Source organism: Chrysoperla carnea, chromosome 2, assembly GCF_905475395.1.
Source record: "Chrysoperla carnea chromosome 2, inChrCarn1.1, whole genome shotgun sequence".
Taxonomy (NCBI): domain Eukaryota; kingdom Metazoa; phylum Arthropoda; class Insecta; order Neuroptera; family Chrysopidae; genus Chrysoperla; species Chrysoperla carnea.
Window position 1 is genome coordinate 21,343,367 of NC_058338.1, and position 72,089 is coordinate 21,415,455.

The window sequence follows — 72,089 nt, forward strand, 5'->3', positions numbered from 1 at the left end:
TTTAAGAATTTAACAATCATAAAAAAAGTTTTACATTATACTTTTACAGTCAAGACATAAAACAGAACATTAAATTAAAGTAACAACGCTATTCTCCACAAGAAAAACGTCACAACTAATATATATAGATATAATCCAACAGGAGATATGGTATTTCCATTCTTTGTATCTTTTTATATACATGGTGTTTTACAAAATCGTAGAAGGGGGTAAACTGAAGACAAATATGTAAGAGTGTGCCGCCAGTAAGCCAGAGAGGGTGGGAAGATAAAATTTGAGGTTATATAATATACAAGATAAAAACTTAAAAAGTAAAAAAAGCATCCAACCATTTTATTTCGAGTATCGTGGTATTTATTTCAATAACTATGTCTCAACTCGAAGTCAACAGAAATTCATCCTTATATAAATTATACAACGTTTATTACTCTCATTTCGATTAACTCCTTAACAATATGATCAAATCCCTTTTAATTTTATTGAAACATTCTGTATATTATAATACGTCATTGTAACAGGAAAAAATCAGAATAAAAAACAAAATCATTTAGTTTTTTGTTTCTATAAACCTATAAACGACTTCGAATATTACTGAATGTATCTTCTTGTTGTTTAGATTCAGTTGACGATGATAATGATAAATCAATCAAAGCATTTTCTAAAATATTTGCAACATTGATAGCACAACCCCAACTGAGTGTGACACCACTACCACCCTGACCATAATTATGTATCAAATGTTAAGTACAATAGTTGTATCGTTAAGCGGTTAGTTAAGAGATAATACAAGAAACTATTGGAAAACCGAACTCTGATAACCGAACTGACACAAAATCATACCTCTATATCTCTTTGACAAGGGCACAATATTTTACAAAAAGTCCTAAATTTCACTTTAGAAATAGGCAACAATTGAATTTAATTCAGAGCACCCATCCAATATCGCTTTTGTATCCTTTTCATACACTTCTGTTGAATAATCATTTTTTGAACTGTACCTCCTAGAATTACCGCATTATGACCAGAATATTTATAAAAAAATAAAATCAATAAATTTAATATAAAAGTAATTAAAATATATATTAAAAGTTTATGAGTCGACATTAACACTGTAGATATACTTTAGCAAGTTATTTAATATAGCAAATAACCACAAAGAAAAAAAGCGGTCTAGGTGCGACCCGAAAGGTCCACACGACTAACTTCTCATATAATTAATTTATTTTTGTATTTTTCTGGTTGCCCTCTTTAGCTTATTGGCAGGCAACGCCGAGAGAAAATTCAGTTGCCAAAATGGAGAGTCTTTTACATTCCATCACAGTATAGAGGGTGTAATAACATATTTTTTGTCTGATTGCTCATCTCATGGAAATTTTGAAGTTGCTTTCAACATTTTATTTCAATAATTCGTGAATAAGAGTTTTTCCTATACATGTGTATACTTGTTATATTGTAACAATATTTTTTACGGTTTTTCATTTTATTTTGATGGAAAAGTTTATTTTTTATGAAATAAATTTCTCATTTCAATAAGGGGTGGTTGGTTTAATTTAAATCTTATCTCAAACCATAAAATTAAAGTCATACAAAATAAAGTCTTCTTTCTTCTTTTGAAAAAAGTTATCAAAACGATCACGGTTATTTGCACATTTTTGCAAACAAATTTTCCCGTATGTAAATATGAGCTATATAAGGATTTATGAAACGTTCAATGGAAATCTGGTGGCATCTACACGATTCAATCAATAACTTTGGCATTTGTCAACGGATTAAGTTGATTAAACACATAAATTTTACCCATTAATCGTTCACACCGAATCAACGCGGTGACACAGTGACGCTGTAGATTAAAATATAGACGCTGTAGATAGGCAGTGTTTCAGCTACGTTAACTCAACGTGAATATCGTTGAAAATATCGTGGTAAACAGACACCGTCTGATATCACTATTCGTCGTTTGGTGTCAAATTTTGTTGAACACAGTAGTACATAGTACAGTGGAAAATCGTCAACGACAATGGCGTACCAATGAACTGATTGAACTGATTGCTAGAAATGGAATATATCCATTTATAAGGCTAGTATGTGGATACCACTCGTATCACTCTAGAACTGCCACTGTCTAGAGACTCTAGCTAAATTTGTTATTATTAAAGTCTGTTTTGATAGCCCTTTGAAAGCATTTTTAACTTTCAAACACTAATAAATTCAACATGGAATCTAAAAGTGTTAAAATAATCGTAAAAAACATATGATGCCCATTTTAACATAAGAGTAAAACAAACATTTAAATCGAGGTCCGTATTATGTTGGTATTAAATTTTGTTTGTTTGTTTTTTGTCAAACAAATCCCAATCCCAATGACATTTTTATTTTTGAATGCTTTTTAAAAAAAATAAAATAAAATACCATTAACATAATACAAAATTTAATATAAGAAAATAGCTGTTCATTAGAACAAGAAAACAAACATTGTCGATAAACGAGAAGGATGTATAGAGAAAGAAGAACATGGTGATATGGTTGTGTATAAATTTACTATCAAGATAAAGATACCATTTTTAGTATATTGCTATTATATTCATGTACTGAATGTTTCAAAAATATTGTACCGTATTTGTAATTTCGTTTATATAGTACAATCGTTGGTTACACCATATACATATATATGAAAAATATCAAGGTATACGAAGTTTAGACCCAAGTTTGTAACGCCTAACAATATTGGCGCTACGAGCAAATTTTGGTATAGGTGTTCATAAAATCACCTAATTAGTCCATTTTCGGCTGTCTGTCCGTCTGTCTGTTAACACAATAGCTCAAAAACGAAAAAAGATATCAAGCTGAAATTTTTATAGCGTGCTCAGGACATATAACGTGAGATCCAGTTCGTAAATTAGCAACATAAATCAAGTGGGTCTTATAGGTCATTGTGTACCTTAAATCATTCCTATTGCCTCTCTATTATGCCTGGAGCTTTTACAGTTCGCTCTAAGAAATAAGATCATTGAATCAGCCCTACAAGTTTGATTAATTTTGTTGCCGTCTCTTAAATAACAACATTTGTCATAAAATTGACGAGTGATCTACTATGTGTAAAGTACAACAGTCTAACCTAAGCTTCTTTTTTTTGGCAAAAAAGAAGGTATAATATTAAAATCGAATCAGTAAAATAGTTTTAACTCATTTTCCCTTGCTGAATTATTAAGATGCTTAAAATGAGGGACTTAAATTCAGTTAAAATTGAAATATTTTAGTTCCACCAAGGATTGTACAAATGGTTCTGTCATTTTGCGGAAACAACCACTCACAAATTTGGCAAATTGGCAATTTAATAAGGGAGTTTTAAAAAAATAAATCGAGGAACTTTTAGAGAGAACAATAAAGGTATTAAACATAATTAGTGATCATTCCTGACAACAATTGATAAAATGGAAAAATAAGAGTGTATATGAGTATTAGAACATGTCAATTTCTTCCTGAACGTGAATAAGAAGTTGTTTATCAGTGTAATAAGCCTCGTATTTTTCGAACATTCTGTTACAGATAGTTAATGTACCTTTTTATATATAGAATATCTTTGTCTATAGGGAAAATATAATATATATTTAGTTACATTTTATTATCACTATATAGTACATATATACGAACCTTAGTACATAAGTTAATTGGAGTTATATATTATATTATAGTATTTCTGACTATCGTATTTCTAATTAAATCATAGAAATTAGTAATAAATTCAAAGTTAAGACGTAATAAAATAAATGTATGTATAAAAGCATATTATAACAACTTTTCTCGTGGTTGAAATTTAAAATGTTTTTTTTAAGATACTCACAGGCAAAGAAACCCACTTCACAAAATTTAGCCTTCGGATTGTTTTGGAAATAAGTTTACAAAAATTATATACCATGTTCCACTAATTAAGTTAATTTCAAGGAACCCCTAACTGCAAGGACATTCATTTGACGATAAATGAGTATTTTTTAGATAATTTACGCACCCATCTTTTAAATAAATCCGATTTGGTTTTGAACTCTTGGAGAAAGATCGAACTCGAACCATAAAAAAGGAATCATAAAATTTTAACATACGAGTCATAAAATCCGAAAGAAATTTACAAAAAATGATTGTTTAGGGTTTTCCAAAAGATTGTAGCCATATCAAAATTTAAAACACTTGGGAAAATTTGTTTCCCTCAATTAGAATAAAAATCATTTAGGTTATACTCCAAGAACCAGAATCGAAAAATTATAGAATTAGATTTTAATGACTATGAATTGTTAAGTGTTATTAATTTCTTGGTTTTAAAATTTGGAATCCAGTTTCTTTGTTCGCGAGTATACTCTATTATGTTTGAGATAACAAAAATATACCAATTATAAAAGTTTTTGAAATACTTTTTTTACTCATACTAAAATATTTATCTAAATTTGGATATAAATTTTAATAAGGGTGGTTATCTTTGATAAATAGATGAATTTTAGAACATTGTAAAAAACTTTTTTATTTATCAAATGGCTTGGCTGGTATTATTAAAATTCAAAATCTAAATACTTAAAATATTTATACATTTGTTTATTAAATGCTTTGTGTATGTTTATAATCTTGTATTAAATGTAGTTGGAATTTAATTAATATTGTCAAAACAGAATTTAAAAATCTTTTCATCAATCTCAAAAGTTACTTCAACCTTAAAAATACAACAAACAAAAAGATTCAATTTACCCACAAATAGACGCTTTCATAATTTTATTTTGAACTATAAAATTTTGAGTGAATAAAAAATCTTTTATGCAAATTTAAAATCAAAGCCTGTTCTTCTATAGCATACCTTTTGAGCTAAAATTCTGTGATTTATAAATGTTCAGGCAGGATTTTTAAACTTTTATTGCAACTTTTATACAATTATGGACGTTGAAAATGAAGCAATCATATTTTTTATTGAAACAATCTGTATATTATAATACGTCATGATAACAGGAAAAAATGAAAATAAAAAAACCTAATCAAATGTTTTTTGTTCTATAAACCTATAAACGACTTCGAATATTACTGAATGTATCTTCTTGTTGTTTGGATTTAGTTGACGATGATAATGATAAATCAATCAAAGCATTTTCTAAAAGATTAGTAACATTGATAGCACAACCCCAACTGAGTGTAACACCACTACCACCATGACCATAATTATGTATCAAAATCAATTTTTTATTGTTATCAGTCACATATTTTGATGATGTTTTGTCTAATTCTAAACGTACACTGTCACGTGCTGGTCGAAGTCCAACCCATTCTTGTAGTTTTGAACTGTTCTGTAAAAAAAAATTAATGGTAAGTGAGACAATTGCTGTATCTTAAAGTGGTTAGTTGCAAGACATAATACTATAACCGATCGGAGAAAAACTCTCTGAAAACACTAAATCCCATGCTTATTTTATAGCTTCTACTTCTAAACATAAGGTTTTATACAAAAAGTCCTTAAAAGGATCAATGGCGGCGAAAGTTGAAGGATGTATTTCCCTATACTTTGTACGCCTAACCATAAATTTCACTTAAGGGGTGAAAAAATTGGATATAAAAATACCATATTCAACAAAAATAAACCGCAATTTACTTAAAGCTTTTACATTTCTTTTACTTTTTTACACTCATTATATTGATAATATAAAAACAGATATTTTGCGTAATTTAAACACCTGAGACAAGATATATATAATATATCTTATGAGACAAGATATATCGAAAAAATAATTTTAAGAAAGAAAAGTTATATTTACTTTCAATCCAGGAACTAGTTCAGAGCACCCATTAAATATCGTTTTTGTATCCTCTTCATACACTTCTGTTGAATAATCATTTTTTTGAGCTGTACCTCCTAGAATTACCGCATTATGACTAGAATATTTAAAGAAAATTAAAAATTCATTTAATGGTCATTCTATGAGAAATATGATGGTCAAAGTACGAAAAATTTGAACAGTAAATCATATTTGAATGCAGTCTACAAATGGAATTAAATTTTTGAAATAATTAACAGTTCCATTCTTATTTGGAAATTTTTCTCTTGAAAACAAAATATTTATCGCTTGAAATTACTTGTTATACTTTTTTATTTAGTGCACTAATTGTGGACCGCTCTGTACAATATACGGTTAAATAACTAATTATATGAGTTGTGGAAAAATATTTCAAAACGTGGTATATAAGATATTCGTCGCGAAGAGTTTTTATTATACCATGTATATATAAAATATACATAGTATATTAAGTTTAGTCCCAAGTTTGTAACGCTTAAAAATATTGATGCTACGAAAAAAATTTTGGTATAGGTGTTCATAGAATCACCTAATTAGTCCATTTTCATCCGTCTGTCTGTCTGTCTGTCTGTCTGTCTGTCTGTCATCTGTCGACTGTCGTCTGTCGTCTGTCGTCTGTCCGTCTGTCATCACGATTACTCAAAAACGAAAAGAGATATCAAGCTGAAATTTTTATAGCGTGCTTAGGACGTAAAAAGTGAGGTCGAGTTCACATAGACATAGGTCAATTGGGTGTGTAGGACCCATCTTGTAAACCGTTAGAGATAAAACAAATAATTAAATGTAAAAAATGTTCCTTATAAAAAAATAAACAACTTTTGTTTGAAGCATTTACTTGTTAACATCACTTGTTTACCGACGAGGGCGCTTATTAGGTGAAAATTTTGTAGTATGTATTAATAGGGGAATATCAGTTATGTGTGTGTGGCTATTTAAGAGTGGAAATGTTTCTTTATTTACGTGACGTCGAAAAACAAACGATTGTGTCATCAAAACTGTCTATACATGGTATTTCAACAAGTAACTCAGTCAATTCTTTGTTTTTACTTGTTTTATACTAAATTTAATCAAAAATTTCATTTTAAAAACAGCAATAATTATTTTTTTAATTAGTCACCTTATTGTCATTACTTACTTGGGAATAATGTAGTTTGCTTCACTAAAAATTGTATGAAATTGCCACGGTGCATGAACCTGCATACAGAAGAAAATTAAAGCATTTAATTACTAAAATGTTATCTGTCTGTTATTCTGAATCCTTTATAATTTGAACAATGTATAAGAATTATATCTCCAAAAGAAGGGCCTAAATTTATTTTATCCTCTCTGTATTTGTTTTATATCGAAATTAAAATTTTCGGAATTTTATTGTTTTAAAATTATGTTACATATTTTACATGTTAAGACCTATATTAAATTCTGAATAATACCCGTTAAAATTAAACTTACCCTTTGCACTTGCCCTCGAGTAGGATAAACTTCATCATCTGATACAATTGTTCTTGCCCCAAGTCCACAACAATTTACAATGACATTTGCTTTTTTCGTCTTATCGGAATATTTTTCCGTAACTTCTGATAAACTAGTTACCCGACTATAAATAAGCTTTCCACCATTTTGAAAGAACTGCCTCAATAAATACGGCAACAATTTTGTCGGTTCGCAAGTGAAAGATGTAAACATAGTACCCTCACTGAAATATTATTAATTAAGAATGCAAAATTGTAATTTGTTAACTTTGATTTAACTATCTAAAATATTCACAAACTATATCTGTATAGTTTTATGTTAATAAAGTCGTTTTTTCTTAGTAAGTTAATTTTTATGGTGACACCTTCAATGTTCAAGAAAAAGTACAATTTAGGTCGAAAAATGATATTATATTGTGTAATTCCAAACATAAAAAAATTCTCAAAATTAAAAATAAACAAATTAAATTTACAAAATTAAAAAAAACTACCGCTCTTTTCTATTCAGATTCTTGAAACATATCTAAGAGCACTCCCTATGAAATAACCTTTCAAACAAATCAAAAACTCCCAGTCAAATCTATTCACCCATTTAAAATCTATGGTGCAACAGATGGACAAACATACAAATATACATACCGATAACTACGGCCATGTTCTTTCCCTAATTTTTGAAGTAAATCAGGTGCTAAATCACATGAACCATGGCAAGATGAAATCCATTTTGGTGTTATATCATCTTTCTCCTTTAAATAAATTACTGGTACAAATGATACACCTGTTGTTTCTGCGAGTTCTGATCGCCATAGTTTATGAAGCAGATTTAATGTCGGAATAGACCATTCTCTAAAACAAACGAAAAAACTTAACGATGCTGTTTTATTTTGAACCATATAAGTAATTGATAAAAATTGTTGAATCCAGTTTTGGAAAACGTCAAATGTCAGCAATGGTAAAAATATTTATACCTAACTAATACTTATCAGAGGCAATATTTTCCATATGCAAAAAAGTAAGGTCACATGGTACAATAATGTGGTACAATCCCATAGGACAATCGTATTAATTTCCCACGACAACTATATGCACTTACCTACCTTGCATCGCTTTAAAATATGAGGTCAGCGCAATAATTAATTCATATTTTCCAATCAAAAAGATAGAAAAGTGTCCAAACATAACAAACACAACTTACAGAAAACTTGCTGTTTAAAATTTTAATAATATTCAATACGTACAACATTTTTTCTATTGGCGTTGAGCCGCATAAATATGGCATCCATAATCCGGCTGATCCATCACCCGTAGTATACGGTGACAATATTTCAGTGACAATTGTAATTTTAACTTTGGGATATTTGTTTTGTAAATTGATTGCTGTTGTTATCCCCACAATACCTCCGCCTACAACCACTATATCAAATTGTTCTTCTGTATTCATCTTAGTCAATATTTTTAAAACACTAATTTAAAAAAAACACTTTAAATTTTAACTTAATTTCTGAGTTTACTGTGTTGAATTGTTAAGTAATTCAATTTATTTTATAGACAAATTTTTCATTTCATTTTCATTGTCTGATGAATAAAATTTTCTTATCAATTGATCTATTTCAATGCCAAGACTAGTTATAATAATTGTGTATTTATTATGAAATAGTCTCCATAACAAAAATTTCTCAAGATCCTACTCTGACAAATTTTTATCAGTTTGACTCCAATCATTATCTACATATACAAATACTATTTATAAACAAGTGAAAAAAACACAATACATATACATACATGTCACACATATATAACTGATAATTCCATATTAATACATATTATACAATTTGCGCATAATTTGTGCTCTCACGGGTAAACAGTGATGTTTACGAAAAAATGTTTCAAACAAAAGTTGTTTATTTTTTTATAAGGAACATTTTTACATTTAAACTTTTATTCTATCTCTAACGGTTTACAAGATGGATCTTACGGAACCAAGACCCAATTGACCTATATTGCTCATTTACGAACTAGACCTCTTTTTACGTCCTAAGCACGCTATAAAAATTTCATCTTAATATCTCTATTCGTTTTTGAGTAATCGGGATGACAGACGGACAGACAGACGACAGACAGACAGACAAACAGGAAATGGACTAATTAAGTGATTTTATGAACACCTATACCAAAATTTTGTTCATAGTATCAATATTTTTAAGTGTTACAAACTTGGGACTAAACTTAGTATACCTTGGTATATTTCATATACATGGTATAAATATAGTAGGTATATCAACGAGATTATATATTTCAGTGTTTTTGGAAACACTTCGGACAAAACAAACAAATTCAAACAAACTGAATTAATCAAATGCCTTTGATTATAACTTTTAGTTTTGTATTAATATAAACAGCAAACAGGTACAAAATGCTAATTGAGTGAAAATGGACGATATAGGTTAAATAATTGCCTAAAGTACTAATGTCGAGATTAGTTTCGGCTTTAAGTAACGCAGCTTATTTTAAGTTCCCAAATGATTTATACTTTGGGCATCAAGTATTGCTAATCTAATTGCTATGTACTTAATGTTAAGCAACTGACAGTGATAACCAATCTAACAAAACCAGTCCCGTGATGAAAAAGTAATAAAAATGATAAAGAACATAAATAAATATTTGAGACATACAATAAGTAATTTTTAAATTCAATCTGAGCGTAACAAATGATCAAGCACGGTTTTGGTAATTAGTAAATCTCCGTCTGTTGATTGTGACAAATTCACATTTACAAATTTTGGGAGTTTTTTCTACTCAAAAAGTTATTTTAACCTTCTCAAAAGCAGAAAAGAGCAATATTTTATTTACGATCAAATAAGCGTTTTCTTTATTTTATGTCGAAGTATAAATTTTTGAGTGAAAATTCAAAATTATAAAACTTTGTTTTTTTTAAAGAAAGTCTGTTCTTCTATAGCATACTTTTTGAGCTAAAATTAAGTGATTTTAAAATTTCAGACAGTATTGTTAAACTTGATCTGAAACTTTTATACAATTATGGACTTTGAAAATGAAACAATCATATGCCTTTTAATTTTATTGAAACATTCTGTATATAATAATACGGCATTGTAACAGAAAAAAATCAAAATAAAAAACCAAATCACTTAGTTTTTTTTTTCCATAAACCTATAAACGACTGCGAATATTACTGAAAGTATCTTCTTGTTGTTTGGATTTAGTTGACGATGATAATGATAAATCAATCAAAGTATTTTCTAACAGATTAGTAACATTGATAGCACAACCCCAACTGAGTGTGACACCACTACCACCATGACCATAATTATGTATCAAAATCAAGTTTTGATTGTTATCAGTCACATATTTTGATGGTGTTTTGTCTAATTCTAAACGTACACTGTCACGTGCTGGTCGAAGTCCAACCCATTCTTGTAGTTTTGAACTGTTCTGTAAAAAAAAAACAATATTAATGTTAAATGTGACAGTAGGTGTATTGTAAAGCGATTAGTTACAAGAGATATAAATTACTAATACTAGTCTATAGAGTAAATAGATATTTTGTATAATTTCGAAAACCTGAGACAAGATACATCTAATAAAGCCAAAGAAATTTTTTAAGAAAATGTTATATTTACTTTCAATCCCGGAACTAGTTCAGAGCACCCATCGAATATCGCTTTTGTATCCTCTTCATACACTTCTGTTGAATAATCATTTTTTTGAGCTGTACCTCCTAGAATTACCGCATTATGACTATAATATTTACAGAAAAGTAAAATCAATAAATTTAATATAAAAGTAATTAAAATATATATTAAAAGTTTATGAGTCGACATAAACACTGTAGATATAGTACAGCATTTTTTTACTAACCTTTATCAAAAACTTCCTTTTAAAAATATCAATCTTATTGTAGAATTTTTTTAATTAGTCACCTAATTGATTTTACTTACTTTGGAATAATGTAGTTTGCTTCACTACAAATTATATGAAATTGCCACGGTGCATGAACCTGCAAAAAGAAATAAAGCATTAAATTACCAAAATGTTGCATGTCTATTCTTCAAGTCAATTCTTAATATATTTGAACACATATATTAGCTTTTTAGTTGTTAAAATATAAAAAACCGATGATAATAATATGTTGTTGAAATATAAAAAACTTAGAGCTTTGTTTAATTCGGAATAATATCCATTAAAAAACTTACCCTTGCCACTTGTCCTCGAATAGGATAAACTTCATCATCTGGTACAATTGTTCTTGCTCCAAGTCCACAACAATTTACAATGACATTTGCTTTTTTTGTCTTATCAGAATATTTTTCCGCCACTTCTGATAGACTAGTTACCCGACTATAAATAAGCTTACCACCATTTTGAAAGAATTGTCTCAATAAATAGGGTAAAAATTTTGACGGTTCACAAGTGAAAGATGTAAAAAAAGTACCCTCACTAAAAAAGAAAAATTAAGAATAAATAATTGTAGTGTGTTCTTTTTGATTTAACAGTCTAAAAAATTGAGTAGCTATATGTATCTAGCTGTTTTCGAGGCGTTTTTTACATACAATTTACATACCGATAACTACGACCATGTTCTTTCCCTAATTTTTTAAGTAAATCCGGCGATAAATCTAGTGAACCATGACAATATGGAATCCATTTTGGTGTTACATCGTCTTTCTCAAATAAATAAATTACTGGTACAAATGATACGCCTGTTGCTTCTGCGAGTTCTGAGCGCCATAGTTTATGAAATAGCTTTAATGTCGGAATAGACCAATCTCTATAACAAACGAAAAAATTTATCCATGCTGTTATCTTTTGGGCAATAAATTATAGACGCAAATCGTTAAGGAAACTAATGAATAAGATCACTAATGTGGTATCTAATAAACGGAACATAGAAAAAGAATTAAATAGGAATAGTAACAATATTTCTATAGCAAGCTCTAGAAATAGTTACATTTTATAGTTTTAACTTGTAACACTTTAAAATTTCGATAATTGCGAAATAAATCTTTATGCATTTATAACAAATAAGCCAAGATTAGTGCGATCCATCGATTAACAAATCGCAAATTTATTCTAGAATTAAAAGCACCAGCATTTTGAATAAAACGCCGACAAGAGGACGAATGGGGTAACCCAAGAGTGTAAGAAGCGCCTGCAAACATATACCCCAACTTAGGGGACAAACCTTGCTATTTACAATTTTAAAAGTATTTTCAATACGTACAAGACTTTTTCAATTGGCGTTGAGCCGCATAAATATGGCATCCAAAATCCGGCTGATCCATCGCCCGTAGTATACGGTGACAATTTTTCAGTGACAATTGTTATTTTAACATTTGGATATTTGTTTTGTAAATTGATTGCTGTTGTTATCCCCACAATACCTCCGCCTACAACCACTATATCAAATTGTTCTTCTGTATTCATCTTAGTCACAATTTTTAACACTCTAATTAAAAAAGAACACTTTAAATTTTAAATTATTTTCTGAGTTTACTAAAATATAGAATGTTTGATTGATTTATTTTATAGATATATTTTTAATTTCAGTTTCATTGTCTGATAAATGTGAGTTTTCGTATCAATTGCAAAACAGATCAACTCATTGTCAAGAGTAGTATATTAATTGTGTATTTATAAAATAGTCTCCATGATAAACATTTCAAGATCCTTTACTGACAATTTTTATCAGTTTCACTTCAATTATTACCTGTATATACAAATATGACTTTTTATAAAACAGTATCTAAGTGTCAACGAGGTTTCAAATTTCAAGGTTTTTGAGAATACTTTAACAGATTAAAATTCAAAGCGATGTGTTTTGTATCGCTATGAATATCAGCCAAGTCTAAAATCCGATTTGAAGTTAATTTCGTTTCAAACGTGAATAAAAATTAACTTGCTTATCTAACTTGCTACCGGTTCGCATAACACAAAACATAATAGGCTTAGAGTTTTGAAACTAATTCCGTAGAATTATTGGTTGTTGAATGTTTTGACTGTAAAAATCCTGTGTCGTGACTGACTGTGGTCGAGCAGCCAATTCACGGTTTTGTCCGCTATAATAGATACAAGCAATTGGTAAGATTTTTTTTGCTGTCAATAAAGCCCCGTGTCAAAAAGGTAGGTAACGACTGCTTCTAACTATTATGTACTTAATTGTTATGTAGAAAAAGTGATAAAAATGCTGAGACACATAACCAAATAATAATAATACTTACTTTTTTGGAGTGTTAATTGGGTGTATTGGAAGCATCAATGCAATAAATAATTTTTCGAAACTCAATCTGATCAAGCGTGGTTTTCGGAATTATAGTAAATCACATACAGTCTGATAACTATGTTAAAATTATGTTTAAAATTTTTGGAGTGTTTTCTTCTAAAGAGGTCACTCTAACCTTCTTAAAAATAGAAAAGAAAACTATTCAATTTACACCCGCTTTTTTCATTTATCTTGAACTTTAAATTTTGTTTTACTAAGCAAATTTTAAGTATGTTCTTCTATAGTATACCTTTTGAGCTAAAATTCTGTGAGTATTTCAGACAGGATTGTTGCACTGAAACTTTTATACAATTATGGAAGTAAAATATTTATGAAATATGTGAAAATGTTTTTCCATCCTTTTTTATTTCTATTTTAGTATGTAAATAATTTCATTGCGTGTTAAGTACTTATTTGTTTTACAATTATAATTGATAAAAATAAATTACTATTATACGGTACGCTGTAGGCATAATTTCACGGACAAGAATTTTTTATGATGGTATAATGCACTCACTTCTTTAATGCAATTGTAAAAAATTTTTTTGGAAATTTTCTTTAAAATTAACGTTTACTATTAATATCGATACACATTTTTGCTTTTTATAAATCGACTTAATGGATCACAATCCACAGATTTATAATTTTCATTAATTAAATTCATTATTCTAATTTTCCTATAATTGTTTCGAATGTTTTTGTATGTGGAAAAATAAAGTTTGTTTAAAATTATCTTTTAATATTTTTGATGAGTGTACATTTTACATTGCTGTGTTTACAAGTTTTGATTGCTACCCTGTACGTGCTAAAAGCATTATAATAACTTTAACATGATAATTTATATATAAATATAATTAGTAAAATCAATTAGACAGGAGCAATGCAATATTATTTGTAGTATTTATGTTTAGTAGCAAATGAATTAATTTATGTATAAAATATTGATCAGTTTTAAAAACATTTTTGACTGCAGTATATGATATATATGACAAGAGGGTAATCTGGCTTAACCAGTAAGCAAATATACAAATTGGCCCTTATGGCCAAAACTTCTTTGATGATGAAAATAACTTTCCATTACAGCCTAAAATACTACAATATTAATTATTACTAGCACGATCCGTAACGGAATTTCGCTCCCGTAGCTACCGTGGCTACCATGTGCTCGTGGCTAAAAACAAACAAACAACTTATTTTGTAGAAAAGTAATGCAAAAAGTCGAAAATCCTTAAATAAATATTAAGAAAACATGTATTAAAAATATTCTCGCTTCACATAATACTCATTTCCTATCGAGTCGAGTCTTTTACGCTAATTATCATTAAGTGTTCTTTTCAATCTAAAATATCATCGGACAAAACTAAAGGTCTATTTCACAAAATTACCCTATTTTAGGGTATGTGAGGTAAATTCAAATGACTGAAAGAATAAAAATGGTGCTTTAATATGTCGATATGATGAACGGTTATCTTGAAATTTTACTTGATTAATATATCCAAACGTTAACTGGATTTTTATGCATTTCTTTTTAACCCTTAACTATTTGAAAAGTGAGACAGTTTCATCGAGATAAATAAGGAAAAAAAAACCAATAAAACATTAAAGCTGATTGGATGGAATTGAATTATAGCGTCTATGTTAATTGCTATTCAATTCACTCTATTTATATGAATGTTATATGAGTATTTCCAATTAAATGGTTTTTTTTTTTTTTTTTGAATACAGTATTTCGAATAGTTAAACTATACCTAATTGCTTTTTAATGTTCTGTGATGTGATCATACATTCATAAAATACACATTGAATCTATAACATATACGTCATTATTATACATTATATGTGTATGTTATATACGCTTCGTTTTTGGTCGAGAAGCTCATTCTCCTTCACTTATATATACCGACCACCCATTCCCATTCTATACTTCTCTTTTGAACATAATTTCGTAATTTGATATATTATAATGAAATGTTTAAATTTCAGAATATTATAGCCTTCTATAGTAGCTAATTATATTAACAGAACCGTAGTGTGTATACATTTTATAGGTACTTTCAAAAGTTTTGTCCATTTTAAAGTCATGTGTTTTTCTAGCAAAATCGATGCTGTTCATTATTTTCCAAAGAATAATTTTTGTCCACTATTCTGGTTTAAAACGTATTGGAAAAATCAAAAAGCTCGTACAAATGGATAGAGATACACTATAACTGTCCGAAACCGGGCCAAACCATAACAGCAATATCTTGTTGTGTGAAAATCGATGAAATGTACCGAAAATTGCGTCAGCAGCAGCTGACACTGGTCAACATAATAGGTTCAACCCTGCTCCGTGACAATACCCGTTCGCACCTTTCACAAATCACCGTCCGAAAATAAAACAAATTTAGGGTCGAAGTTCTGCCTCACTCACCATACTCCCCAGATCTCTCGGTAACCAAAAGCCATCTTTTCAAGCACTTCGATAAATAGCCTTCTCCAATCAAGCCCAGACAAAAAACGGCCTTCGTCGACTTCATCGAATCTCGAGCACCCAATTTTTATGCCGAACGAATAAATCTACTTATATCACATTGGCAAATGTGCATTGATTGAAATGACGCTTATTTCAATTAAATTTAATGAGTATTCCCAAGTGCTCTATTTGCCATGCACCTGATTAACCCACCTTTGAATTACTCAGTTCTGTATTTAATAGTAATATGCTAGTAGTTTACCATTGTTAATATATTATAACTTTTTATTGTGGGACTTAGTTTTATAGGATACTGGATTTCTCAAAAATGATTTTTGCTTAGTAATGAAATTCAAAGCTTTGACCTGAAAGTGCTATTTGAGACATTTGAATGGCGCATGTTAAGAAGTCATCATCAATGTTATAATTGTGGGTATACCCTCAGGTACACATTTATTCGTTTGTATTTACGCTTGTGATTACGCTCCTGGTATACACATAAAATTAAATTGATATTCTATTAAAGGAATTTATTTATTTGATAACAAAATAAATATGTTGGTATTGAAAATGATCAAAGTATAAAGTGGTTTCAGGACTATACCCATGTTTTACCTATATACACTTGACTAGAAAATGAATTTTTATGATTTTTTAATATTAACGTATCCTTTTTGCATAAATTGTAAATTCGAATAGTAAAAGTTAATAATTTACTTTTTAAGAATCCATTCTGGATTAAACACGTCCTAAACTCCTTCATAAAAGTCTGGCTCACCTAACTCTAATAGGCTTCAAGAAAGTGAAATCCTGATCCCGGATTAAGTACATTAGTGATAGCTAGAGAAAAATTTATATCACAGCTGAAAAAAATGACCTAAAATTAGTGGGTTTCAAAAAAAATTCCAAAGGGATCGGATCAAATTTGACTGTGTTATCAAAAAAATCGAATTTGTTACCTTTGTGACGTGATCAGAATTCAAAAAATTTAATTTTCCTCAATCAAATGCAAATTTTATCCAATTTTCGGAATTAAGCACATTAATGATAGCTAGCGAAAAACTTGCATCACTGCTTAAAAGAATGACCCAAAATTAGTGGGTTTCAAAATAAATTCCAATGAGATCGGATCAAATTTTCCTCTGTTATCAAAAAAATCAAATTTTTCAACATTATGACGTCATCAGAATCCAAAAAATTTAATTTTCTCTATGACATCCAAATTTTATCCAATTTTGATAAACCAAGTATGTAATCCTACTAAATTTGGGTCATATTGTACAAATTTGTGGTCAAAATTCACCTAGCTTCAATAGGTTTAAAGAACGTGTATTTCTGGTCTTGGAATTAAGCACATTAGTGATAGCTAAGGAAAAACTGACATTACAGCTGAAAAGGAGGACCCCAAATAAGTGGGTTCAAAAAAAAAATTCGCATAAACACTATCAAATTTGACAGTGTTATCAATAAAATCGAATTTGTTAACTTTGTGACGTCATCAGAATCCAAAAAATTTAATTTTGATCTATCACATCAAAATTTTATCCAATTTTGTTAAAACAAGTATATGTAAGCCTACTAAATTAAACATACATAAAAGTAAATTTGGATTCTTGGTACTACAAATTCCCAAACCATTTTCAAATGATCATTATAGTGCCATCATTCACTACAAATGGATCTGTCAGTTATTAAAATTGTTTAAATTAATAATATGAATCATATTTATAAATATTAATAATATATAATGAATGAATATTTATAAATTATAATAATTTTAATATGTATTATGAACGAGAAAGCTATTAATTTCAAGTATGTCTGTGTGGTAATAACTCCATAATTACGTAATGGACATAATAAACGCAACTATAATAGCAAATATTACTAATTTGTAAAATTTTTGAATATTTATAGTGATTTTATGAAACAATATACCTAAGTGATTTGGCTTATTTACTTGTTAATAAAGTAGTTTTTTCAAAATTTAAGCTATAATAATAGAGAGTTTTTCAACCTCTTATCTATTTTATTCTTTAAAGCAGTTTTTAAAACAGCTTTAAATAATAAGCAGTTTCAGGTACTCAAAAGAAACGAAACTAATGTAAAGTTATTTTCAACATCTTGGAAGTTAAATATGTAAAATGGATCAACTTGGTTTTTTAAAACGCAACTGCATATTTTTCGTGGCAGATTCTTCTTCTGTTTGCAAAAAAGTATCTTTTCTTTCCTAGATCTCAATTTTCGGTACCTTATTACGGTCCTAAAGAGTTTTAAAGGCTAACAATTGTAAGATTTGTACCTGTACAAAATTATTATTTTAAGAATGTGATGGTAAAAAATTTCTTTCTGGCGGCAACGAACAAGAATCTGTTACAAAGAGCGTGTAGTACCATTTAAAAAAATAGGAGTATTGTTTGACTATAAATGCGTCCCCGTATAAGAAAAAATAATTTTAATTTCCCCGAAAAATAAGTCGATATATAGTGTTTTCCCGTTATACGATTTTTCATTCTGTTTTGAAATGAAATGTTAGGGTGGAAACTTTTTAAAAAGCCATCCTGTATGGATTATATAACAATATATAATATGAATTAAAAATTTAATTAAATTTAATATTAAAAATGTCATCTTGATTGTTTTTTATACATCAAATATTATGGCATAAACATTAATAAGCGATTAATAATAAATAAAAAATCCGACAAACATGAGTGAATATATATACTTAGAAGGTTCAGTATATTCATATCAGAAAATAAAATATAATTACTGCAGTATATTTAAACTTGAATTACCAGTACATAGTTAGCACTAAACTTTACTTGATATAAACTGCAGGAATCGAATCTCGCTTCAATCGGATTAACATTTAAAGCATTTTACATTTAAAATGGATTTGCGTCAAGTATTGATTCAATGAATTCAAAAGAAAAGGTGATACATACAGAAAGGAAATATAAATATAGAAAGCGAGCAATAGAAAAACCTATTTTATGTAAATTATTTTAATGATTTTCTTAAAGCGATAACTTTTGAACATTTAAGAAAAAAAGTGTACGTGTAAGCTGCGACGCACGACTGGAGTTTACTCCTTAAAAACATTTGTTTCATGACAATCAATGTGAATTACAACAATTACTATGAACTTTTTTATGAGATAAAATTCATGGGGATCGTGGCGAGTATGTATTTAACGTAACCCATAAGTGTTCTATAGTGTGTTATGTCGTCAGGTCATTGTCAGTTAAGAACAATAGATCCTTTGTATGGATCCTTCGATCACTAGATTTTACTATTCATACTTTTTTCAGAAGAAGTTTCAGTTAAAAATATTTACTTTCAGAAATTTTTTTCATGAATAAAACCAAAACCTTAAAGAAATGGCACAATGAAATTGAACGACTATATCCCAAGACAAAGAATTTTGTTAATTTAGTTTCTCTCAACCATAAAAACAACATTTACAGTTAAAAATCTTTTTTCCGGGTTCTGAAAATCAAAGTCAAATATGAAATGAGAGCTTTAAGTACATTAAATGCATGTTAAGTTCTTTCAAATAAACAATGTTGGTCTTAAATAAATATATCTATTTTGGATTTAGAACTGTCATAACATAACCAGTTGGTTAGAATCTTCCCTTTTTTACTTCCTTTTTCGTAGTGAAATACTTTTCGTTTTACAGTTTTTTAAGGAGTCATCTAGTATTTATATCAGATTTCTTTAAGTAAAGAGTTATTCTCATATATACATACGGATTGCTAATACCAATATTATATATAAGTTACATTTATAGTCCATTATTAAATCGTCTTTTTATGTGACAGGGGAGAAAATATCGTATCGTTGACTTTTATTATTGAAGAATAAAAAATATATGAAAAACTATGAAATAAGATCTTTTAAGAATACATATCCAGTCTCTAAATAAAAATAAAAGATATAAAATTTTTAACAGTATATATCAAATTAATATTATGTTATTGTATACATATTTAAAAATTATGAAGAAACTTTCATAAGGAGATGAGAAATCGAATAAACTTGTTATTGAAAATAATATATTCTTTGCTCTCAATATCAGTGAAAAAAATTGTCTTACACCTATTTAGGCTCCTGTAAGACAGAGGAAATTCAGTAATTTGGCAAGGCAAGGTTGCAAAAATGCGTCCCATCATTTCAAAACCCAAGTTTAGAAATACATACGAGATATAAAAAGATTAAGAATATGCTCAAAAATGTATTTCTATAAACAAAATGACCCCTGTGGGAAGAAGACATCCGTGCATACAAAAAAATTACTATTTTAGCGATTATTAATTTTTCATTCCGTTTTCGAAATAACCAAGTGGAAACATATAAACACCAGGTATATTGGAATTAGGTACACAAATTAATTTTTCTTCCCATCAAAAAATTCATATATTTAAATTACATGTATAAAATATGATTAACATTTATAGGTGGAATAGGTACTAGAAGTTTTAAATCCACTCGATTTGTTATTACCGAATAGTCTGATATAGTTTCGATATGTTTGTTTGCATTTAATTAAATATATAATCCAAAGTTCAATTATAGATTTCAATAAATTTTCAATATCGAAAGTTTTAATTATATTTCGTATTTGTGTAATTTATCTATTCATATGCATATAATGTACAGATAAATTAATTTTATCAACTAAGTATTATCGTTGTTGTGGGGATATTTGTGAGAAATTGTTGTTCAAGATGAAGCTGTTGTTATTTAAATTACGAGAATCACCACTGGAAATTATCGACGTATATTTTGTTTAATATTATTGAATGTTCCATATCCGACATTCACTGTAAAACAAAACCCAATCAAGCTTTTATAAAAAGTGTACTAAAATTAACGCGATATTTGATGGTTTCGTGTAGACTTTGATTGGAATAGTAATTTATCTTCATTGAATATAAAAATAATTTTTTTTTTTTAAATCCAAGGATAAAAACCATAATTTAACGCCCAAACTTGTGATTTAATACCGTTGAATTTGCTTACTTTAAAATTTTTCAAATCCGGATGTCAACAAGCTCACAACCACCCTTGCCTTGAGGGAAGAAATTTAAATCTGTATCAAAGCAATTAAGCCACATTTATGCAAAATGGTCACGGAAAAGTTTGGTGAAAGAGTTCATATGTGGCAGGAAAGCCTTATAGAGTTGTATTTACCACGCTACAAATTTTACCGGAAATGCTATACCATATACAACTCTATATTGTAACTTAATGAATCAATAAAATTTTGAACTGAATTAAAATATGGAAACCATGAAGCAGTTTAAGTAAAAAAATCCAAATGCTTGGATCTCACTCTTAGAAAACCAAATAGTGTAACAGTCAAAGTAATTTGGAAAGAATTACTTGAAATAGAACAAGAAAGAAAAATTTTTGTGTGAAAACATTCTCAATTGGTTTTTCGTTTTCTTCAAGAATCGCCATTAAACATTATACACGGCAACCACAATTTCAAAGACATTCCGCCTAAGATATTCAATATTATGAAATATATTGTTGTTGGAATTCAATTAAAAAAGTTTGAAATTGAACTTTCAATTACGAAAATTTATTTATCGAACGTCTTTAGAGAATAAGAATATACAATTATATGGACAAACTTTAACTTCATTGAATATTATAAATTACATCTACATAAATAAGCTGTGTCTAAGATTGAAAAATAAAAAAGGTTGTTAGCTATATTCCGAAAATGACACTAATTTTACAATATATAATGGAATGGAACGACTCCTCGGATAACTTCGTGTACCATCGCCTATGACTTCGACCTCTTCTCTGGATGGTTTTAAATTTTCCCAACAAAAATTACTGATAGTAAAAATGCTCATTAAATACAAGTCTTTAGCAGAACGGGTCTCATGGTAAGATGTTTAAAGACTCTGAAACGATGAGTTTAATTTCTATTTATCCTCGTTTTCAATCTTTATTAGTTTGTTGTACCTCATTAACCGTTGGAATATCATTCATTTGGTGGCTTATGGTTCTGTTCATCAATAAAAACTTGTTGTAATTTTGCTCGTACTAATAATTTACGATCATGAGGAACTTCTTTCAAGAAAGGTAAAAGACTCATCAAAAATTGAGCATCAGCATCATTCCCATGTTCTTCAACACACAATATTCTCCTCTTCAAAGGCGGTTCAGGCTTGTTTCTTAAAGTTTGGCCACAATTTTCTAGTAAATCCTGACTGTTGTACATCGCAAATTCTTCATTATTTGGTACCTTTTCACTAATTGGAGGGTCCAATTTCATTGAAATTTCATCAATGTTTTCCAATGAACCTCCATTAATGGAAGGCTCCAATTTTATTGAATTTTCTTCAAATTCAAACGAATCTCTACTGGTGTAGTTTGTATTTTCTTCATCGACTTTACTTTCTATTTGTGGAGGAAAACTTTCTTCGAATGGATCATGAGAGTCTATAGCTTCAAGTGTGGAGGATGTTTTAAATTCTCCTCGGTTTATTGTATCTTTAAGAAATAGTAGCATTTTGAAATAACACCATTTTGACTGAAGCTCTGAACTAGGTCCTTGTTCTGCCTTTCTTTTGTGAGCTTTTTTTAATTCTTTGACAAAACAGTCTCTCAATCCTCTCCATTTTTTTCGTAGATCGTTTTCTGAAAATAAGTTTTTACTATTAAATAACAATTCGCTGTTAGCCGACATCTCTAAGTTTGAGGTTAATGAAGTACATAAGCAATGAGAATGTTTGAATAAAAAATAATATAAATAAAAATACCTGGTACACGCATTTCTTCAGATATTTTCACCCATGAAAGTTTTGTTTGGTCACGAAAACTATAGGTAGGGTCATTTGGATCCCATAAACATTTATGCTGTTCAACTAAACGAAGAAATTTCCGAATATCCATATTCTCTTTAAGATATAAATAAATTAACAAAAAAGTACCGTATTTAACTAAACGTACGAATTCATACGAACAACTGACTACAACATTCAACCTGGTATTCTTGTATGAACACTTTAGAAATGTTCGGTATGTTTCGTACCTGTACGTACTTATTCGTATAATTCAATGTCATGCCGTATGAATACGTAACATACAAAATATATGACGCCATTTTTTACAGCGTTGCAATATTTGTTTTTATTTATTTTAAAACAAATTTTAATTACATATTTTTCATTTGCTGCATTGCACTTATCTATAACAAAAGCCTTCTAATTATACAGGTTATGAAGGTATATTTTTGTCACTTACGTACATTAGGTTAGGAACATAATGCAGTATTTATTCACGTATTGTATTTGTTAATACATGGTATTTCAAATACATTATCATCTCTAAGTAAAAATAAGAAAACAATTATCACATACCAACGGTTAGATTTTGCTCAGCACTCGTATTTGCTCAGCATGCTTTTAATTCGAGATAACTGATATCAATATTTTCCATTTTTATCTGCTTACAATGAAACAGGAAGATAGGCAACACGATTTTATAAAAATTTGCTTTTCAACAATAATAATAACAAAGATTTTTATGAATAAATATTTTTTATTACATTTTTATACAATTCAGCAAAATTTAGTACACACCCCCAGCTTAGGGTTCACACCCTTACCTACACACAGTAACCACACAGCCATCACTTCCACCATGTGTAGTTGTGAATGACAGCTAAAAGATTTATATATTTCTCATATAGCAATAAGTAACTTTGTTCTTGTCAACAATTTCTCTTTAACATTAGAGAAAAAGGATGGAGATATTTCTTCTATTGTAATGTCGATAATATCAGTAAAGTTTTTTTTTTATCATCTATCATTTCAATTGGTATTTATATTCTGTTTCTAAAAAGCGTATACAACAAAAATATCTTCTTCGTTTCTGCCTCCTTAGTCGTGTCATTTTAGCATTTCAAAGAGAATTTTTTGGTACCTCAACCTATCAAGCCAGTTTTTTTTTTTTTAAATGATCAGGAAGGTCCAAATATCGGAATCTACATCTAACTTTTTGCCGCTATGGGCAAAAAGTTTTAGTTTTTGCTATGGGCCATATAGGAAAATCATTAGAATCCATGTATGAGGTGATTTTTGAAAATTTTAAAACCTCGGGTGTTTTAGAGGTCACTGATCACGATTCCGAAGTTAGAAAGAAGATGTACTCCCTACTTCTGGGGTTATTCGCTCCCGCTGGTCCAAAACAGCAGGATTCTGTAAATATTCAACAAAATCGAACAAAAAAGTATACTCGCGGGTTTTTGGGGTCAGTGATCACGATTTCGAAGTTAGAATGGGGATAAACTCCACCCTTCTAAGGGTTTTTTGCCTTTCGTTCAGCGGGGTGTAAATCGAAATTCTGACTTCAGGATAGTGATCAGCGATCCCGAAAACCCCCATTTGTACGTTTCTGGCCCATTCTGTTGCATATTTTCAAGGTTTTGATATTTTCAAAAATCACCTCAAAAATGGATTATAATAATGGGCTTTTTTGGCCCATAGCAATGGCCAAACTTTCTAGCGGCAAGAACGCAGATAAAGATTTTGATATATGGACTTTCCTCTACATTTAAAAAAAATACTGGCCCGATAGGTTAAGGTACATAAAAATTCTTCAGTTTAGCCTTTTTTGATCTAAAATGATTCGTCTATCTGGATGTAATCCAATCTATTCTTTTCATAATAGGACTTTGTGTGTGCTATGTTTGTAATAATAATACAATACGTTCTTTTTTTTTTTTGCTTTAAAATAAAAATAAATAAAAATTTGTTTTGTTATAAAAATATTTGGCAATAACTTTTGACATATTATCTTTTTTGCGTTTCCTATCGATATTCACCATTCATGCCAAACACTTTTTTTTTGCTGGTTTAGAATATTACATTTTTTTTTGTAAACTTATTTTATGTATTTTAAATAGTTATGTTGAATTTTCTATAACGTAAGCAAAATTTTATAGTTAAGTTGCGGAGTTTGATATTTAATATTTATTTTTAAAAGTTTTGATTTTGAATCGGGTAGTTCGTATAGAAACATCTTTGTAGTATGGGTAATATTAAGAGATATATATGTCTCAAACTGTTTTTAAACCATATCATAAGCCATTTATATTATATGAAGTGAGAATGAAGAGTTTTCATGGCTGTTTTATGTATAAAACAAAGAGGGATTGTATATGTGTATATAACACAGCCGGTTAGACTCATCACTTGAAAGTTGTACACATACAATACCAATCACACACAGTAACACATAGCCATAACACACAGTAACATTCTCTCTTTGTTTTATACATAAGAACGTCCATAAAAACTCTTCTTACTTCAAATATTTTATATGGCTAGTATGTCTTTTTTAAACTAATACTACAATTATTTCATGCAATACCAACTAAAAGTAGCTATAAAGTTAAATTCAATAAAGAATCAAACAAGTATTTGACTTCTAAAATTAATACCTTAAAATTTCAGAAAAATATTTTTAACTAAAATATTTTCTAAATGAAAAAACTATATATATAATGTACCAATGTACGAAAGGAATGTAGTTCCTACTGAGTGTCCCACGACACTTTTCGATCTCTTTCTATAAGGTTAACCTAAATGGGGCTTTATGAAAAAAATAAATAAAGAAGTTTACAAATAACAAATCTTGCCAAATTTTAAATGCTATGTTTAATAGTATTTTCAATGCTTTTCATTTTTTTTTGTTCCACAATTTATGCAATTTGACAGTGTACGTCTACTCAGAATACATACCATATGTGCGTGACATGCCGATGTTTTTTTTTTTTTTTGTTTCTAAATTAAATATAGTTACTCTAGAGCAATATTTTTTAAATTTATAAAAAAAAAAAATATTCAAAATATACAAACATGATTTTCGATTACAACCGCATGTGATGATGGTTAGATTTGTCGATAAAAATTATAAAAGTAAATACATTAAAACAAATACGTATAAAAATATTTCAAAGTATATACACAAATTCTCTCGGCATGTTACAAAATAGATTTGAAATGAGATAAAAAATGTATTTGTGTAAAGGGTTAAAATTTTAATTACTTTTAAACGACCCCTCATTATAATTTATACAAACTGATAAATATTGTATGTGTAGTGAATAATTAGGATTTTGGACTAACGAAAAATAAAAGTTGGTTAAAATATGAGCATCGCTTCTAGGGCTGTGACTGTGAAGAGATGTTACGTTTTATTCAAACCTTTTTTACATATTTTGAAATAGATTGATAGCTAAGGACATTTTCAGCATTTTGGAAAGTGTAGGACCTTAACTTTTTATTTTAAGAATTAGACCTAATTTTTTGGAACTAGGAACTAGGTTTTTTTTAAATCTATTTTTTTTCGATAAGAAATGAGTATATCTCATGGCTCTGGATATGAAAATCAAATAATTAAACCAATCAAAAACGTGATTATATTTATAATTTATGACCTTAACCAATTGATGCAGTTTTACAAGTACAGGCACTACATCTTCAGTTTGGTATTCAACTTGAATTATTATACCTAATGATTAAGAATACATCCGGTAATAAACTATAATACCCTCGTTGCTGTTAGATAATGGAAACAAACAAAAAATAAGTACCTACTTTAATCATTTAAACTCATTTTTGTGTGGCATGTTACGAAAATATTAATATTTCACATACAAAAAAAATTTATCCTGTATGACGTTTTCCCAAATGAATACACAAAGGAACCATAAACCATGTATTGAACATTTTATAAATGTATATTATACAAGTACTCAAATATTCCGGCTGGATATTTTTTCAACACATTTAATGCTTTATAATATTTCAATGAAAATATAGAAACAACGACAGCATTTAAAACATGTAGACATCAAAGTATTGAGAAAAATAGGTCAGTTACATAGTTATGGTGTAGCTTAGAATTATTAGTAACAGTTTTCCACAAAGGAAAAAAATTAGACAGTTCCGTTCGCGGTATGCTTAAGGTAGCGGGTTCTATTCCCGCCGTTGCAACAAAATTAATTTAATTAATAGTTGTGATGGGCTGGTGTAGTGCATGGTATATGCATGATGGAGATGCACTCAGCCTCTGAAATTGAGGAGCTGATAAATGAAATTATCAGCGGAAAGGTGGTAAAGCACATATATGGTATCACAATGGGCTCTAAAGCCTAAGTGTGTCCTGCGTGGACAGCCAATATAACCTAATCTAACATAACCATCGTAAAAAAGCGTGGGGTGCTAAATTTCAATTATTGTAAATATTGACAGATATTGATAAAAGTAAAGTTAATATGAAGATATTTTAACGATTTAGTATCGTTAACCCAATCGTTAATCCAAAAAAGCATGATCAGGACAGTCGGACAAACTTAATTATTGTATTGTCCTCGGTCCTTGATTTATGTGCGAAGTTTCAATTCAATCCCACGTTTGGAATGGATGAAAATCACGTTCAAAGATTCCGTTACATAGGTTCACAGATACATAGATACAAAACCAAGCTAATAATAGCGTCTTGAAAAGATAATTAATGTTGCACATCCCACAAAAATGTTCTCCCTTGTCAACTAATGCGATTTTCAAAAGTTTGAAGGATAAAAACTTTATGTGAAGTTTGCTGCTTCAGTGTTGATTTTCAATAATCAATTTCAACCAAGTATTTCTGTCTTCGCGAAGGTTCATTATATTCTTAAACTAATTTTCTCGATATAATACTGAATTAACTGAAAAAAAAAAAAAAAACATTAAAAAAACGTACTTTGACAAAGGGCTTTTTATGTAATATCCTGATTTTTATCCAGAATTTAAATGAGCCTATGACAGTAACTTTCTGTATATTATTCAATATATTTTTTGCTAATTTTATCTCGATAAAACCGAAGGGGGAGTAAGTATTAAGAACTGCAATTTGAATGTGTAAACTGCATACTTAAAATGCTATGTTTTCGATTGCCGTTCTAAGCTGTTATTCTAAATGGTGCATAAGGAAATAGTATATTTTCCGCTATGCAGTGCTTGAAAAATAAATGTTCACAATCATAGTGATTATTATTTTTGCAATATATTTCCATACTACTCATTCAATATCCATTTGGTTCATTTCATATTCCATTCTGTTTTAAAAGATTTTTGTATTCAAGTGTCACCTAACATGTTTTTAAATACTTTTTTGTTTTGGATCACAGTATTATTGCAGTTAACGTATTACATGTAATATGTAACTAGCTATACGTACGTTGATGTATTTTACGTTTTATATACGTTTTACATAATAACATTTGTACTTTGTATGAAGAAAAATAAAAATAAATAAAAGCAAAAATATAAAACGTATGTTTAAAAGTGAATAAAGTAATAAAAAGGTAACATGTTACTAAACATATATCTGCTCTTTATACTTACTGCTGCTGGAAAATACAGGATGTTTACAAAAAATAATATTCATAATTGTTTTTATCTGCAGCTTTGTATGATAGTCGGTAGTTTCAGAAAGCTTCTCTTTTTATCTTCCCCTTTGACACTTATTTTACTCTAAGTAGCATACACCTTTAATCCAAACGTTTGATTATTTCTGTTTGTAGCTATTATTTACCCAATTCGTTGTTCACATTCAGTTTTTCGATTCAGCCCATTGCATTCGTTCCTATGACAAAAATCTTTATTTTCTCGATTCTGCTTTGTAGAGGGCAGGGAAGTATTTCCGAGTTTACTATATGTCAGTTCCTTTTTGTTTACTACAAGGTATCCATTTTCATACTTGCAAGCAGAGTACTACTAAAATACTTCTAAAACACAAAAATTGTCTTAGAATTCTGGTTTTTATTGCAACCTGATGCAAGATTGAAGCAAAAGACTCGATTGATCAAGACCAAGGCTAAGATTGTTTTGCAAGATCAAGACTCATCTCTGCAAGATCAAAACTCCATTCTGCAAAACCAAGAAATAATTTTGAGATACCAAGATCAAGAATAAAACTAATAATGCAAGGCCAATAACAAGACACAATGGTCAAGATGACCAAGACAACTATGATCTTGGTCTTGTTCTTGATCTCACTCATCACTACTGCTCAGCCGTTTAAAGAGCAACACCTGATCTCGAACTTGAATATAGGGAAGAATACTCTCTATCAAATTATCTTTTAAACAAAAAACAAAAAAAGGAAATCGGTTCATTCGTTTAGGAGCTACGATACCACAGGTAGGCGCACAGATACATAGACAACTTATAACATCACACTTTTTAGTTGGGGATGAAAATTTGTTCGAATCGAGTACTTTGTAAGAATTAATAAAACTCTATAGATTTTTTTTTAATGTTTTCTAACTGATATTATAAATAAAACCGAAACTATCAAATAAAATAGAAACTCATCAGCAAATTAGAACTTTTTTGATCAGTCAAACACAAATACAGAAAGCAGCGTTTTTTAGAACATTCTGTATAAAAACGAAGAAACTTCTTCTTCCTTACTCACTTCTTAAGGCATTAGCATCGCATATACATACGATATACTTCTGGATTGTATACTATCTCTCCACTGATGATAGTTGACACTGACATGACACAAACACTGTCGCTTGTTTGGTCGTCATTCTAGAATTTTGTTTGTGGTTTTCCTTTTATTTTGTTTTTTTTTTGTGTTTGAATTTATATATATATATATATATATATATATATATATATATATTATATATATATATATTATTGTTTTATTTTGTTTTGTATGTACTATGTATGTGCTGAAAACATACAATTTTTGTTTGAGCATCTGTTCAATTTACCACAGTTCAGTTTTTGTTTTGGATGATGGCATATTGATAATCATACTTTGTTTTGTACGCTTTCTTTTACAAGCAACCAAATAGTGATGAGATCTTATTTCAAAAAAAAATATTTTTGTATTTTTTGAATCCATGTGAAGCAGTACCAAAAACAATTCCTGAACTTCTATCCATATAAGTGCAAATAGAAAAGTTTTTTTATAATTTTTGGATTCTGATGACGTCATAAAGTTAAAAAATTCGACTTTTTTGATAACTCAATCAAATTGGATCCGATCTTATTGGATTTTTTTTTAACCCCACTTATTTTAGGCTATTCTTTTCAGCTGTGATGTTAGTTTTTTGCCAGCTATCACTTATGTGCTTAATTTCGGGACCAGGATTCCACATTCTTGAAATCTATTAGAGCTAGGTAAATTGTGATCACAAATTTGAAAAGTATGACCCAAATTTAGTAGGATTACATACTTGGTTTATCAAAATTGGATAAAATTTGGGTGCCATAGACCAAATTCAATTTTTTGGATTCTGATGACGTCATAAAGTCAAAAAATTTGAATTTTTGGGTAAAACAGGCAAATTTAATCCGATCTTATTGGAATTTTTTTTTAAACCCACTAATTTTGGGTCATTCTTTTCAGCTGTGATTTTAGTTTTTTGCCAGCTATCAATTATGTGCTTAATTTCGGGACCAGGATTCCACATTCTTGAAATCTATTAGAGCTAGGTAAATTTTGATCACAAATTTGAAAATTATGACCCAAATTTAGTAGTATTACATACTTGGTTTATCAAAATTGGATAAAATATGGGTGTGATAGAGCAAAATTAAATTTTTTGAATTCTGATGACGTCATGAAGTTGGAAAATTTGATTTTTTTCATAACAAATTCAAATTTGACCCGATCTAATTGGAATTTTTTTTGGAACACACTTTTTTTGGGCCATTCTTTTCAGCTGTGATGTCAGTTTTTCGCTAGCTATCACTTTTGTGCTTAATTCCGGCACTAGGACTCCACATTGCGAGGATCATGTAGCACCACTTGTAACACTTCAAAGTTTTCAGTACATTATATTTGCAAGAACACATTTCTTTTAAATATAAATATTTAATTGAGTAATAGTTCAACTTAATTGCAAAGTATACATAAATAAAACCCATACATATTCTGGTTATTTTCAATTATTATTTAACTCGACACAGCAGCCAGCTAACCTCGCTTATATGTTCGGGATGATGAATAAAATGGATAAAATGTGTATAAATGTATGTTTTTATGTTATGTTTGGTTGGTTTAGTTGATTGGTTGATATGTAACCACCATACGAATTTTATTTTTCACCATAATTTATATATAGAAAAATGTGGTGTGAACACAGAATGACCTCTATGTGTAGAATATACTATGCATATTGAGGTTATGTGATTGCTTTGATATTTTCAATGAAGGTTATATGTTTTTAATTTAACCAGATATGCAAGAATTGAATGATACTAAAGATTTCAATAAAACAATATAAATAAATTTTTTAATTAACAAAGTTTCCAAAAATCACAAAAAATTTCTAGGTCATCGGGCTTTTTTTTATTATTTTATCGTTCAAAGTTGGCTGAAAAAATGATGAATCATATAGGTTATCCTTTTCAATTGAATATTTCTATATAAAAAAAATCTAGAGTGTGACAAAAAACTATATAAAATATTTAGACAATCTTGAAGTTTATAATAATACCATAATAATATAAGGTTGCCGATGATATAATAACAAAATTTTACTTTAATTATGAGTGCATGATGATTGAAGAGCAATGTCTATATTATCACACACAATATATTATATATTTTTGTAGTTACGTTTACCAAACGTTTTTACAATACTGTTGGTGTACAATCACCATAAATGTCTAATAAAGGATATATCTGCATGAATATATTAAAGCGGAAATACATAAGAGATCCATTGGTACCAAAACACGTGACTAAAATAGGTGATTTGGTACCAATGGACCTCTAAACGTAACAGTAAGATAACATTTCATAAACCATTTTAGACTTTAAAACATAACCTGGTTGCCAATTAGTAGGAATAAACATGTAATTAATCCATATTAGTGATGAGTACCAAGATCAAAACATAGCTAATTTAACTGTCTTTATCTTACACACTTACGCTTGAACTTTGCTCTGTGTCTTACACATTGGTCTTGGTCCTTTTGTAATTAACAGCTTCTGTCAAGGATACTTGGTGTTGTAAGTACTTTGAACTTTCTTTTACGCACATGTAATACCAAACAAGACTTACTTTGGGGCTAAGAGAAATGAGTAAGACAAAGATGCTAAGCCCATTACCATTATTGTGAACAAGTGAGGGCAAGAAAAGTGAAGACTATAGCGCGGCAGTCTTTATTTTCAATAACGTTGACTTAAATTTTATTTTTAATTTAAAATTAAAGTAAATTTTGTGTTCCGCGAAGCAAAGCATATTATAACGAGCTCTACGACCGAATAATAGACACCAAACTTGACAATTAAAAGTGTTAACTATCTGAGTCATGTTCAAAGACAAACAAAAGACCTGTCTATTAAGGTAAAGTTTATAAATATTCGAACTAAGAGAAAACATATTTTAAGATTGCAAAATAACTGAAACGGACTTGCTAGTATTTATTTATTGTACATAGACGTAAAAAGTGAGTATTATCTTCCTTCGTATATACATTACATTGTATGTGCAATGAAATGGAATTGTTCTTGGTTAAATGTGGTATATATATTTTTTATTCTATATAGTCTGACATATTATTCTTTTGTCTGTGTGACAGCAGGACCAGAGTCAGCCACAGCTTCCACTGAGATTTCTGTTTAATGTATTAATCAAAGAGCTTTCATTGGAATTGAATGGCTTTCATATCCTTAATAATTTGCCCTTCGTTAAATGTATCAACAAGAAAAATTATCCAAGAACTCTTTGTTAAAATATATCCCGTTCAGGACAATAAAAATTAATGGATCCTAAAAAAGTATATTTTAACAAAATGTTAGATACAGCCCAGAGAAATGCTCATCTTAATTTTAACAAGGTCAATAACAAATTTATAAATCTAGTTAATTTAACGATTTATTAGAGAACGTTTTGGGTAGATCTTTGTGTTTCAAGCTAAGATTCATATGAAAGAATATGTATTTAAAGATACTTACTAAACGTCTTTGCTCTTATTATGTATCATCTTGTATTTATAGTGTATAATTTTTGAAGAAAAAGCACATATATTTTAGCAAAAGAAAACTTAGTAATAATAATTCTTCATAAACTCAACTATATATTTTAAATCTACGGTGTGTCAAAAAAAGATAGAGACAATTAAAATTTCTTCGATAGTTGAGTTTGGTGCAACCAAACATGACACTATCATCCATCGATAGTAGCTTTTTAGGAAAGGCATTAAAATTAAGTTTACTTAAATTTATTAATGATAAATTTAATGGAAATATTTTTATGAACTTTTCTTTTTTTTTTTTGATTCATTCTTTAATTAAAAGTTTTACAAATATCTTTTTTTTATAATTCCATTGTGTAGAAAGCCTATAATTTTTTATAGACGTTAGAACCAAAATTGGAGATACGTCGTTGAGCTTTTTAAAATATTTTGCTTGAAGAAGTTGCATTTATACCAAAATTTTAACACATTTTTCTGCAACTAATATGTTACCAGTGACTGCCTAAGTGGCCTAAGTGGCCTGAGGAGCCAAGATTTCGACCGTTTGTCGAGTAGAATTGATCACATTGTCGTCGCTTCGATCAGAACGAAGTAACCGACTCCACCCACGTTATGAAATGTAATTGAGAAACGGAAATTACACCCCATATTATTATTATTTCTGCTCCCATATTTCTTTTCAATCATAGGTAGAATCTGCCAACGCACATGCACGACATCCTTCATTCTTTGATCCTTCATCTTTGAAGCAATGCATTTAAATGCAGCCTGGTTATCTGAGATAATGAAGACATTCCTGGCTAGTCTAATCCTCTTGCTTACGATTGTTGGCTTTCTTCTATTTTCGCGAATATTCCTCTTTTTAACTTACTGCTACGATAAACTTCGAGAAATTTTGAGTAGATTTCTATACCCATCGGGGGTTACGGACATAGTGGCCAAGACAAAATTGTCATTCTGTACCGGCGTGTCATATAATCAAACGTTATTCTCATAGAAATAAAAACTAAAGATAGGATATAACATTATAAATGTTATAGATAAAGATACATTTATCAAATATTGATTTTACGTTTTTAGACTGTGAGTGTATGTATCTACGCTTTCAAGAACGTATCGAGTAGTATTGATGGATGTGGATACGTTGTTGTAACTTTATATACATATTTTATTAGTTTTTTTTTCTTTATATTTCTCTTCTTGAATGGCTTCTTGTAAAAACATATATAAAAATTAGAGACATGTCAATATGATTGAAATATTTATTTTACAATTACAACAAAGAAAGAAGTAGAAAAAAAAATTTGTTATAAAAAATAAAAACAGAAAGATATATGGCTAAACCCACTTCAATCAATTTTGTTATGGCTGTATATGTTTATATACGTTTAGAACCTGACCTCCTGGGTGGTTAAAGAACAAAATTATTGGTAAACATTTTCTTCTATATTCGCTATTACATTTTTTATAGCTATTTGCACAACTGATTGAATTTCAAAATCGTTGGATTTTTATCCACTATATGTGCTGAGAAAGCACTTAAAAGAATCTAAAATATCTTAAAAGTAAATTAAATTTTAACTTCCCACTTTTTTGTCACTCCAAAACTAGAGCAACAGCAAATAACTTTTGGATTCGATCACCATTAATGAGACCATGCTAGCTGTCGTATATAATATTGAGAAATATTGATTAAAAATTGTCAAATTGAAATTTTTAGAATGAGCATACTAGAAAGTAAAATTTACGGCAATTTATCTTCTTGGCATTTAGGAGTAATGTTTTTCTGAGATTTTTACGTTTTATGAGATATGAAACTTATAAATGCTGAAAAATAATAAAAGCACTAATTAAAATTATCAAATAATAATCGAGAAAGTTTCAAAACTTCAAGCAAAGTTCAACTTAAAGGAACATTTTTCGAATAATCTTATCCTCTATATTTTAACACAAATTGATTAAACATCTCTTTAACCAATACAAATTATGCTTTATTGAATGCGCTTTATTCAACAGAGAAAAGATAACAAAGAAACTGACCGTTCAGGTACAAGAGCGAATTCGTATACCTGAGACATTTGACCTTGAGAAAATGAAACTCATGTATACAAATTTTCCTTTTATTTTCAATTTGTCCTAATAACTTCTTCCTGTTTATCGACCTACCGGTCGTCAAACTCACAAAATCAATTATCAGATTATAATTTTTGGGTCATAGACTACCTCCAGATACAGCTGTTCTATTTAAGAAAAAATAGATTCTCGATATTTAATAGAAGGTGCTAGTTGTCTGTTTTAGTTTATTTATGCAAATACTACTTTAAACTCAGGCTTTATTAGAATTGTGTATTGTTAGAAAAAGAAACCCGAACGTGCCTTTAAATTGATGTCCTTCTAATTAATAAAACACAATGAAGTGGAATAAAAGAACGTCAAACAATTGTTGGACGTATTGTGTGACTTAATCGAGCGCTCTGACGGCCTTATTACAAAATATTTCATGCATTTTTCTAATCAGGACACAAGGTAAGAACTATAATTATATATATAATTTACAACCTATATGTATGTATTAGTACAATATTATAATTATAAAATGGAATCCAATTACATAAAGAATTTTAAATAAAAGAAACCTTTCATAAAATAATGTTTTACGAACATAACAAAATAAAACTAACAGCTCTATATTATTATAAAAATATAATATATTGTGTGAAATATTGTTATTCACAATAAAAACTATTTTAAAAGGAATGGTAGGTTCTACCTTCACATCATATTGCACCGTACGTAATTTCCGGTATTAACAGTAGTCTAAGTGTATTATTCAATATCTTAAATATTAATTGAAACTTACTCGGCTACAAGGAACAGAAATTACTTATATTTCAAAATATTAATAAAAACGAGTAACTATCGTAGGTCTTATTCGCAAGTTTGCAATTAAGAAACTGCACAGTACTTTTTGACTGCTACTTATTCATTTTTAAATAATGAAACTGTGTAATATATTAAAAAAGAGGAATTTAAGAGGAAAATTAGCAGCCTTAGAAAATTATCAGTTGATATTATCCCAACAAATTAACGATACCTGACTACTTTGTGTTAAAACATACGTGAAGGAGAAGATGAAAAGCAAAGCTCGGAGGAGCATTGAGAAGAAAAAGAAATTAATGCTAAGATAAAAAGGTTGAACTTGAGTCAAAAACAAAAAGGTTAGTTAATAAATCAGAGGTTAGTCTCATGCAGTTCAAATTCAGGGGTAAGTAACAACAAATTAATCAAATTTCCAATTTTAATTGAGCTTTACAAGGAAAATAACGTAATGGAAGAATGTTTACGTCTACAACTCTTATTGATACTTTTAAGTCGAACTGTGACTTTACTTCTTATTCACTTTTTCACTAATCCCTTCCCCTTAATTCAACTTTTTCACTAATACCTTCACTTTAATTCATTTCTTCATTAATTTTGCCTGTCTGATTATGGACCTTGTCTTTATTTTTCCTAGAATTCTAAGCACAATGTGTGGCAAAAAAGTATTACTATGTCTTGGTATTCCATTTAAAAACAATGACTTGTACAAATTACAGTTTTTAACACATAATAAACCTAATTAAATAATGTCTATTTAAGAATATAAATTGTATAAATATATGTATTTTTTAAGACACCATATTGTTCATTATTTGTATTAATTTAAAAAAATTTTTATTATAGGTACTATAAATTCATTCAACCGTGCAATGTGTATTTAAGTTTATATTGTGTTTTTTTCTTTTTATAGAAGCATGAAGCATTTATTAGTCTTCTATTTGATGTCACACAGAAATGACTTTCAAAAACTTACTAAGTTTATTCCTATATTGTTAACTTAAAATTAAAAGCTGAAAGATTAATGAACTTATACGCTTACTCTCATGTCATATTTCGTCACGAACAAGAGAAACGATCTAGTTTGAACTTACACTTAAATCTTTCATGTCATACGAACAACATAAAAGTGATTTTAATGTTATCTTATTGCAAAAAATTTCGTCTTGATAAAACATTTTAAACTGTTTCAAAATATTTCTTCTCATGAAATAAAATCTATTTCAATTTAAAAATAATAATTTACTTGTCAGTATTTTTAAAATATCGTCGTCAAAAAATGATATTTGATATATAAATTCAAGAGGGTGGTAACATACTTTTAGTAGAATTAGTCATTTAATTCGATTTAAAAAATATTCGTCTCAAAATGTCGTATATATTTTATATTAACATACAAGAAATCAATACTCACTTGCTGAAAGTATTTGTCACTAAAATGCTTTTTATTATATTCAAACATTATTATCTTATATATTTGACTTCCTTAAAATGCAGTAACGGAAATGAACAATGTCGAAAAGGGGATTTTAAACCAGCTGTTGTATAATAATGTAAAATAATAATTCTAGAAAATATTCAGTTTATCTTTATTAACAAACCCAACAGAAGAAAATTTATTTTTGCTTAAATTTGAAGGTTGTAATGTACAAATTTCAAACATTCTTTGATTGGCGTGAGACTTTATAATTTTTTAAAAGGTCCTTTTAAATATGCATTGGTGAGAAAAAAATTATAAAGAAACACGATTTTTCCGATAAGAAAGGTTCAAGTTAAGTTCCGAAGTGAAACCCTAAGATGATTAAAGTAATATGTCTATAGAATTCGGAAAGTTGAAACTTTACGATGTCGCTACGTACAAGGAAATACCAAAACAAAATGTATTAGAAGATGTGGTATCTTATAATTTCAAAAATTATATCAAATTTCTTTCTGAAGATATACTTTTGTACGAAATTCCAAACTAAGTTATTTGACAACGATAACAATAAAACAAAATTTAGGTTTCATAATAAAATTCATAATGATAAATTTACTGTTATTTACGAACAACAGAGTTTGTTTATTTATAATATAGAATAGCGAGCTATATAGAGCTTTATGTACAAGGTGGGTCATGAAAACTTGCTTATTTAAACGGTCAATTTAAAAAAATACAGCTTTTTTCTGAATAGACAAATATAGATTAAAGAAGCTATTCATTTAACATCTGAAACTTTTGATCACTCTCACAAACGACCAGAAAATCGGAAACAGCTTGACGTATGTTAGACTTATATTGGTCCTTGGTCTCCGTATAACGAAACGGCATCCATCCTGAAGTTTGTGATGATCGTGAAGAATCCGCTACACAGGGCGGTCGAAAATCGCCACAGCAACTACATGTTGACTTGTCGAACAATGAGAACATCAAAAAACCGATCTTACGGGCTCTCATCAATTTCTTGCGTATCGTAAATGGTTATAGTATTGAGCTCTCGCCAGTCTGGGCGAAATTCCCACTTAGCTAAAACGCAAAAGACTGAATATAATTTAAGGGTGAATATCTATGGTAAAACAACTTTTTTCTACCGCACTTTGTGTAAAAAATTGTTGTATATAAGTAAACATGTTCACGTCTAATAACCAAACAGAAAACAAATACAAATAATAACTTTTCATGTTTTCAATATAAATTTCTTCTATTCTTTCCTAAACCCCCTACCCTCATTCGTCTTCTGTATTCTCGTTTACGTTTAGTTTTGTTTCATGATTCAACTACTATGGTATATATACAAACGTTTCCCATGTGGATTCAATCTCGTTCATTTTTCAAAACAAACAATGTATTTATATACACAGGTTGTAATATTTGAGAGGTCATATTTTTTTTTTATAGAAATATATAGAAAAGCCTTTGTTTTTATTTTGGTTTTGTTTGGACGTGAGTTATACCTAGCTCTGAAAAATTCGATTTGAAAATATTTTAATTTTATAAAAACGTACGTGGCAAAATTTTTTTATAACTTTGATTCTTTTTGAATTTGTTTGATTCTTTGTTTTCGACAATAAAAAAATAGCATGGTTGATATAAATATTTGATAAGAAGACATACAGTTTAGCAGGAATCGAAATAGCAACTTAAGTATCTCAAAAATTCCACCAATTGGGTGGAGTATGTATGTACTCAAAAATTTAAAATATTATAATGTTCAGTTGTCTGTGTTATCGTTACAGACAACTGAATCGTTATCTAAATGATTTGACAGATTAATTAAGGTCATTTTGAGATAATAGCCATATTAGATGATAGGATCCAATAAGTAGCGCTGTAATCAAGCTACTAATAATCCAGGAACGTCACGAGTTAAACAGTGATGTTAACAAGGCCCAATTGATCTATGTTGCTCATTTACGAACTTAAATACACTTTTTACTTCCTGAGCATGTTATACAAATTTCAGATTTGTATCTCTCTTCGTTTGATTTATCGTGTCGACGAACAGACGGACAAATGGATGTAAAACAGGAAATAGACTAATTGGATGATTTTGTGAATACCTATAAGAAAATTTTATTCGCATCAAAAATATTTTTAAGCGTTAATATGCCTCGATATATATTTCATACATACAGGCTATAAAAATCTGGGTACTATATAGGTCGATACAGCGGTGAATCATTAGATAGAATGTATACCAGTCTCTTAAGTGAGCTACTTGAACCGATTTTATTTATCACTCAACACCATATTATAGAGTAAACTATGCTAACGAACCGTTGGTTATGAAAAATATTTGGAATAACTGTTAATTGTAAACTGAGCAGTAGGCCCAATGAAAATATCATCTACCGCCAATTCTTGTTAAACTTTTGAAGTTTTTGATTTGCTTTAATAGTGCCGAATCAGTCCGCTGATTCAGTAATAACGTTACTTTTCTGTAACTGTTTTTAATGATGTGCGCATATAATGTCAGAAGATTTTGTGCCAATGTTGTAATAAATGACTGGACGTTTTCTCTTCTCAAAAAACTAACAATTTAAGAAACAAGCCATTATTATTTAAGCCATAAACAGAATATCATATTAAAGTATATTTCAATAATTTTGTATTATATTATTGTTATATTTTTTGGTATTGTAAAAATATAACAATACTCTTTAATACAGAAATAAATAATTCTCTTCTTTGAGACTGCTCAATTGTTCCACATTGTATGTATGTATGTATGTAGCAATCATGTCAGAAACACAATAGAAATAAAAAATTAATCTTTGCTTTTCTTTTAACTAACTAAACACGAAATAAATCAATTTATTTGAAGAAACCAGAACAGAATTTTATTCATTTTCTATTTACAACAAAATAATGGAATATTATTTTTAGTTATTATTTATTCTTGTTACGTCGTTATGGATGGATGTTTTATATAATAAAAAGAAATAATATTTTTGTTTTATTTGTTATAAATATTATGGGAGTTTGAGTTCGTGTTTCAAAGACGAGAACCATCTCTCCTTATTCAATATTTTATAATCGATATTTTATTCTGTTCCTTTAGTTAATTTGTTTGTTTTTGTTTACTTGTTAATAAAAACAAAGTAGGGTGTAGAGTTTTTGTTTTCATTAAAAATTTATGCACAGTTAAAAAGTAGTCGATTAGAAATATTTCAAATTAGTTAAGGGATGATTCTTAAAGTACGTTACACAGTTCGGGGGGGGGGGGAGGCTAGGTAGATGGAGTTTTGAATATTCACATAGTCACATAGACAAATTTAATATACAATATTTACAATATTAAAAAAATAATCATTCTTCTCCCAAGCGGTATGATATGAATGCATCTTTATAAATCGAAAATCTAAAACTATATTTAATCGTTGTACGAAATATTTGAAGCAATGGTTTTGATGCTATATACTTAAAGTTCGAACTCGGTGGATGGGGGTAATTTTGAACCAAAAACTATAAAAATCAGGTTAATGTAATGATTGGATGCAGAGTTATTGAAATATCGCAATATCTGTATCGATTTTAGTCCGTAACTCAAAAACTATTCGACCAGTCAACAAATGCACCCGATTTTTCTATTTTTTAATTCAAAATTACCTTATATACTGAGTTTTATCGTAATTGGAGATTAACAAAATTTTTCCATTTGTTACCCTTTGAATATATCGAGAAAAACAGAAACAAAAATTTTATTTTGGAATTTTTGAAAAGTGTTTTAATGTCACAATTTTTTTAAGCGAGTATATTTATTGCAAAACAATTTTAAATGTAAAAATTTAAATTTATTATAGGAGTCATTTTTTTGGTTTCTACAATCGATTCGACGTGTTTTTGATACATCGTGTCTATTATATTAATCGAAATTCGGTGCAAGACCAACATCAAAATTGTATCTCTTGTTCTTTAATTAGAATTTAACTTCTTTAACCAAAAGCTTATTTTTTGAATATCTATTCTATCGATATTGAAGTAATTATACAGATGAACAATTTCACATTCCTTACGGAAACTACTGTTTCAAAACAATAGTGATACGATTTAAAAAAAAAATAATATCGACATACCACTCCCATAGAATTAAAAAACAAAAATGATAAAATCCAATCAAATCAAATTCGTTCCTTCATGTGAGATAAACACGTTGAATTTCATCAACATAATCAGTCTTCCTTCACATACATTTACGTTTTTTTTTCTTTCTTTTACATAACATTTCTTATTGATACAATCTGTAATACCTACAACAAACCTATAAAAAAACACAAGAACCCACCTCGTTGAGTACTTATATACACACAAACTTACTTTGTTGTTGTAATATTCTTTTTAAAAAAAAAAAAACATGTCCGTATCTGATTACACAGTCTGGATATATACCGCCACATTTATCGATTTAAACTATCTGTATGTACGTATGTTGTGTGAGTCAGTCTTGAAAACCGATTTTTAACATTTACAGTGAAAACTGTTTACAGCAGCAACTTTCCAGCCGCTGTGAAATAAAACACAGCATATTTGAAAGCTTTTTTAACCGTCTAGCACACGCGCTATCTACTATTATTAAGTCTTTTTTTTTTCAAGTCCTTCAGAAATTATGAGAATTTTTCTCATCACGAAAATAAAAATGTTAGGGAAAAATTAACTTGGGAAAATGTAGGACTTGTATGTATACTTGTACTTTTACTTTTAAGTCGTACTCAGTATATTAAAAAAATTTGTGATAGAAATTAGTAACAGACGAGAAACGAAGGAATAAAGTTCGAAAAATTTGAGCAGGAAGTTGGATTTGAATGCGGTTTTCGATATTCGATTCGTTAGAGCGTAAATTTTGTAACTTAGTTTTATTTATAGGAAATTAAAATTGCATTTTAAATTGACCGTAAATATTAAATTCACAGTTCGGTTAATAGTGATGAAAATGATTTCAAACTTGTCACACAATGGTTTTTGGGGTCGATGAACACGAATATCGTGGCAGAATTTGTCTCAGAGATACCTGATGTCCAGGATGAACGATATGTCCGTCGTATCCTGGCTGTTTGAGAAATTCATCATATAATCAGTCCAAACTCGTTATTCGTTCGTTTTTGGGATCGCTGAACTCGAAAATCACGACAGTATTGATCTCAGAGTTATCAAAATATGAAAGAAGAGAAGTTCAAGATTACAAAAATAAAATAGATAAAAAAAATCTGTAACGTTGCATGCAAAAATTGTGCAAGCTGCAACTGGTTCAACGTAGAGAGTTTCAAAGAGAAAGAGATAACTTATAACAATCTGAATGCATTGAGCAGGCGAGCGAAAAATCAAATTGGAGAAAGGTTTTTTAGTTGATCCAAATCTACTTGGTATCATTTTTTAAGTGGAATGAATGGATAAGTTATGTACAAAAACTTAAAACGTCAAAAAATTTAAAACTCAAAAGTGGTAGATTTCAAATCCTTTCGTTTCGATTTGAACTAAATTGTAACAAAGTGCCATTTATTGGGTTATGTAACAACAGTAAATCGTTTCCCGTTTCATAAACAACTTTCACTGTATCCTATATATAAATGCTATACGGTGTATTTATGTAATTATATTAAGAACCTATTTTTATATAAAACCTTTACGAAAAGTTTTCTGTATAGATTTATGTGTATTTTTTTTATATTTTTTGTTAGATAAATTCTCTATTAATTTATTGCATATCAAATTATTTAATACCGAAAACATGAAATTTTATTTACATCAATTTGATTCTTTATTTTTTAAGGTTTTATATTCTTTATTCGTATAAGATTTTGATTGATTTTGTATGCATCATGTTGTTAATATAAAATTTCAGATTATCAGATTAATTTACTTTACTTTACTTTTTTACTTTTTTGTATGTGTTGAGAACAATAACTGGCATTTGATAAATATTTAATATGCATCAAACCAAAAATTGTATGATAAGTATTGTAAAAACAGTATATTGCCTGCATTACTTCCTAAGCGATATACAAATACAAATAGTACAAGGCTTTAACATTTTCATTTATAAAAAGAAGAAATAATAAGCCATTATTAAATAAGTTTTATTATATGATTAATGATAATTGATTCCTAGAGCGGGTGCTGGATGAGGTTGAGTGTGCAAAATATGAGTACCTACCCCATTTTGTCAATTCATTCTTGATTCTTGAGAAAATAATTAGATTAATATTATGAATCTAGCCAGAAACCCTATTGGTCCAATTTTTGCATGCCCAGCAATCTAAAATTTATGATTTTCGCACATGGGTCTACTAGCGAGAATTCCCATTACATTTGGCTGGTATCATATAGTATCTCACAAATTTTCATAGAAAAGTCTTACGAATTTACGATTTCACAAAAAAAAGTTATTTTAATTCCAGATTAAAATTCTATCATTTTATATGGAACGCCCTAAATTAATAATCTCTTACTAATAATAATAACGACCATACATCATCTCTTAACAAATTATGTTTCTTTAAATTGAATTAAGGACTTGGCTGGCGTTATACAATTCTGGGAATGGTGAAACGACACATACCAAAACATATATATTTAATGAACGAACAATATTGTTTCAAACTATAACAGTATGACCCATTTATTTAATTTATCGAAGCATATTGAACCAATAAGGTTAACAAAAGCGCTATAGTGCAAAATTTTGATAATAAAATAATATTACAAGGTGACCCGAAAGTTCAACTAATTTCAAATTATAATTTTGTACAACTAATTATTTTGTTTTGTTTTAATTCAACTTATTAAAGCGTTATCTCTGGAGTTGTCTGCATAACAAAAAGTTAAAAACAGGGAAAGGAGCATCAGTGAAAATTTGGTTCGTTTGGGGGGTTTAAAATCTCTATATGCCTTTATCTTTTGGGGTGAGAATAAAATCCATTATTTCGTATAAGTCGAAATTTAATAATAGAAATCCAGTTCCATTTCAGAATACCGAAAGATTTTTTTTATTCTATAATGTTCACCGCGAATGACATCTTAAACCTAAATTATCTTTTCTAACAACATTTAATTTTTCTGAAAAACCAGATAAATTTTACGTAAGTAGAGGGGAGAGTGTTCGAGAAATCTTATGTACCTTTGTATGGGGGCTTAGGGGGTGGATCCTTAATCGCCAAAATTATTCTTACGTCGTTAATGAATGACCCCTAACAATCATCACCTGATCAGTATTTCTTTCCCATTGAGCTGCTTGTTTATCTCTAAAAAGTAATGAAATCTAGACAAAGTCGTGCCAAGTCTAAGGTTCCTTACTGCGATTTATTTATTATTATAGTTAATGTTGTGTGACTTGGCCGTTGAAGGGTACACAAGGGTACAAAACCAGGTCCTCCATGACACCATTGCACCTATATGACACCACGCCAACGTCCACGGCCAAGACACAACATTAACTATAATAATAAAGAAATCGCAGTTTGCTCCAATCTGAGACCACGTCAACGTCCACGGCGAAGTCACACATTAACTATAATAATAAAGAAATCGCAGTAAGGAACCTTAGACTTGGCACGACTTTGTCTAGATTTCCTTACTTTTTAGAGATAAACAAGAAGCTCCATCGAGACTTGGCTAGTTTTTTACATAATGTTTTTGGTGGGATTTCACTTCTTTTTGTAGAAACGTGGGCATATTGATTTATTTTTTTCAGGGTCATCAGGTATTCTAGATCTTCGATTATCCTAGTTTTTATAGTTTTCCTTTTATCTGGCCATTAAACCCTAACTCTGGACCAAATTTCAGCTATCTGAGTTTATGGGAAGTACTAGTTCTGTTCTGATGATCATGACTCAGTGAGTGAGCGAGTGTCATAAATACGAAACTTTGTATTTATGTTAATTTCCTTGGGCTAATGAAATCAGAGAAAAATATATTGCGATTGAGCATAAATTGGCTTGTAATTTTGGGAGAGAAAAATATATTGTATACTGTAATAAAAGGGATTTCTGATTTGACTAATACTACTCAACAAACTTATATTTATACAACTCATAAATTTTAAAATTTTACATTTGATGAAATACATTTGTGGATAAAATTAATTTATTTTGAAATAATAGATGTAGTGTAAACATACATAAAATAAATTTAATATTTAACATTTGTAATATAAATATGGTAATAATTAATTTTATGAAAATAATTAAAAATGACCTAAAAATGTATATATTTTGTTATTTTAAAATCCATTTGGTTTTCGTAATTAAAGTTTTTGACGTTTTTTTTTTTTTTTTTAATTACTACTATAATCTTTACATTATCTTGACGTAATAGATTTTTACAGGATGTTTGAATATAATATATTTGTATTAAATTTCATAATGCCTTTTCCAAATGCTTCAAAATAATATTAAAAATCCATTTGGATCTATTTAGATATTTCAAAAACCAATTAAGTGCAATGTTAACGTATAAGGGTATATAATGATATATGTGAAATCATCCACTGCTACTGGTTTTTATTCTTGTATTTCCAATCGGTACTAATTAGAGAACATGAAAAGATCGATGGATTTGTAAGTTTGGAACGTTTATGTAAGTTTGTAAACCAAATTTTTAAGGCTTATTTTATCATAGTAATATAAACTGTGAGCCCATATAATCAAGCGAAATTTTCATGATTCTTTCTATACCTATACCTTTTTGAGGGTTGATAAATTTTGATAACATAGAAATTTTACAGACTAATTAATGTAATTTTAACTGCTTTTGTCTGTCATGTGCATGGAAAGAAATGCACTGATAATAAAACAACAGAAATGAAATGATAGGCAGTTTGTAACTGCCGAAAGGGTAGAAAAAAAGGTTTGATTTTTACTATTTATATCTATTTTTCAACCATTTTAACATTTGTGCAAGCCATTTTAAGCAAATTATATCGTTATAAAGTTCCTTTAACGAACACGGCACATAAAAAACAACCGTCGGAAAACTTGAAAATAGAAAAAATCGGTTTTTATAAATTCTACTTTCGAGCCAATGTTCAAACATCCAATTTCTGTGGTATACCAAACAAACCGGATCGGTCGAAAAGGTGACAGGATTGCAAATGAATGTTATAAAATTCATACAAAATTTCTTTTCATTTTATGGTTTTTTTTTTTAATTAAAACTTTCTTAAAGAGCCCTTTTTTCGACTGATGTATAAATTTGGGTAAAATTAAAGGTACACCAAGAAAATTAAAGTGTTCATACTGTGTCAGAAATTATCATATGTCTTAACTGGTTTGGATGGATTTGATTTGAGATAAATAAAAGTGAAAGATTAGCTAAGAAGGAATTAAAAGTGGAAATTTTGTCCTAATTATAATGATTTCCTGCCAAATGTGAATTTAATAGTAACATAATAGTATATTATAGACGAGCATTTTAACGAACAAATCCGATGCAGCAATACTCATCGATGATTGATGAATTCAGCCATCATTTTTACTACTATAAAAATTCTAATTAAATTGTATTAGTATAGGATTGCCAAATATTTTTCATTTAAAAACTGTTTTTTCAGATTACTTATCGGTATGAAATTAACAAAGAACAACTATTCACAATACACATTTTAAAAATTGTAAAAGTTTCATTACAAAGAATCGATTGTCAATATTGTATTCAATAATGAAGCGAGGCTACAAAAGGAGTCTCTTTCATACCATGTTTAAAAAAAAAGGTTACTGTATCGATTTAAAAAAAAAAAATATTGCCCATGGCGCCACACTGTTTAGTAATTTATTTCTAATTGAAAAGAAATTTCAAGTAAAAACTTTTTAGTTTGTTACAAAAAAACTTAATTACAACAAGATAGTTATTTCAAATTTTACCAATTGTTCATTACTATAAATTTTTCAAACAAAAAATCTATTTACATTTATACATCTTTTATTTACCAAGAATAAATATTAACCATTTTCTCTAAAACCAAATGAGTATAAAAAAGGAACAAGAAAAGAAACAGACAGTAAATATAAAATGAGATACAAGATAAACACAATAAAGTGTAAATTTGTAGTAGTCAAATATAAATAAATAGACCAAACGTTACTTTTATATTCATACATAGGATAAAATATACCTAATACTTACTGTCTTCCTGCTCATAGTTTCAAATATTTTTGAAAACTATAAAGATCATATCTCTATGGAAAACAAGCTTTTTTTGTTGCAAATATATTAGAAGGTATCTGAAAATATCTACGTTAAGAATTACCAAGTGAAAAAAATATTCTATATTTATGAAATAGTACTCCAAACCACAGGGGCTTATGGCTTCTATTTTTTTTTGATATTTTTTCCACTTTTTGTTGTCATTGTTACTTTCATCCAGTCAGAATATAAAAAACTGTTAACAAAAAGAAAACCGACTTCAAAGAAAAACTTTTCCAAAAAAAAATTAATGTTCACTAAAAAGTAAAAAAATAACGATAATATAATGTAGTTAAAATAATTGTTACTTTTGGAGTCGGTGTCAGCCAAAAAAACAACTCTGACAGAACAGTTTGCTACATTAGCTTGGCTGACACCGACTCCAAAAATAACAATAATTTTAACTACATTATATTATCGTTATTTTTTTACTTTTTAGTGCATATTAATTTGTTTAGGAAAAGTTTTTCTTTTGAAGTCAGTTTTCTTTTTGTTAAAAGTTTTTTTATTGTGTTATTTTTAGTGAATCTGAAGTACATTAAAAAATTTGTCACTAAAAAAAGAGAATCATCGAAATCGGTTGGGGTGATATTGACGTATTCGTCCTCTTGTAGTGCATACTTAATGCAAATTTAAGACTTTTATGATTTTCTCATGGATACCGTTGTCAGAACTGGATCAAAATGAAATGGGACCACACGGAAAGCACCAGATTTCAAATAGGTAAAGAATCGTCAAAATCGGTTCACCCAGTCGAAAGTTCTGAGTTAACACCAATAAAATAAATAAATAAATAAATAAAAAATACAGTCGAATTGATAATCTCCTCCTTTTTTGTTTGAAATCGGTTAAAAATTCAATTTCCATGACGCCTACATCATACAAAGTGAATTAAAATGAGAATTAAGAGTGTTCGAAAAAAATCTGTAGAAACGATTCAGAATTATGACCTTTAACAGATTCGCAGTGCTATTACACAGTTAAGAGCGAACATAGGACAAAAACAGAACAGAAGGTACGGTACACTGGTCTTATATTGAACATATATAATAAATAGGAATGAGTGTATTGAGGTAGTTTTATTATTAATCCCTCAGGAGTTATTTTATATCACAAACACAGATTGAACGTTGTTCTGTTCCTGTTGAAATGATATTATTTTGGTCCACCATATCTTAAAAGTTTTGTTCTGTATTATAGTATGCCTAACATGTATATAAAGAATCTACACACATACATGACTGAATTCAATGTGACTTAACAGCAGTACACGGACGGCAGATTTCCTATAATGATTCTTTTCTTTACTATATCCATAATATGGCACACAACAGCGACGTCTTCAACTGCAACCAACAACACAACAACAACAAAAAAAACCTATTGTTTAGTTGAGAGTTTTCATATCGTTCGTTTCATAAACAGAATCTTCTATGTTCTATTCGAAATGTGTAGATAGAATTTTACTGGAAGTACAAAAGTATATTTTGTTGGTCTTCGAGATGACTAACAATAATAAATGAAAGATTTTGAAATAAAACGACTTTCAAGTTTAATTCGAAGAATTTAAAGATAAGTTACAATTGGAGATGCGACGTTAATATGATATCACTTCAAAAGACGTCACCATGATTATTAAAGGAGCTGGAACAGTAAGAAGAGAGAAAACAATGATTCACCTTCTTTGTCAGTATGCAGTATAAAGTTATTGTCATAAGAAGGTTCCCTCTCTTACACTTTGATGACCTTTTCGATTTTAAATTTGTAGACGTCACTTTCCTGATCTAAAATGACTTCAAATGATTTATGGAGAAGAAATCAGATTGGGTCAACTCATTTGTTTTTTTGGAATCATAACGATTTTATAAGTGTGGCCTCTCTTATTTTTATGACCTTGGTGGTTGCCACAAAAGCAACCACATTCAGGTAAAAGTAGTATTTAGCACTTACAGCGCATCTTCAACGAACTTTTCGATTGGTAGTCCGTTAGCATCATTCCATTTTTGCAGTTATTGATATCTCCAAATGGTTTACGGAGTAAAAGGTGTAGTTGGGTCAACCCGTTATTTCATAAAGAATAGAAACTGAGGAGAAACACACTCCACAATGAGAAAAAAAGAGATTATAACTTACGCTTCCGGCCATTACCCAGGTTTTCAGAGATTGATTCTTTTGGGACAGCGATGGTTTTACGAATCGATTGGATTGACGTCTAAGCTGTTTTTAAAACAGCAAGAGAACTCTTGTGAAAGAGAAAGTAATGCTGCACCCTCTTCAAAGTAGTTCAAAGCTTGCCATAAGAATGATTCTCTTGGAACACCCATTGTTTGAGGATCCCTTCGATTTAAGGTCTGTTGACACCTAAGCGACTTTTAAAAGCAAGAGTGCTTTTACAGATTAAAATGGTGTATGGAGTAGAAACTGAACATTAAACGGCACTTCTTTGATGTATATTTTATGTATAATCTATTTGACGTAGAAATACATAACATATTTATGTTTGGTACAACTTATACAAATGAACAAAAATAAGTTCATCTGGCTCTTTGAACAAATATAAAAGAAAATAGTTTTGAAATACGAAAAATGAATTGAAATGTCTACATGATTTTCAGAAATATTTCTATTATATATATTTTTGTATTATTTTAAGTTTTTACTTGGTTTCGTTCTTATTCGAAATTCTCATTTCTATTACAGAGTACATTTTTATAGTATTAAAATATAAAAGAGTAAAGTTCCTTTTATTAACAAAAAAAATTAATTTAATTTAAAAAATAAAAGGGTTGAACGTTTTTTCAACTTGAAGCATATTATCAACTTCTTCTACACCATATTCCATCCCATGATCTTTCCAATTTACAAAAGGTGGTATTATTTTTAATTGCTTGTCATTTTTTTTGTATGTGTGTAAATTTTATTGTAAAATGAAAGTGGATTCCCCATCCTGAAGAACCTTTTTTTTTTTTTTAAATTTTTAAAATTGAAAAGATTAAATTAAAAAGAAAAAAAATAATAGGGTGTTATTTTGTTGGCAGTGAGCTGATTTTAATCTTAAATCATTTTTTAAGGGTTCGTGATATGAATTTGTTGAAAACATCACATGCAGGAATACGGTTACAAGTAAACTGGGCAATTTTTTCTCAAGACAAGGTATACAAATTTTTGTTATTATTATTATTTTTTTTAAGGCATAAATAAAGCCTTGTTTGAATCGCATTTATTAAAAGAAAGCTATCGATTACATAAAAATGGGAGAAAGTTTCGTAATTGTTAGAAGGGTTGGAAAAAGTTTTTTCTTTATTCACGGCCGAAAGTAGCTAAATTTTGTGCTAAATCTTGCTGTTGTTGGGAGGCAGGAGCATCAAGTACTTACTTTCGGCCGAACATAAAGAAAAATAGTATACATCACTCGGACAGAAAGTTTGAAAGCCCAGAACTGCGTACCATGATCACATCACGCAATGCAAGAATCTCAAACTTTCTGGCCTTGTAGTGTAATATACTATTGTTTACAGTGATACCTCACTTTTTATCCATTTCTACAATTGCAAACTTTCTGACTTGTTGTTTTTTTATTTTTCGTTGTAAGTAATTTTCTTTTCTTATACTCGTAAAAACAAGAAAAATTAAAAGTTTCAATTTACATAACTCTTGGGTAATTACACATAAACTTACTTATTAATTCTTCAAAAAGCAGATCAAAGAACAATAGAAATTTCACGTTATTATAGAATTACAGACTTCATATCTAACAGGCGGTTAACGATAGTTATAAAATGTTTCATAATAATTCTAGAGCCATTAGTTTTAACATCTCACGACTTTTCCTATTATCGGGTTCCACTTCCCCTGGACCAAATTGAATTATAGAAACTGAAACCTAAATCTTGATTTCTAGAATTTCTACTCTTTTTGTTTTGAACTATGCATTAACAATTATTACATTTATGATAATACTTAGCTAGAAGCAAAATATACATTTCCTTTCCGAAACGAAATTGATTTTACTTAAGAATTAGAATTCGAATTCCGAGTACTAAAAAAAATATAGATATGAAATCGCATATCTAACTAATATCGACTTATCTTACGTTTCACTAATTTTGGTTTTCGCCGATTTTATTTGTATTTTTGGTAGAAATTACTAGGGAAAAAATATAAATATAAGCGAGCTACAGGCAAGAAACAACGTGATAAAATATCCGATTTATCTTTAATAAGTTCTAATATGGATAAAACATGCCCGGCTTACATTTCGCTATTCATACATAATATACCTTTCGTGATCAGATTGTAAATAGGTTTTTGAAAAGCATACTCATAATTTTTAGTTTCGAAAGGAAATGGGACGGTTGTTTTGTGTATGCCAAAATTATGAATTTGATTGTAGTTTTACGCCTATATAAATTTCAAAATTTTAGTTAGTTACTTGAGTTTTTTTTATTGGTATTTTTATCCAAAAGATTAAAAAAAATTATTTTAAAAATTATGGTTTTAGAACTCTGCATGTGGTTAATGATGTCGAGATTGCATTCCATTTTATAATTATGATGTAAAATGAGAGTTTTTTTTTTTTTAAATTGCTACGTTTATTTTGACAAATTATAATTATCTACTAAATGTGTCAGCAATTTAATTTTTTACTTAATTATAAGAACATAGATACGAAAATATTATTTACTTAATTATTAGCTTATGTTTGGGATACAACTCAGACACAATTTTCGTTTATCATTTTGGGAGAAAAAACACGAACGATAAGTCTCATTACATAAGAAAAGCTAAACATTGTAAAATACGTTCCGTTTGTACCGGTTAACAACGAGGCTGGTTAATATGGGATAAATTTCTATATTAACATTGTACACAATACTTTGACCAAAATTATTAAGTGTGTCGATTTTTTTCCTCATTTTCATAAACAGAGGTTATCGTTCAGGATCCAAAAATTCTCATAACCAGAGATTCTCAGAATATAATATGCACTAAATCTTCAAAAATCTGAATTGAAAAAAGGATGTTTCAAAAATACTCAACCAGTTTTCCAACTGCCAACAAACTACATTCATTAATGAGAGATCAAAGGTTGTCGTTCATTAAAACCGTGAGGCAGGGACGATGCTAAGAAAAATATATTTTTAATTTCAAAAGTTATCCGAAAAAAATGGCCACATGCAGGGCTGCTCAGTAAGATGTGAATATTTATATGATATTACATAATTTTTAATTTTCTATCGCTGTTAACCAAGAATTGCCAATGGCCACTCAAATGATATTGGAAGAGAAAAGGAAGGTATCAGCTTGGAAAAACAAAATTGTTACCATTCTTCTCTCTTGCAAAGTGAGTTGGATAGCACGCTTTTTTCGTAACAACTGAAAATTAAAAATGTCTTACCGTTAAAGTGGTAGCATTTTATTGAACAACCCCTTATAAAACATTTATTTGAAGGCCAGAATTATACTGTTCGTGTCTTAAAAAAAGAAAAATGAACATCTAAAATCATTATATTCAGTGCTGCAAGGAATATTCAAACTTTTCCTGAGTATAAAGCAAGAAATAATCGTAAGAAACAACTGTTTCTTGACAACAAATTTTAATAAGGTAAAAGTGTTTATCCGAATGACTGAATCGTCACTTAATGGAAGTAGCTTTTTTAACACGCTTATATTAGCTTCACCCGTATGTATGTATGTTTGTATGTAACTCTCTAATATCATACCCATGCATAGGACATCATTAGTTATATACATATATCATATTACCGATAACCATACTGTACACATATACTTAGAACAAGCAACATGCAGCGTGTTTTTTAGTTTTTAAACTATATTCTTATTATGCTTATTATAAAAAATTATTTACATAAGCTAAGAAAACAAATTCGTTATTTAATCGCATTTCTTTTCCACAAAAAAAATTTTCACAACAAAAGAAAAAATATTATTATTATTATTATAACAAACAAACTTTTTGTTATCTACTAAAATACCTTTTCTTTTTTTTGTTATATGAAACGGCGAATATTTAATCAAAAAGCATAAAATAAAAGGTACCTTTCGTTAAACAAGAAATTTCAATAAAAATATTTACCATACGTATGTGTTGGTACTAAGGCTATTGTTACTAAAAACAGGATTTGAAATATTTAATAAGGCTTAAAAATTATATATACAACTACTATATTTACGCACACACAAAATCTTTGTGAAAAGAATCACAAAAAAATCCTGTTATTTGTACGTTAAGAAAGAAGATTTCAAAGATTTATTATTACCGTGAAAAATATGTTTAAATATGTTTTTATTATGAAAAAATACCTTATGTAAATCAGGCATGGGCGAGTTATTTTTAGTCGAAGTCACCATTGTTATAACTTTATTGTATGCCATAAACTTTTTTGTGGGTCTCTTTATCCAAGTCTGCAATGCTCATAGAGGAGGAAGCGCGACGGGTATACAACTCTTCTACCTATCTCAGTTTCTCTAATAGTAATGAGATAGGTAGAAGAAAATATTGGTTGACACTGTCTCTCTGTCTTACTCGTATTATTGGTTGACACTGGCTAGGTTGTCGCTGTCTTGCTCGTCATTTAGTTACAGAAGTCCGAGGGACTTCTCTGAGTCACATTTGCCCATGCCTGATGTAGATGAATAACAATAAACAAACATTTTATAAAAATTTTATCGACTTAATAGACCATAATTATAAACTTTCTTTCGAAAGTCTGGAAAAGGATATATAAATATAATAAATTACCTTCTTTAAGATCGGAATAGACCTTTACCTGCAAATAATAAATATTCTTTGTATAATTAGGTCGAGTTTCTAACATTGAAATAAAATATTTTATTAAGAAATATTATCTGTTGTGAATAAAAGGTTTATATAGCTACAGTGTCCATAAATAGGATGAAATGTTCAGTTCGTAGAAAAAAAGTTTCAAACAAAAGTTGCTTATTTTTTTTATAAGGAACATTTTTTATATTTAAACTTTTGTTCTATCTCAAACGGCTTACAAGATGGATAATACGTACTCAAGACCCAATGGACCTATGTTGCTCATTTACGAACTCGATCTCACTTTTTACGTCCTAATCAAGCTCTAAAAATTTCAGCTTGATATCGCTTTTTGTTTTTGAGTAGCCGTAATGACAGACGACAGACACACAAAGAACACCTATACCAAAATTTTGTGCATAGTATCAATATTTTCAGCGTTACAAACTTGGGACTAAACTTAGTATATCTTGGCATATTTCATATAAATTGTATAAAAATTTTCTTACAGTTTATAATTATTATTGCATTAAACCAATTTTAATTTATATTCAAGTCATATAATTATCACGATTGTCATCTTATTTTAAGCCTTGATTATGTATCATAAGTTTTTCTTATTATATTCAATAGATAAATTATCCCTTCCTTAAGACGCAGAAGTTAAGAGACTAGTTTTTATAAAAATTTATTCAGAATTATTTATCCATACATTTCGATAAGAATCTTTGTAAAATAACATTGTTTAATTTTTGAAATGCCCATATGACTAAATCAAAGTGTATGATGGAACAAAAGAAATCCTTAGGTGGTCACATTTTGTTTTTTGAATGAATAATCTTAGAAGAATTATTTTGTGAACATTTCATTATTCAAAACCCTCTTCTAAAAAAAAAAACTATTATCGTATTACAAGATAAAATAAATGTATGACGCCATTGGTTATATACGGCGAATGATTTTATATTCGACCTTGTCATTTGGGATGCGACAAGGACATGAACATTTATAAAAATATATCTAAATTCTTAGAGTTTACATTAAAAATGATCTTGGGTAATACCAGGATTTAATCATTTGTTTATAGTTTTATATTACTGTAAAGAACCAAATGTTTCTATCTTCATATTATCTTGCTATAATATGAACTTTTCCTAGTTAAGGATATATACCAGGATTGATTAATACTAACGATTTCAATAAAACTTTATAAATTCTATTTTGATTAACAAAGTTTTCAAAAATCACAAAAAATTTCTAGGTCATCGGGCTTTTTATTATTATTTTATCGTTCAAAGTTGGCTGAAAAAAATGATGAATCATATAGGTTATCCTTTTCAATTGGATATTTCTATATCAAAAAATCTAGATAGTGTGAAAAAAAACTATCTAAAATATTTAGACAATCTTGTAGTTTATAATAATACCATAAAAATATTCGGTTGTCGATGATATAAAAACAAAATTTTAATTTAATTATGAGTTCATCGAAGATCCATCATTTGACGATCAGAGACGACTATGGTAAGAGTATTGATGATTGTAGAGAGATATCTATATTATCAAATTTATAAGCAGCTCTTGCACATATTATATTTATATATTTTTGTAGTTGCGTGGTATTGTAAGCGAGTTAATTTTTTATGAAGAAGATTTTTTGTATTTGGAAGGAAGTTTGAAATGACCTATATTGCTAGTTTATGAACTCAAAATCACTTTTAACGTCCTGATTACATTATAAAAACTTCAGCTCGATATCTCTTTTTGTTTTTGAGTTATCGTGGCCCCGAACGGTTGGATAAACGGAAATGAAGAAATTCGATGATTGTATGAACTTCTTTATCAAATTTTTTCTTAGTAGCATCAATATTTCTAAGCTTAATATACTCATTTATGTTATATTTCATTTATGAATACAAGTATAAAAATAAAAAAATTTAGTACAATAAATGTAATAAAATACGCGATAAATGTATAAAAATATAATAATTAAAACTTTACTACTTATATTTTAAATGAGATTATAGGTCACAAAAGTTTTTAATTGAAGTTGACTTTAAGCATCTCACAAAATAGAGACGAGATTTTTTTTTTTATATATTTTGTACTTATGGATTTAATAAAATGAACAAGTTTAAAAGCAGTTTCTAATTCATTTTATAAAAAAGAAGAAGCTGAAATAAGTTACTGAATAACTTTAGAATACACATCCGGAGTTATACAATCAAATAAATAAAATATTAAGTTTACATAATACAATGTAATTCGAAACACATTATCGTAAAAGTATTATTTACAATTACGATGTATGTTCAATGAAGCGTACTTGAGAAAATTTTTATGAAACAAGTAAAAATAAACAATTGACTGAATTAATTGTTGAAATGCCCCACAGATAGGGGCATTGGATGCTGTTTCTGAGATATCGCTAGTTTCTGAGATATCGCAATATTTGGATTGATTTTAGTCCGTATCTCAGAAACTATTCGACCAGTCGTTAAATGCACCCGATTTTTGCACTTTTTGGGCTAAAATTACCTTATATACTGAGTTTTATCGAAATTGGATACAAAAAAAATTTCTCAATTTTTTGAAATTTTTTAAGGGGTACTCCCTTTGAAAAAGTCGAGAAAAACGCAAAAAAAATTATGTTTTGGAATTTGATGAAACTTGGTGGATGGGGTAATTTTGATCCAAAGAGTATAAAAATCAGGTTTATTTAATGATTGGACCTATAGAAAGCTACAATGTCATGGACAAAACTTCATTTTCAAAAAAGTTAAATTAAAAAATTAAAATCCATAAAATTGTGAACAAAAGGGATGATAAATGAGGACTATCATGTGATTTGTTTGTTTTTAAAGAAGAAATTGCCCAGCAAAGTGGGCTTATATTAAATAGTAAAACATAATGTTTGGAATCCATGTATTTTTCGAATTAAAAACAAAATCATTGAAAATAAAGTGATTATCTGAATATTTTTATACTTAAGTATAGTAAACATAATTTTCTCGATATTTCAACGAGTTTCAAGATAGTAAGTACTATAATATATTATGGTATTTATAACATATGCGAACACACGGTCGTCAGTATGTCGAGCGTCGGCCGACCGACTCTGATCCTGATAATGACCACGTCCATATAGTTAATGATGATTACTTTTAGATATGAAACACATAAATGTGTTTTTGACACATGTCATGACTATGATCGTCATCAAAACAATTATATACTTAAATATTATATGTATCTATCTATCTTTATTTAATACATTGCAATATATATTTACAACAATTCATATATCTGTTTCACTTTAGCAACAAAATATGAACTAAACTTTAATAATAATTTTTTTATTTATTTAGACACACTATGTTATCATAATTTTGTGGGTACTTTTGTCAAATTCCGTACCAATTTATTGTCTCTATTTTTTTTTTTCTTCAAATAAAATATAATTTTTTTATGTACCTAAAAACACTTTTGGTAACAAAAAAAAATGGGCATATCGACAGAAAATTCGAATTTAGTGTATGCTTATTAAAAATATAACAAGTGAAATTTACAAAAAAAAACCCCGACAAATGCGATTTAATTCTTGTAAATCGATTTTTGAAAATTTAGCTATAAAATGTTCTCAATCAAGTCGATTCGACCGTTTAGGGGCCACTGAGAAACACACAGACGCACAGATAAACACTTTAAACTTATAACACTCCTTCTTAAATCAAAAACAAAGTGATGGTCAAGGACATCATATGAAATGAAAAGGATACGTAGAGAGCTATCTTTTTTGGGGCCAATTTTGGGAAATATTTTAATTGAAATTGAAATATTTGAGTTGGCTTTGTTCTGTTGAATTATTATTTTGAATTTCCTAATAATTTTACCATTTCATTTTTCGAAATGAAGTGAGTAAAGTTTATTTGACCATTCATATCCATAATAATTATTTATATGTTAAAATTATATGGCATGCATTTTCCAAACTAAATTGATTTTGAAGATCATCGCCAATTTTTTAGTTTTTTCGTGTATTCGGGCTCGTACTTGAAGCATAGCTAAGAACCCTTTCCGTTAAACACACAAAAGCACACACATAGCGGTCAAACTTAAAACGCCTCTTTTTTTAAGTTCGAGGGTTACAAATACATTCAACCATAAAAATTTGAATTCGATGGACCGTCTCTAAGTCGAGATAATTTTAATTAAAGTTTGTATAATTAAGATTGTGAGCATAGGAAAGTTTAGACTACCACACCGGGTTTTTTTTTCAATAATTTGTTAAGGTTTTAACTTTCATCTAGGACCTATGTCAAATATACCTACATTTGAAGTCATTTATTTATTTAAATAATCGGGCAACCCGTCCTAAAATTTTCAGAATTGACTTAGTCTTAGTCGAACTTCATATAAAACAAAAATTATACTACGATATGATTTTTTTTTCTGAAACTTAATTGTTACATCGAATACTTTTCATATTTTACCCGATTTCACACTTAACAATGCTTGTTTTTTGTTAAAGTATTCAGTGCCCCTCTTTACCCTCTCAATAATACCGCATTAGTTTTTAAGGGATTATAACAAATACCTACTATGTACTTGTATTTACCTATACGGATTTTAATGACCCCTTCATGTCTCATTACCTTTGTTTTGTTGATAGAAAAAAAAAGTTTTATTTTTATATTTATTTTAAAAAACAGGTGACTTTAAAAGTTCAAACGAAAAAGGGTGAAATTTAATTTGTAACCATATTATCGTGCACGATATTGGTTTTTAACTTTTTAAATAGTAATTTCGTGAGAAATATGAAATATTATTCTTTTTCATTCCAAATCAAAAAGGCAGAAATTGAAAAGATTTTCATATCAGTAACGACATACATATACATCACCTCCAACCCTCATTTCAATTCTTAGTCAATTTTTCGCTAGCTGTCACCAATGTGCTTAATTCATGGACCAGGAATCCACAGTCTTGAAACCTATTAAAGGTAGGTTAATTTCGATGTGATAGAGCAAAATTAAATTTTTTGGATTCTGATGACGTCATTATGTTAAAAAATTCGATTTTTTTGATAAAAAAGGCAAATTTGGTTCGTTCTCATTGGAATTTTTGTTGAAACCCACTATTTTTGGGTCATTATTTTCAGCTGCGGTGTCAATTTTTCGCTAGCTATCACTAATGTGCTTAGTTCAGGGACCAGGACTCCACATTCTTGAAACCTATCAGAGCAAGGCTAATTTTGATCACAAATTTGAAAAGTATGATCCAAATTTAGCAGGATTACATACTTGGTTTATCAAAATTGGATAAAATTTGGATGTGATAGAGCAAAATTAAATGTTTTGAATTCTGATGACGTCATTATGTTAAAAAATTCGATTTTTTTAATAAAAAAGGCAAATTTGGTCCGTTCTTATTGGAATTTTTGTTGAAACCCACTATTTTTGGGTCATTCTTTTCAGCTAAGATGTCAATTTTTTGCTAGCTATCACTTATATGCTTAATTCCGGGACCAGGACTCCACATTCTTGAAATCTATTAGAGCTAGGTTAATTTTGATCACTTAACTTTTCACTTGTTTTTTATCAATTGTATGAGCTTCGCTTTTGGTTTCCAAGAGTTGGGTATTAATTCCGACATAGAGATAAAGGAAGTAAATTATATTTTTTAAGAGAGCATTATTAATAAACACCGCCCGCATCTTGAGTGTACAATTACTTACAATATACGCTGTGCATGCTTTTTTAAAATATGCTACGCCACTTTAAGTACTTTTAGTGTATCTTAAATCTAAAAAACGACTGTTTTGAAGTATTCTTTTACACACTTTAAGTATTAAGGTACATGCATATCTAATTATTGTAAGTAATGTAGTCTGAGTCAAACAAGTCTGTTTATTATGTAACCATATGACCATTACGGATAGTGTAAATGGAGGAGAGTTGTAGGTTATTTATTTTTTCAGACAAAATAAGTAAACTTTTCTCGATTTAAAATTATCAAAGCTTGTTTACTTTTTATATAAATGTGAAAATAATCATTAAACAAACAGAATCAAAAGCAAAAATTGAAACTGAAATAGTGACGGGACAAACTTGTGATAGTAAACACAACGTAATCAACGTAATTTGATCGAGAATGTTCTTAGTTATGTATCAGGTTCAAATTTAGAATTCCGTATCCGATACCAACTAGAAAAGAGGTGTTGACCAAACGGCAGAGAAGATTCTTTGACACAATCAATTTAAAAAAAAATCAGAATTGGTTAATCCGTTTAGGAGCTACGATGCAACAAACGAATCGATCAGACATAAATTTGTGTCGGGGGTTTCTTGAATTTCTTAATTTAAGTTATAATATAAATAAAATAAAAAAAAATAGTATGTAACGATTATATTGCAGGCATGGGCAAACGTGGCTTAGAGAAGTCCCTCAGACTTCTGTAACTAACATACGAGTAAGGCAGTGATAACCTAACAAGTGGCAACCTAAAATACGACTAAGACAGGGAACAACATTTTTTTCTACCTATTTCATTACTATTAGAGAAACTGAGATAGGAATAAGAGCCGCATACCCGCCTCGCTTCCTCCTCTATGAGCAATGCGAACTTGAATAGAGACACACAATAAAGTTTATAACACACAATAAAGTTATAACAATGGTAACTTTGACTTAAAATAACTTGCTCATACCTGGATTATAGTACAACGCATAATGATAATTTTAATAAAGATATTTTAGCAAAAATGTATTCTCTGGCTTATTTTTCCAGGGACTTTAGAAAATTGCAATGGTAGCATTTCTGTTCTGTAAATCTTTCTGTATTTTCTACCATCATAAAATATTTAAATTAAATATTAAATCAATAAAGATATGATGTTTACATTCTAAAATTTTACCACATACATGTAGGAGTCAATGGATATTTAGTTCTTAGAACTACATGGTTTGTTATTACACACAAAAGAGTCATATAATCTCTTCTTAGACACAGTACAGACAAAACAACGTTTGAAATATCGCCGCCAATGCCAATGCATGTCGGTAAAATTATTTAATACAACGTCATTAACAAAATAGTAAAAAAAAGATTAAAATCATTTAGTTTTTTAATCTTCTTCCTAAAATAAAAGCATTACTATTGATTAACTACATCAAAGAAAAATTAACTTCTTTCATTGTTTTAGATTTATCTGCAATGCTGTTTTGTTTATAACTTAAACCAGAAAAGGTACACATTTGAAATAACGAAATGAAAAGTTTGTCTTCGAATAAAGGAAAATTGATCAAAATCTAATAGATTTAACTCAATTTTTATATGTTGGATATTTCTCAACGTCCAAATTTATTCTCTTACAAAAAATTGCAAAAATCGAGAAATTTTTGGTATCTCCAATTTTGATAAAACTCAGTATATAAGGTAATTTTGACCCAAAAAGTACAAAAATCGGGTTCATTTGATGACTGGCCGAATAGTTTTTGAGATACAGACTAAAATAGATCCAAATATTGCGATAACTGTGAAACTCTGCATCCAATCATTAAATAAACCTGATTTTTATACTTTTTGGATCAAAATTATCCCATCCACCGAATTTCATCAAATTCCAAAGCAAAAATTTTTTTGTGCGTTGGAAAATGTGCAAAGTATGGAGGAAGAAAGGATGCCCAAGAAAATATTGCATGCCAAAGTGTACGCCACACGAAGAAGAAGAATGCCTCGATTCAGACAGTTTGACCAAGTTATCGACGACCTGAAGGTGATGCGAGTCACTGCATGCGGATCCGTTTTCAAGGACCGAACTATCTTTAGGAGAGTGGTCGAAGAAACCAAAGCCCAGCCCAGACTGTAGCGCTTATTGGATTGGAATGGAATTTATTAAAAACGCGTGAAAGCAAACAATAGACTTAATTGGTGAAATACCATGTATAGACAGAGTTGAATACGCAATTGTAATTTTTTTCACGTCATGTAAGTAAAGAGAGCCACTCTTAGATAGCCAGGCATACATAAATGTCACTCACACATATTCACATACTATATAATTTGAACCTAACATAAAACATTTTGGACAGACACATTCTGTACTAAATAAGTGCTATTTTATCATGTTTAACGTTGACATGAACCATATGTGCACAGTTCTGTATAATGTAGAAATTGTTGACCCATTTTCTATTAAAAGTCAATTTCACAAGTACTTCTCCATACATACAATATATTACTTACACTATATGTAGAAACCTTACTAAAATGTAAAGAAGCACTTTTTATTATCTACATAAAACTACACATATTCATACGACAGTATTCAGTCGGCTCGGTGCGTTCACATCTCTTGAAAGGATACGAGTGATATGACAGAAAAGTTTGAAAAGAAAATTTTATTTTTGTTTAGAATATGTTCTTATAGAAGAATTGACCGTAGTAAGCCCTCCTTGCTGACATCAATTTTTTATTAAAATACTTTTGTAAACTGGATCTGTATGCATAAATGAAATAGAATTTTTCAATGAAGTTTTTACCACTTCCGAGGAGCAAGTATAGTAGAAGTCACAGAAAAAAAGAGTATTTGCGTATAGGTGGAATTGCTTGTTTGACCGATATGTGAGTGTGTCTGTCTGTCTGTGGCATCGTAGTGACTAAACTGATTTTTTTGGTTTCTTTTATAAGGTAATTTAACAGAGAGTGTTCTCAGCTATGTTTCAAATGCTAATTTAGGGTTCCGTACCAGAAAAATTTGTCGGGTGTTTTGTAAATTTTGTATATTTCACTTGTAAAATTAGTCATTGAATTTTTTTTTTAATGTGGGCTACCATAAGAACCGAGATCCATTACATTAGGTTGAAGAAATAAATAATTAAATTTAGTGAAATTTAACGATTATGAACAAACTGATTGATACCCAAGTATATGCAAGTTATTGTTACCAATACTTACTTACAAGATATAGAAAATATAGGTCAATTTTGTAATTTTAATGTAGAAAATAAACTTCGAACTTTCTTAATTGAAAATTAAATTCTATCATCGTTGTATATCACCTGCATACTGAGAATTGAGTGTGTACTGAGTCTTGACTTTTACCTAAAAAAGCGTGTTTTTTAATTTTTTAAACTATTATTTATGAATATTATCTAACGTTATCTGCGCTTCCATCATCAAAGATTCTTTAATTAAACGTTAATCCTGAATATCTTGATCAGGATAATTGGCTAAACTTAAAAATTATTGTATTGTCATCGATCCTTGATTAGTGGGCGAAGTTTCAGTTCATTTCGAAATTTTAAAGTTGGTAAAAATCACGTTCAAAGATTCTCTTACATAAATACATAATAGATACATACATATACGATTTCTGAGAAAAATTCATTAAAAATCACCAATGGAAAGGGTGCCATTTTTATGCGTAGATTTTTCTTCAACAAAATTCACGTCAGTGAAAATGTTCAAACTTTAAATTGGTGAACATCCAATTTTTTTTTTTTCAGGAAAATCATTCAATTAACCTTGAAACTTTTATTTCAATTTGCTGTGTCATTTCAATAATTTTTCATGTCATGATTCCTTCGAAAATATACACTTATCGTGCGTCAACGAGCTGTATCGTAAGTCAACGAATTGAAAAAGATCTCTATGATTGTTTTCCGCTGGTTTTTGACAGTTCCATATGTCCTGTTTTGTTCAAAGGAGTTGATATATGAAGGGTTGTTATGTAGGTGGAACGTAAGAGTGGCCACTGATTTCAGCCATTCTGAAAGGGAAAAATTTTTGGAGATTATTAAAACTTTGTTCATCTCTACAACCTCCCAACTGAAGCTACAGTGTTGAAGTTTGATATGTAGGTTAGGTTAGCGCCAGTGGAATGTCTTTTGCAAATGTAAAACTTTGCACACATCCAAAAGCTGTCCAAAACGAACTAGAACGTTAATGTTGAACAAGTGCTTTTGTTATTGTTGACATATATGTCTCATCTGGTTATCAAATAAGTGAGGTTCGCCCTTACACCGTGGCCTATACTTATTTTATTTACAAAATTTGTTTGCTATTTTTCCATTTCCGTCCTTTTTTCTTGCATATAATTGAAATAAAGACCATTTATAATATTCCATGAATATTTATCTCATGAACATAAAGCATACTGTATAACGTATATTACATAAAACTGAATCAGGTTAAATATATTAAATTACATTAAAACGCGAATTCTATTTCGCGTTCATAATATCTTATCTTCGTTGCTGTATAATATCATTTTTAGATTTTGATATACATTTCTATATGTATCATAAACGTTATAAAAGATATTCTAAGTATTTGATGCATGCAACCAAAACACATACATACAACACACACATAAACTATTTAGAAACTTACCAATACGAAATATTTCATCCGAGATAGAAAACTAGTTGAAACATCTTTAGGATCCCTATCATGATAATGATCCCAAGAAGAATTTATTATTCATTTATTGATTTTGTGATTCAATTTTCCACAAATGTCAGGGGAAATGAATCTGGGATCCTCGTTTTTGGAGTGGGTGTGGTATTCTTCGAACCATCACATCTGTTATACTACGGTCCTACTTACAATTCATTTATTCTTCGTATTTACATTACAGGGTGGATCATTTTAATATATCACGATAAATAGCTCCTTTTTTAGTTAACCAATCAAAAAAATAATTTAAACAAAAGTCGCAGAGTTTGATGGGGAACATCACATTCGATCATCTAATTAACCCGGGGTAGATTGAATCGTCAATATAGATCCTAAAAAGTAAGATATACTCGTAGAATAACACGTTAAATTAGAAAGTTGATCTTCCTCATAAAAAAACTAACATGGTTCACTTAAAACATTTTTAAAAAATCGTAAACTTTCGTAGGAAATGCAACTTAAGAATACGTTATTATTGCATCTGTGAACACCAACAACAAAATTGCATCGAGCAACATGCACTATATGCGTAATTACGATTACCTAAGTCATACTGACGATGACTGTTTGGTAGTCGAATTACGTATTTGTATGGTACAAAAATTGATATAGGAAATTGGGGAAAAATCGAAATTTAATTTAAAATATCTTAGAGTTCTCATTTATTATCTTTGATAACATTTGTTAGACTTTCTCAATTTTGACATTGACAATTAATAATGTTCAAAAATTTTAAAACTATGTCTTTAACAGCAACAACTCTACATCGAACATTCACAACAACTATTTTCCTGATAAATGAGTACAAGTATGAGTGATGATGATAAATAGTAATGAAATAAGGTACAACCAGCTAGAGTTCTATGTAACACGCCATTAAAAAAGAAGAAATGATTATCATATATTAGTTAAGTTTTATTTTAATGACAGCACAGAGGTGTATACTGTACAGTGCAGTGGTTGGTTGATTGACAAAGTACTAGATCTATTACATAAAATGGTTTAAATTACAGAATTATTTAATTACATTATCACATGGCCAGAGCCTTTTATGTAATTTTAACCTTTTTATGAGTTTCTGTTGGAACATCTTAAACCTTACGATAAGGGTGATTCCATGAAGAAGTTTACTATTTAGGTTGGCCTCAGTAAAATAACTCAAGTATAGATATATAATATTTTTCATTGGCATGTGTTTACTTACAAAATTGATTTATCAACTGATTAGTTCGTAAGTACACAAAAAACTTTTGATGGACCCCTATAGGTACCTAATAGAATAAATTATTTTGGCATGTTTGATGGACCACCGTGTGAATATGTACCAATCCTAAGACACACTGTTTATTTAAAGAACAAGATAAAGAAACCACAAATGTAGTCTTCTGTAAGGTTGTAAGGTAAAGAGATAGCATACATCGTGTATGTGTAAATAAAGTATATAATAGAATTACCTAGAAAAAGAATAATCATATAACTATTGCTAAGTGCACTTACAAATAATAACATTTACATCTATATAAAATATATATGTCACCGGATTGTTTAAGAATCGTTAGTTTATTATAAATCTAGCCAGATTGTAAACTGACGATAGATTGTGAACAAACAATAAAATATACAATACTAGTTTGATACCCGCCCGCTTCACTGGACTTAAAAGTAAAAACCATCGCTTTATAGCCTCCACCTCTTTTGATCTCACTAATCAACGTTCCATAACACTTGAAGGGATTGTTTTACGCAGCTAAAAGATATACACAGTTTTCAATTTTTTAAATTGTAAAGTAGTCATAATTCATTAAGTATATCAGAAAAGGTAGCCATGAATTATGACTTTTACTATTTTAAATTTTTATAGAAGTCTTTAATTTATAGTTCAAAATGATGATCGTAACTCTGCTCCATCTGTGATTATCATTTTGAACCATAAATTAAAGATTCCTGTAAAAATTCGAAAGAGTAAATGTCAGATTAAATTTATTAAAAAAAAATTCCTTTTTTTTAGTATTTATATCTTTTTAATTTATAGCTCATGTGTTATTCTGATGTATGAGCTATATTTCTGTACAGTTTCATTAAAAAACATTCGCTAGTTTTTGCGTGAAATCGTAACAAACAAACAAACATCGTAAACTAATTCTGCTGACTCTTTCTAAAAAAAAGCGATTACGCGTCGAATAAGCCCAATCACGAGGCGAAAGAATCCGAACGAACATACGAACATACGCACATACGTACATGCACACACACACAAACACACACACACACAGACATCACATTGAAAAGGTTTGATTCGGATATTGCGGCCTTGAAACCGTGGAAATATGTAAAACTGGAGATTTTCAAAATCGGCCCCATTTCATTAACTTCCTCTGAAAAGTTAAGAAAAACGCTAGATTGTAAATTGCTTGTTCACATTGTATGGTCAGTTTACAATTTTACTAGATTTATATTAAACTAACGATACTTATCATCGGGTGACAACTGCATCATATATATTTAAATGTAAGACCTTAAGGACCTCACACACAATTAAAATAACAGGTGGGTATTGACTTTTAAACAACATAAGAATACCCTGAAGAAATTGGCATTTATAAAAACCACAATAAAAATTGTATATATATGTATATATTTGTCAGATCCTTTATAACAAAAACATTATGGTATTTCAAAAATTAAGGATTTAATAATAATAGTGCCTTCTTGGACATAACTAATAAATATAAATTTAAAAGCCAATTTATTTTTGTTTATGATTCGAACTATAAAAGTGTTTGGGGTATATTTAATTGCATTTTACTTTCAAGAAACAACAATGGGAGGGTGAATACTTAGACAAGGCATTTATGGATGGGATAAAATGGATAAAATTGAAATAAACTGAAAATTTGAGTTTTTAATGTCAATTAAAATGGCAAAAGAGGTTTGAAATATACAAAAATATAACTAATATGACAAAAATGGACTAATTAGGTGATTTTATGAACACTTATACCAAAAAACGAACTAAGAGATGGTTCACCCCATTTATACAATAAAGAAGTATTTTGTGTGGGGAATATTGAAGACTACAAGCACAGATTAAATCAGGCTTGTTCTAGAGAGCTTGTTAAAGAAAAAGTAGTTTCAAAGCTCCCTGCTCATAGGGACTATAGTGACGATAAGAAGTACAAGTCAGAAATCGCTAAGAATACACATTATATAATTGTCTTAATTATAGTGAATGCGTAAAACCTCCATGCGTACGTGAAAATATGGAGGAATTTCTCTCAAAACCGATGAATCATTTATCTGAACTGAGTGTTCGATATTATTCAATTAGTATTGATATGGCATGTTTCGCAAAAAAAGGAATTAATAGTATATTCCCTTGCCAAAGGAATGCTCGTTTCTAGTAGCGGCAGGGCCGGATTAATCCTCAACGGGGCCCTAGGCAACCATCAACTTGGGGGCCCTTTTTTCACGTCCGTTCCCTTTTTTTTTCGATTAAAAAATACAAATAAAACTTAATCTGACTCAATGCAAAGTATACCTAACATCTCGAATCGCTCTTGTCGCGTTGTAGCTCTTTCAGCAGCTTCGATTTTTTTTTTAATTGCGAGAAGGATCGTTCGGCAGAACAATTTGTGATCATTAATATTAAAAAAATCCGAAGAGCTATTTCTGTGTTAGGAAATACATCGGCTAATTGATCTTCCATTAGAATCTTATACAAATGACTATAAGTTTTTAGGAACTTTGTCTAGTTCGTCGGTCGTCGCCTTTTGAATGCGGCCAATTGAGTTTTATTTATTTGAGTAAAATTTATTTTCAGTTCTGATTATATTTCCTTTCACTCTCTAGAATTTTATGTTTGTAAGAAAATTTTAGAAGGCTTTTTCATTTTTTTGGGGCCCCCTAAAATCGGGGGCCCCAGGCAACTGCCTATTCTGCCTACTTGTTAATCCGGCCCTGAGTAGCGGTTAGTCTCTTTTAAGCTCAATAATATTGTACGTACTCATTCCATATGAGCAAACAAATTGAGTTTAGTTAATAACCTATCTTATTTCGTTGTTAGTGAATATTTTTGGTTCGGATCCCTAAATAATGTTACGTAAACAGCAACTTTAATTTCATACATCATAAATATTCATTTAGAAACAAAAACAAACACACGCATTGAAGTTTTAGTTTGTACAATTGTGTTGTTTGTAGCCTGACTCTATGTTGTATGGCTTTATACATTTTATACTTTACATAAGTTTTAGATTGAATATAAGAAGACTACATGGCCACCCAAGTTGTAATATAGTATTAAAAACAGGCGACGTCGCTAAACTAAACTTTGCCCTCATACTACTCTGTTTCTATTTAATCTAAATTATTTTCAAACGTATGAACGATAACTTCTATTTAACATTATTCGTACACGGTGGTCAATTTAAAATCATCTAGTTAATTTAAGAGTGCCGACATAGTCAAGCAATACTCTCAAAAGATTTTTGCCAAATAGTAATTATCGATATTTGTATTTGGTTTCGTGTATTTAATTTCAATTCGATGTCAACACATAAATGCGTTTCTTTAAAGTCCATTTTGACGACTTCATTTGATATCGATGTCGATATCTTTACCTGCGATTTTCTTCACCGATATTTGAAATCGATACAGTAAATGACAATATTATTATTATTGTATTATAAAGCAGAGAAATATCGTTAAAATAGTCAAAATCTTCAAATTAAGCTTCAAATTACTGGCTAAATTTGCATTGAAGACAAACCAAACCTTCAAACATACGACTTAGACTCGTATTTAGCCTTTACGCTTAATTCATAACAATTTTATTTTGATTGCCATAGCCAAAACAGTGAGCTAGTAAGTACAGTCATATTTAATAATTCGAGATTCATAACCAAGGAAGAGGCTTATACTTTATCAACGATAAAAACTGGCCTGAATGGTTTTAGTTTAATGCAGACAATGACAAAAGCCATCAAGACCATTTACATTTATTCGTTTTAACTATGGCACCGACAACCAGCTAATTGCCTTACAATCGTGCATTGACTGTCTACTGCAACAGCCAAAGATTTTCATTTTTCTAGTGTGCGGCCTACAATAATCTGTTACACATATGATATAGCTGCGTTAGAGAAAAAGGTGGCTTATTATGTACAAGAAACACGTTTACTTGCCTATTATGATGTTGACGTTTACTTGCCTATTCCGATGTATATATATATCGGAAATAGCTACAACGATTTTGTTGAAAATTAGTATGAAAGGGGTTTTTGGCGCGAAAAATCAATCTAGCTAAGTTTCATTTTTAGAAAACTTCGTTTTATCCGTGTTTTCAGGAAAAAACTGCAACATTGACTGCAAAATATGACTCTTTCTGGCATCTATTTTTCTTCTGGTGACGAAATAAAGTACATTACCGGGACATTCAAATTGATATTTATGTAGAGACATTTTAAATGGTTCTTATAGTGGTGATAAATTGTGCCTTTTTAACTCAAAAAATACCAAGTAAAGCTCGGTAATCCAAGTACTTGGACGTTATGTGTGTGTCTATTTGTTAGCTCGTAAACGGATGTACCGATTTTGATTTTTTAAAGGTTCAATGGATAATGTTCTTAGTTATGTTTCAAGAATCGGTTCAGATTGGATACTACAAGGAAAAAACCACATCTGGAGCACGTTTTATTAAATTTGGCAAATTTTACTTGTATATTTGTAAGCTAGCTATAGCCTTTGAAAGTTATGTTCCGATGAAGTATCGCATATCCAAGACTAAATAGTATACCCTTTTCATTAATAATAACCAAAAAACTAAAGGTTTCGGTTCACAACTTTCAAAATTTAATTTAAAATCATAACACAATTGGGACTTCCTGTATAAATATATGTATGTATATGCACGTCTGAGTATAGTAAATATGTCGACATGGTTTTCTTGATCTGTTTATTTAGTGAAACCACTTTTAATAAATGTTTATTTTAAAATCTTAAAATGTGCACAGAATTTATGGTTTTTTGTATTATTTAGGTTTTAGTCGCCTTAGATGTAGGTACCATTGCTTACGTCGCTAAACTAAACTTTGCCCTCATACTACTCTGTTTCTATTTAATCTAAATTATTTTCAAACGTATGAACGATAACTTCTATTTAACATTATTCGTACACGGTGGTCAATTTAAAATCATCTAGTTAATTTAAGAGTGCCGACATAGTCAAGCAATACTCTCAAAAGATTTTTGCCAAATAGTAATTATCGATATTTGTATTTGGTTTCGTGTATTTAATTTCAATTCGATGTCAACACATAAATGCGTTTCTTTAAAGTCCATTTTGACGACTTCATTTGATATCGATGTCGATATCTTTACCTGCGATTTTCTTCACCGATATTTGAAATCGATACAGTAAATGACAATATTATTATTATTGTATTATAAAGCAGAGAAATATCGTTAAAATAGTCAAAATCTTCAAATTAAGCTTCAAATTACTGGCTAAATTTGCATTGAAGACAAACCAAACCTTCAAACATACGACTTAGACTCGTATTTAGCCTTTACGCTTAATTCATAACAATTTTATTTTGATTGCCATAGCCAAAACAGTGAGCTAGTAAGTACAGTCATATTTAATAATTCGAGATTCATAACCAAGGAAGAGGCTTATACTTTATCAACGATAAAAACTGGCCTGAATGGTTTTAGTTTAATGCAGACAATGACAAAAGCCATCAAGACCATTTACATTTATTCGTTTTAACTATGGCACCGACAACCAGCTAATTGCCTTACAATCGTGCATTGACTGTCTACTGCAACAGCCAAAGATTTTCATTTTTCTAGTGTGCGGCCTACAATAATCTGTTACACATATGATATAGCTGCGTTAGAGAAAAAGGTGGCTTATTATGTACAAGAAACACGTTTACTTGCCTATTATGATGTTGACGTTTACTTGCCTATTCCGATGTATATATATATCGGAAATAGCTACAACGATTTTGTTGAAAATTAGTATGAAAGGGGTTTTTGGCGCGAAAAATCAATCTAGCTAAGTTTCATTTTTAGAAAACTTCGTTTTATCCGTGTTTTCAGGAAAAAACTGCAACATTGACTGCAAAATATGACTCTTTCTGGCATCTATTTTTCTTCTGGTGACGAAATAAAGTACATTACCGGGACATTCAAATTGATATTTATGTAGAGACATTTTAAATGGTTCTTATAGTGGTGATAAATTGTGCCTTTTTAACTCAA

General features: G+C 29.2%; 3 protein-coding genes across 3 annotated transcripts; all 3 read right to left on the reverse strand.

Annotated features, from left to right (window-relative positions):
- Positions 1–4,971: 4,971 nt before the first annotated feature.
- LOC123292113 (D-aspartate oxidase-like) lies at positions 4,972–8,829 on the reverse strand. Its single transcript, XM_044872665.1, has 6 exons — positions 8,530–8,829; positions 7,931–8,137; positions 7,272–7,515; positions 6,958–7,016; positions 5,784–5,901; positions 4,972–5,318 (listed from the first exon to the last, which is right to left on the reverse strand). The coding sequence occupies exons 1-6, from the start codon at positions 8,730–8,732 to the stop codon at positions 5,037–5,039; spliced, it is 1,113 nt and encodes a 370-aa protein (XP_044728600.1). The 5' UTR covers positions 8,733–8,829; the 3' UTR covers positions 4,972–5,036.
- Positions 8,830–10,378: 1,549 nt separating this feature from the next.
- LOC123292112 (D-amino-acid oxidase-like) lies at positions 10,379–12,903 on the reverse strand. Its single transcript, XM_044872664.1, has 6 exons — positions 12,531–12,903; positions 11,871–12,077; positions 11,503–11,746; positions 11,248–11,306; positions 10,930–11,047; positions 10,379–10,741 (listed from the first exon to the last, which is right to left on the reverse strand). Exons 1-6 carry the CDS (start codon positions 12,731–12,733, stop codon positions 10,460–10,462), a joined length of 1,113 nt encoding a protein of 370 aa, XP_044728599.1. The 5' UTR covers positions 12,734–12,903; the 3' UTR covers positions 10,379–10,459.
- An 8,932-nt stretch (positions 12,904–21,835) lies between these two features.
- Positions 21,836–22,941, reverse strand: LOC123292538. The gene is made up of 2 exons (XM_044873252.1): positions 22,809–22,941; positions 21,836–22,686 (listed from the first exon to the last, which is right to left on the reverse strand). Exons 1-2 carry the CDS (start codon positions 22,939–22,941, stop codon positions 22,028–22,030), a joined length of 792 nt encoding a protein of 263 aa, XP_044729187.1. The 3' UTR covers positions 21,836–22,027.
- Positions 22,942–72,089: the final 49,148 nt, after the last annotated feature.

Coding starts and splice junctions, on each gene's coding strand:
- LOC123292112 (XM_044872664.1), bottom strand. CDS start 12,733: ATGAATACAGAAGAACAATTTGATATAGTGGTTGTAGGCGGAGGTATT. Junction 11,307..11,502: donor TTCGAGGACAAGTGGCAAGG/GTAAGTTTTTTA, acceptor TTCTTTTTGCAG/GTTCATGCACCGTGGCAATT. Junction 10,742..10,929: donor AACTAGTTCCGGGATTGAAA/GTAAATATAACA, acceptor TTTTTTTTACAG/AACAGTTCAAAACTACAAGA.
- LOC123292113 (XM_044872665.1), bottom strand. CDS start 8,732: ATGAATACAGAAGAACAATTTGATATAGTGGTTGTAGGCGGAGGTATT. Junction 7,017..7,271: donor CTCGAGGGCAAGTGCAAAGG/GTAAGTTTAATT, acceptor TTCTGTATGCAG/GTTCATGCACCGTGGCAATT. Junction 5,319..5,783: donor AACTAGTTCCTGGATTGAAA/GTAAATATAACT, acceptor TTTTTTTTACAG/AACAGTTCAAAACTACAAGA.
- LOC123292538 (XM_044873252.1), bottom strand. CDS start 22,941: ATGGATATTCGGAAATTTCTTCGTTTAGTTGAACAGCATAAATGTTTA. Junction 22,687..22,808: donor TGAAGAAATGCGTGTACCAG/GTATTTTTATTT, acceptor ACTTATTTTCAG/AAAACGATCTACGAAAAAAA.